We start from the raw sequence: 72,089 nt of genomic DNA on the forward strand, positions 1-72,089 counted from the left end.
ACACCATGGATCTGAGTCAGTCTCTCAAAGCCAAAGAGGGTTAAATATTTAAACAAGCTATGTATTGAAATGCATTTTTAATGCCATGAAGTCATTCTGATGAAAGATTACTCAAGAGCCTTCATTACTGAGTTTAGAGTAGTGTGGTATTATTGGAACAGATGGCACAGCTGTGTGCAGCCTCAGCCTCCACCCTCCCACCCCAGGGTAAATCCACTCCTGTGCAAAGCCATCCACTGTCAGCCAATGGACTGAGTGGATGGATGGCTGCATCTAGCTTGCTCATACATGATAACCAGCACTGCTAAAGTCTTTAGGAATGGGCTTCTTAAAGAGAGCAGCACCTTCTGTAATCCCTTATTTCCTACATGCAGCTGAAGGTGGGGAGGGGAACAGGGAAACAATGCCAAGAGCATTGAGAATGAACTCGTTGTGCTGCTCTGTGACTTAATTGCTAGGATTATGTGGTATCATTATATCAACTGCAATTGTCTATACTAATTTCAAGCTGGCATCTCCCCCACCCCATCCCGCCTTTCTTTCTTCCCTCTGCTTTGCTGAGTGTGTGAGTGCGGGTGTTGAAATAGTGGCAAAGAGAGGAGAGAACCATGAGGACACATTTTCATGATTATTAATTAAAAAAGACAAAGAAAGAAATGGGCGCGTGTGAAATCAGGTTCTGTGCTGTGGCAGTGCAAGAAAGGATTAGCTACATGGCTGTTAACACTGTCACAGCTGCAACGAAGAGGAGCCTCACTCTTCAGGAGAGTACTTCTGGAGCTTTCTCTTGCATTGAGTTTTCAGTTGAATACAGGTACAATGAAAGTCTGTGATTAAAGCTCTGGCTTCTAGATTTATATAAGAAGATCAAATTAATCAAATTTCCTTTAGCCTATATTTGAAATACTGAATACAAAGAGAATGCACAAAGCCAGAAAGTGCTTCTCTCTGGTCTTGCACTGATGCAATTTAGTTTCTGTGGAAAGATTTCTAGTTCATGTGTACACCTTTTTATCCACCTAGCAAATAGGCTGAGTCTTCTGAAAGATTAATACTAGAACTACTCAACAGCATTTAGCTCTGCTACATGGTATTTTGGAACAGAAGCCATAATCCAGGTTGAAGGAGAGGTATGTGTGAGCAGCATCTGCTGGAGAACCATCAGCCTGGTAGACTCCATAAATTTAAGCATCTTCTGTGAGCTGAAGTACCTACCTGGACACTGAATATCCAGGATGTAATTAACATGGTAAATTTTCTTTCCAGAAACTAGAAGTAGAGATACAGAGCATTTAGTGATGCCTATTATGTTCTGCAGTTCCTTCAGTGGTTTCCTTTTTGATCTTCAAAATAACTCTTTCCTTATTTAAACAGTCTTTATATTACTCTGGTGATCTTCTTTTGGTATCCAAGTCTTTTTCTGAGTAAAAATGGCAAGGATGGAATTCAATATTCTAGGGGAGATCATATAAATGACTTGTATAACAACATTAGCTCTTCCTTACCACTACTACAGAAAATTCATTTCACATCTGTTAGGACTGCATATACTTTTCCCATAGACACATAGATACTTCAAAGTCAAGCTGTAATGAAGTAGGACAAGCAAGTCTTTCTCTTCCTTTGGACTTTGCCAAATAAGCAAACTCCTGTTTTTTTTGTAGTTTTATTTTTCTTTATCTATAAGCATGCAATCTGTTACCCACTGTTATTTCAATTACTTCAGTTTCTAAGACCATTTCTTTCTCTTTGGATTGCAAATAGTGAATTTTTTGCTTTGGAATTCCCTTTTAATTTTGCTTGACTAGGATATATCTTTGTTTACTATTTGAAGCACAATTTTCAAAAAAAGCAGCAAACACAAAACCAACCTTTGCTCTGCTGAAATTCTTAAATTAAGATTTCAATAATATCAGACAAGTAAGTAAAGCATTAAATGAGGCCCAGAGAGAGGAAACTACATTATTATAAGAAAAAACTATTTGCCTAATTTAAATTCTATACTTGTCTAAGCAGTTGTAAATAGCACCAGATTTAAGAATCCAATGTAGGTAGATTTATATCAGCAGCTTAGGTTGCCAATTGTAAAGTAACTTGGTTATTTCTGGTAAATACTTAAAATTTGTATTATTTGTGCACTCAAATTACTAGGTAATGTTGCTTAACTCTCAGTTCACCAAAGAAAGTTTTGTTAACTCACTTTTCATTTGGAGCAGGCTAAGAATATATGAACAAACGGCTACTTTGCTCAACTGACAAGCAATAACTCTTCAAACTGCCACAGCTCTATTGATCTCTAAACAATACTAGATAGCAGTGATTTTTAGCAGTCACAGAAAAGGTAGAGTTTTAAGTGAGGATTTATAAAGGACATAGAGGTGGCAATGTAGATTTTGATTTTCGGTATTCTACAGCAATGAATATTTGATCTCAGAAAGATAGTATTTATAGTTAAAAAAAAAGAAACCAAAATAACAACAAAAATAGAAACTATTTATTGTATATTTAAGGATTATTTCAAGCTTTTTGAAACATGGGAATTTGCAAAACACGTTAGAAGCAAGGCCTGTGTAGTCCTGCCTTGGAGAAAATCTAACATCTTCCATTCGGATAAGTTTGCAGCATCGATCCTGGAGTTGCCCAAAAAGATATGTTTTTATTCTCCAACGTAAACTTTCAGCATGTTAAATGAGAACCTAATCCAAACATTACATAGGTCTATGTTAACTTCTCTGATTGGTTTATTTGGTTTTAAATCAATGGCATTTCTTAGAAATCCAAAGGCAATAATAATAATAAGGGAAATTAATGATAATGGAAGGATTAGAACTAAGAGCACTCAGAGATGTGTTCATCATCAGGCATTTTCATGGCCTTAACAATTGCTGTAATTTGTGTTGAACTGAACTGCCAGGCAGATATAGAAACAACTTTAAAATGTTTGCTAAAAGAACTCTTTACTAATAAAAGGCTCTACTAATAAGGTAAGATACCACTAAAAATTTTCGTGTGAATTGAAATGTCTTTACAAAGACAAGAAATTCTGTACCATGATTTGCGTGCTTTACTTTCACAGGTATTGTTAGTTTTCCTTGTTTTTCTACATTCTCATGAAAAGAAACAATCATGGCTCCATAACATGCTAAAAAAAAATCTAATGCAGTAGCTGGTAATGCTGGCAGCAGGCCGGCTCTAAGTCAAATCTAACCTAAAAGCTCCTCTCTGCAATAGCTTGATTCCTAGAAAATTAGGTATTACCTTGGTACTGCAGTGTGTTAATGAAACTACACAGCTTCTGTAACTGTGATGGTTTATGTCTTCTAAGTTTTGAGTAGGGGCTCTGCCCATGGAGACATGTCCCCACATTTATGGAACGGCTTCAAACCACCCTTCATTACCAGAAGTGCTGTCTTCACATTTCCACTTTATTTATGTAGCTTCCATTCCATTTACAAGACTGAAAGCATTAGTATAAAGAAGCTGGCAAGCAGAAACCCCTTTTTGGCTGGAAAGGTAATGGAATTTTGTTCTGTTATTTTACCAGGAGTAGAGGATGATTAGTACTAATTACAGCTTGAGACACTGAGAGAAATTTGGCGTAAAAATACAAGATGTCCCTCAAAAATAATTATTGCAGTTAAAATGTTGTCTTCAGGCAAGCAAACAGAAAAGGCTTTCTATTTACCGAACTTTATTTTTCTTTAATTGTCATTTCATAATATACTTGAATTTTATAGAAAATTATTTACATTTGACACGTTCTGTCAGCTGGGGTTCAAGCTTCCCAATAATTTCAGAAAGAATTTTAAAATATTGGGCAGACAGCAGAAACACGGAAATGCTCAACAATGTGACCATACATATTCATTTATTTAGGAAGGAACTACAAAAAAAAAAAAAAAAAAAAGCTGATTTTTATAATGATTATTGAGGGATATAGTCAGACATGTATTTGCTTCCCTGGAACTCTCAATGATTGACCCATAAGATACTTACCTTATGTTATTACTCCTGTATGTAATATTGGCAGTATTCTGCTAAACTGAAAAAATATTTACCCTGCAGTGTCAATAACAGAGAAGCAGACACTAGCCTTTAAAACAACAGTGGCATGTCTGCTCACAATATGGAGGACTGAGTTGCTACAGGTATACAATAGAGAGACATGACTGAAGTCTAACATTGCTACGGATATGCTATAGTAGCATATAGGAGTTTGAGTCTTGTGAGGACGTTCTGTCCACACACACGAGAAGTATATGAACAGCAGCCACAAAGGACAGGTATTTGAATTTTATTAATGAAGACAGAGCTATTAAACTGGAAGTGCCCTAATGGACACAGTTGCAGCTGTGCTTCTCTGTGGAAAGAGCAAAACTGTCTCACAAAGGGAGACGGCTGGTTATTGCTCATTTAGAAGGACATTTCAGTTAAAATTCATAAACTTTGAAATCAGTACTTCAAAAGTATATGTGCAATTTTTCTAATATATTATTAGACTTTTTAAAACAATATGATCAAAGCAGGCATCTTCATTTTATTGGCAGCTGAAAACAGAAATCATTCTTTCCCATTCAATACCTTTAACTTGAGTTGTATAAAAAAAGAGATCCTAAAATTACAATCCTTTCACCATGTATGTGTTCTTCTCCACTGCATCTTCCCCCCACTCCTATTTTCTTCCCATCATTGCTTCTGTAATAGAAAATAAACTAAGCAGGTCTGAGTTTTTTGCCTAATCAATGACTCTCAGGTGCTAGGAACCTGGAGCAATACTTTTGGCATATGGGGCAAACAGATGTTTTTGAGAATGAAACCTTGAGTAATTCCAAGAAAACACTCCTGCAGGTGAAAGTGAAAAGTGTCTCTTGTGTTAGAAAGGATTTTACAGCAGTGGCTCTCGACCTTGGAGATTGGAGCCACTTCACTGCTGAATAGAGCCACATGCTAATTATCCTGCTGCATTATGCTGTTGCATCATTTTTTAGTCGCTATCAGAAACCATTGTATGGTGATTTAACATGTCGTTAGGTCCAGGATGAAAAATCTGTAGAAGAAAAATTAAGAAAATTGTGTTTTTTTCCAGGGTACTTATCCAGCACTTGCAGTAAAGTCAACATCATTACATTTTATATTTTGAGTTTCCAAGCCCTTCACTGCCATTTGTTAGGAACTTTCTTCAAACTGCTTTAAAGTTAGTTGAAAATTCCTACTGACATATACTAATTTTGGAATGGGCATTAAAACAGTTAAAATAGCATTGTGAAACTTAGTCTGAATATCTAATTACTCTTTCAGTTTTATCCCAATGATTTTCCTAATGCTGTGTTAGATAAATATCTTTCCTGCTTTTTTCCTACGGCACTGTGGCTTACATGGTCACACTGTCTGTGTGATACTGAGTTGGTCCATGCTTCTACAATATCACTGAACATTCTGGCTGGTTTTAATTAAATTTGACAGAAAATGTAGAAGTCTGTGAGACAATTCAGATCCTATAAAAGTCATGAGGAAAGACACTGTATTGAAAGAAAGGTGTAATGTTTATTTGCTCCATATATGAAAAATAAAAAAACCCACCAAAACAAACAGAATCTGAGAGAGACAGACAAGGAGAGAAAACCAGGTATCATGAAACCTAAAATGAAAAACTAAGCTTTATTTCAACATCACCCCTCATCTAACGCTCATGAATCCATTTGTGAGATACAAAATTGTATATGACCCACCTTTAATGTTTAGTTCACAGAACGTGACCTTTTTGTGGAAGAGATACTTTTGGCCACACATCGCATGTAAGAATTATAATATAAAAACAGTAGAGAGGATATAGCTCTTATGGTGGAAGTTATTTAATCCCATTGCTTGGACTGAATCTGAAGAGTTTACAAAGTCAATTTCATGGTCCAAAGAAAGGAAAAAGTAAGTCAATGTCAAAGTTCTTCAAGTCTTTTCTACTGGTGAGGGGCAAGTTCAGGAAGCTGAGGAGTGCCTCTAACAGCTTCTGGCTTGCACTGAGATCAAACTCATCCCATACACTTTGTGGTGTTAAACCGAGATACACCAAGTAGGATTAAAGGCTTTCTCCAAAAATAATAGAAGAGTTCCTCCAAAAGGCAAGTAGTTTTCTCTTTTAGCTTCTGGGAGAGGTCTTTTATTTACTGCAGCTCTTCATATCCTTTGGTATGGAAGGGTGGCATAAGAGGTTGGACTAAAACAAATGCTGAGACTTCCAGATTGACCTGAAATCCAAGTGCTACACAAATATATATTTTAACATGGTTATTATGTTACAAATTATGACAGAATGAGACAAGGAAGGATTATCCTAAAGTAAGATCCCATATAACAAGCCCTGTAAAGATGAAAAAGTAACTGTCAGAGATAGCTATTCTGTACCTCAGCTAAAGCTGGTAGATCACTGGCACTGAGCTATGTCAACATAACAAATCCAATTACCACAGTATCAGACATTTTTGTGTCATATTCCACTGCTTGGTATTTGTATCCTCAGATAAAGAGTTTCAAAATGAGCTCTGAATTCAGGTGGAACCATTGTAGTAAGACTTATTAAAAAACACAAACTATAGAATTTCATTAAATAAACACTCATTTAGAATCATAGAATAGTTAGGGTTGGAAAGGACCTCAGCATCATCTAGTTCCAACCCCCCTGCCATGGACAGGGACACATCACACTAAACCATGCCACCCAGGGCTCTGTCCAGCTTGGCCTTGAACACTGCCAGGGATGGAGCACTCACAACCTCCCTGGGCAACCCATTCCAGTGCCTCACCACCCTAACAGGAAAGAATTTCCTCCTTATATCCAATTTAAACTTCCCCTGTTTAAGTTTTAACCCGTTACCCCTTGTCCTGTCACTACAGTCCCTGACAAAGAGTCCCTCCCCAGCATCCCTATAGGACCCCCTTCAGATACTGGAAGGCTGCTCTGAGGTCTCCACGCAGCCTTCTCTTCTCCAGGCTGAAAAGCCCCAACTTCCTCAGCCTGTCTTCATAGGGGAGGTGCTCCAGTCCCCTGATCATCCTCGTGGCCCTCCTCTGGACTTGTTCCAAAAGTTCCATGTCTTTTTTATGTTGAGGACACCAGAACTGCACACAATACTCCAGGTGAGGTCTCAGGAGAGCAGAGTAGAGGGGCAGGATCACCTCCTTCGACCTGCTGGTCACACTCCTTTTGATGCAGGCCAGGATACGGTTGGCTTTCTGGGCTGCGAGCGCACACTGCCGGCTCATGTTCATTTTCTCATCAACCAGCACCCCCAAGTCCTTCTCCACAGGGCTGCTCTGCATCCGTTCTCTGCCGAACCTGTAGCTGTGCCTGGGATTGCTCCGACCCAGGTGTAGGACCTTGCACTTGGCACGGTTGAACTTCATAAGGTTGGCATCAGCCCACCTTACAAGCGTGTCAAGGTCCCTCTGGATGGCAATTTAAATTAGGTGATTCATTTTAGGTAAGAGAAATAAATGGAACTCTTACTGTTTTCTCTTAGAAGCACTGTAAATGTCTTGAACAACAGAAGACTGCCTTTAAAAAAGGAAAAATCCCGCACAACTTTTAGTCTAAACAGTTTAAAGTGATTTGATCTAACTTCAAGTATGAAAATTAAGTACTTCCTGGTGTAATCACACAAGTTTCCCCCTGAAGAAGGGAAAAGGGGATGAGAGAGGTGAGGTGAAAAAAGGTGTGGAGAAATACAGAAACTTACCAAGAATGGTTAAAGTACCAGTTGGATGGAAAATATATTTGTTCAGCATTCAGCGTTTGAATTTCGTGCATCTGCTAACTAAGCTGAAGCGTTTTCTATTAGCAAAGTCCTGCTCCATGTAAGGACATTTAAAGCAGGATTCACCTCAGTTAACTTTAAGTCTCACTTAGCCAAAGCTAACTGTCTCAGCTTCCTTTGTAGTCAGTGCGGTCAGAAATAGGCTCCTCCAGAGGATAATTCATTTCAGCTGTCTTAGAGCTTAGTGAGTTACCACTGGTGACACCTCTATGATAAAGCAAACAAGTCTCAGACTTTGATAACTCTTGGAAGTATAGATCAAAGGTGGATGACAGTTTTAGGCCCAGTGACACCTTTAACCTTTTTCTGTTTACCTAACCACGTGCAGCTGCCTGAGTCTAGCAATAAAAGCAGGCTTTCAGTGACTTTTGTGGTTCTGCTTTGCTTTCTTTCCAATTTGCAGATCTCCTTATTGATCTATAGAAATAAGAAGTGAGCACAGTATTCCAATCACAGCTATACCAGTGTTAAATAAAGAAATACTGCAACTGCCTGGGTCTAATTTGCCCAGTTTGTATGTTCAGTGTTCATGCTAACCCTTCTTACCACTATGATGAATACCTTTCCAGAATCACGTGGTCTCAAAGTTGAGTTTCTCTCTTCTCTAATAGTAGCTTATGGTCCTTATTTCTAGGAGTACAAGTTTGCATTTCATAGCATCTATTTAAATATATATGTACATTCAAACACATATAGATGCATTCACCAGGTGTGAGGGGAGGCTGGTCATTTGTCTAGTGACCAGCTCCAAAGGCTTTTGCTCTTTCTCTTTTTAATGCTGTCCGTTAAGAAAACATACCAAGGGATGATGTTCTGCTCAAAAGCATGCTTGCTTTATGGGGATTCCTTTATTTCATTTCAGTCTGAAAATGTAATGTATTTTGAAGAGAACTTGTTGACTTTATAGTGTTCTCATTTTTTTGACAAAACCATTTCTGATATAAGGTTGAAATTTTGGAAGTTTAAAGATTAGATGATCAAAATTGACATCATCACTCTTCACTTGTTCTTTCCAAAAAGGCATCAAAATACTGTAGGTCTATTTTTATAAACCCATTTTACTTTATATTAGTTATGTTACTTTCCTTTAATTCTATATTAATTAAATCTTGTATTAGCTATTTTATTGTTTGCCTTAGGTTAACTTTAAGCTGACAAAAGGACATTTATCAAGGTCATCTTATTTTCATTTCTAAATGCTACTGTATGTTAATTTTTTCTAGAGCTTTGGGGATTTTTCTGTGTCACAAGAGTCCCTGTTATCCATTACATTACAGAGGAAACTTCACACAGCTCTTTTGAAACTCTTGAATGAAATACTGGGATTTTGGGGATTTCCTCCTCTAATTTCCCTGTAATTACTCTTTGAATAAAGAGTATTTCAGTTCCACCACCCAGTGACTTTAAAACTTCTATCTTTTCCCCATATGCATGGCAGAAATAAATTGATTCACTCCAGTCACTGTTTGTTTCTTTGATTTGGGTTTTCGATGTGCTTTCTTTAGAATAGGTTGCCATTCTCTTTCCTCTCTTGTCCACTGTATCCTTCTTAAAAAGGTTATACCCACCTATTTTAAAATTCTAGTAATGAAACTCTTCCCATCAGGTTTCAGTAATACCAACTAGGTCAAATTTATGATCATAAATGAGCAATTCCAATTCCCTGTGTTTATTATCCAGACTCCAAGCAGTGGTGTACAGGCAATTAAATAATTTCGTATCCTTATGTCCTTTGGTGTCTTGATTAATTTCATTCCCAAGATTCTGATTTTGTTCGAAGTACATGTTTGTTCCTGCTTTTCACCTTCTCTTTTTTGTTTTATTTTTTATTTTTTATCAGTTTAACACCTGCCTGACTACAGTTATTTAGACTTATTTCTATGTACTAATTTGGTTTTAAACAGGATAAGCTAATTGATCAAAACTAAAACTTTACATGCTATAATTAAACTCTCATCTCAAAAGATCTTGATTCCCAGGATAAGTTCTGGTCAGAAGCACAAGTCAAGTAAGCAGTAGTTGGGACACATACTTGGGGTCTAATACAATTTCTTACAAAAGTGTTTTAATCTGTAGGTTTCATTTTGGTTTGCTTGTTTTGTTTTGTTTTTGTTTTTGTTTTTGTTTTTGTTTTTGTTTTGGGGGGGGGGTGTTTTGTTTTGTTTTTTTTAATCATAGAATCGTAGAAAGTTAGGGTTAGAAAGGACCTCAAGATCATCTAGTTCCAACCCCCCTGCCATGGACAGGGACACCTCACACTAAACCATCCCACACAAGGCTTCATCCAACCTGGCCTTGAACACCGCAAGGGATGGAACACTCACAACCTCCATGGGCAACCCATTCCAGTGTCTCACCACCCTAACAGGAAAGAATTTCTTCCTTATATCCAATCTAAACTTCCCCTGTTTAAGTTTTAACCCATTACCCCTTGTCCTGTCACTACAGTCCCTGATGAAGAATCCCTCCCCAGCATCCCTATAGGCCCCCTTCAGATACTGGAAGGCTGCTCTGAGGTCTCCACGCAGCCTTCTCTTCTCCAGGCTGAACAGCCCCAACTTCCTCAGCCTGTCTTCATAGGGGAGGTGCTCCAGTCCCCTGATCATCCTCGTGGTCCTCCTCTGGACTTGTTCCAACAGTTACATGTCCTTTGGATATTGAGGACACCAGAACTGTACACAATGCTCCAAGTGAGGTCTCACAAGAGCAGAGTAGAGGGGCAGGATCACCTCCTTCGACCTGCTGGTCATGCTCCTTTTGATGCAGCCCAGGATACGGTTGGCTTTCTGGGCTGCAAGCGCACACTGAAGCTGGTTCATGTTCATTTTCTCATCGACCAACACCCCAAGTCCTTCTCGGCCGGGCTGCTCTGAATCTCTTCTTTGCCCAGTCTGTAGCTGTGCCTGGGATTGCTCCTACCCAGGTGTAGGACCTTGCATTTGGAATGGTTGAACTTCATAAGGTTGGCATCAGCCCACCTCACAAGCTTGTAATTTGCATTACAAATATGCATGTGGATGTACAAATTAAGGAATAATTTAAGTTAGGTTTTGATATTCTATATGGTATAAGAAAGATACTTGAGCCAATACAATTTTGGCTTCTCTCATTCACACTCTTGCATTCTTTTAAGTATGCATATACACATATACATACAAATATGAAACTTTCAGCCAAATATGGCATAGGAAAGTGGTTTTAAGTGGGTATTTTGTCATACAGAGAAATAACTCTGGTCTTTTAAAGCCAGCTTGCTGGTCCACAAGCCTTTTTCTAATTTTTGAACATGTACAGATTTGGTCAACCAAAGTATTGTAAATTAGGGAGAGCAATATTTACACTGTTTTTCACTTCCAGAAACACTCTTTTGTGTGTTTTGCCTTTACAAGTCAGAAAGGATTTCAGAGAAAATAAGAAGATAGTCTTCCATTTTAACCTTCTTTTAAAATCCCTAAAATCTCTTTCATATATTGTGTGACATTCCAGAATAATTGCCATTGAATAGAGTATGCACCAGCTAACAGCTAAAAGACCTTTGTATTCTAACTTTGCATTTTCACACAAGTTTCTATCCATGTATCCAGCGCCTTGGTCGGGGAAGACTTCAGGCTGTCCTACTTTTTGCATTTCAGAATATTGTTTCTATTCCCCACAGAAAAAATATCTCACAAACTGACTCAATCTAATAATTTAGATAGACACCTTATTTTACTATGATGTAAGTGGAACTATTATGCCTAACTGCACATTATATTAATATATTTCTAGTTGCTTAACTGTGTCTTTAGACCTTTCTTCTCATTTTCCATATTAAAGACCTGTTGAGACCAGAAATGACCAGGTATGCAAAATTCTTGCTAGTCTTTTTATTTCTGACTGTGTATCTGCTTACCCCTCTGCCTCCAGTTGTGGAGTACGGTGACTGAATGCTGGCTGTTAACTGCCAACCTCCTACTCCAATGTGGGCCTTGTCTTCTGGGTTTGTTTTATTTCCAATAGATTTTCATTCCTAGAATCAAAAAGAGCATAGTCCTGTTTGCCCAAGAATTTTTACACTCCATGGTTCATGTTTCTTCATCAAAGAGGTCTGACGTTTATGCTCGCTGTATAAAATTGAATGAAGTTAAAATACAAAAATTCTTTAAGCTTTTGAGAAGGAAATTAATAAATTCATTCACTTTTTGAAGTCAGAACTAATATTTCATCACAAAGTAACACAGTATTGTGTGTAAAAATGCAACGAAAAAAGATCATCACAATCTTTTACAAAATCTGCCACTCAGTTCCTCATAAATTCCCTTCACAACTGGTTTATTCAGTAACACTCAATCGTTGGCTCTATGCCTTTATAACAGTGAAGAATTAATAATTGATTGATAGCATTGGAAGTGAAATTAAGCCCCAGCATTTTGAATAAACAACATCTCCACCCGTTTCAAATCATGGCAATACCCCTTAAACAAATCCTGAGCTTGAAAGAAATCGTAATCAATATAGTTTCAATAATGCAGAATATTTCCTGCATTAATGCTGGTTTGTAAACTGCATTTTCTGTAGGAAAAAATTACAGTTGGAATGAAGCTGGTTAAATAAATTTGCACTGCTGAGAAAAAGATGCTGCTGCAGCTAAGAATACGTGGCTGGTAAGGGAGGTGGGGGAAAAAGCTTTTTCTCACATACTGAAAACAATCAAAGGCTTGTGTAAATTTTGTATCATCCAAATGTAATTTGAGAAGCTCACTTCTAATCTAGTTTGGGCTCTGATGATAGCAGCTTCAATTTATACAATCAGAACCATTTCTGAGTGACTTTGCCTTCCCCTACATCAAAGGTAATTATTAATTTTATAGTTCAATTAGCAAACATTACATTTCTGTTTTCCTTGCAAAGATGGCGCCACCTAATTTAACACTAACATACTTATCCCTGATGCCCTCTCAGGAACATGATGTTATTATAATAGACTCTTCCGGACCTATTGATTCCTGGGAGCAAGTTTCCTTTAAATTTGCACCTTTCAACCCCTTTCTTTAAACTTGCACTAATAGGGCAATTTGCCAGTTGTGGATCATAGCTTACTTTTTTTTAAAAAAAGAAATCTATACAGCATTTTGCACCAGAACAGTGCTCTTATTACCTTTTTATCTTACTGACCAAAAAGAGCAAAGATGTGTTTGCTTCTTTGTGCATAGACACAAGCAAGAAGTTGTTTTCCTGTACTGTAATAATTATTTTCCTCAGATTTCAAAAAATGTTCATGTCCTGTCCTCAGATGAGACAAATAGTTCCCCCTAAAAGAAATTCAGAAGCAGGAAAAGAAGGATTGTTGCATTGGGCCAGATCTAAGGAGATTTATCCAGTGCCTGTAAGACAGAGATCAGAATGGCTGATTTATTTACAGAGGTTTGACATTGGGTCACCCACTTCTCAAGTGAACTTTCTAATCGCCCATGTATGTGAACATCTATCAGTCACTCAATCCACTATGTGATGATACAGTTTCCTATAATAGAATAGTGTAAGTGTATCTTTTGTATTCTTAGGCCTTAATACAAGAGGCTTACTTGCTCTATCATCCCTGGAAAGCTGAGTGAAAGAGAGAAGCGGTTGCAAAGGTCAGTCTAATTTTCAATGGACCAAAGCTATCTCTCCTCTGATGGCAGACTAGGCTAACTGGTTTGAATATATGAAAATAATCCTTACAGAAAAGAGTAAAAGATCTGGTATAATTACCTTTGTTATTAGAATAGGTATCTGGAATATGAATGGCCTTCTTTCTTGATCTGATTAAATCAGTATCAATTTTTTTAGCTTCATCTTTCATAACTATACATTCTATAACTCAATACTGTATTTTATTATGATGTGGGAACTTTTCTAGAGTTTGAGCTTTGCCCATAAATTCCACTGGGGGCCTGAGATGTTTGTTGTCATGAAAGTTTAGTTGGAATGAGTATGTCTCTGTGGGAAATTTATTACTCTAACAAACCATTTTCTCATGAAAAAATCTGGTGTTAACTGGGTGAAATGAAGGGAGGCAAGATCAGAACTCACAGTCCTAAATATTTTCTTAGGAGGCTGTTGTCTGTTCTGAAGGAGTTGACCATAATTTAGTTGCCTTCGACACTCTGAATTGTACTTTGTATGAGATGATGGGTAATCCTGAAGAAGATTGGAAGGCTGCTTCTTGGGGGTCATGATGATGGGTAATCCTGAAGAAGATTGGAAGGCTGCTTCTTGGGGGTCACAAAGACTGTTCTTTCATATTTTTCCTAACATCAGTTCAGCCATAGCTTGTGCCATGCTTCCCTTCATCATGACAGTAAGAAGATATCCCGGTGTTATCTGAGAGACCCCCATCACCTTGCTTCTATCTTAACCTTTAGGCTCTAGCAAAATGTGTTTAAGTCTTTGTCATGTTTTACTAGAGCATGTTTTCATTGATTATGCACAATTATATCATTGTGTCATGTCTATTCACTTGTGTACATTAGCCCCAGCCAGGGTGATTTATTATCAGCCAAATTGTTCCTAGCAGAAACCTGTTTATCACTGTCACATGTGCAAGTAGCAGATATGAGTATCTGTATGATCAGCCTTTGTGCATCTGTGTGTGCGTGTGCATTCGTGCGTGTGAAGGTGTGTGATGGGAGGGTAGATGAAGCATCAAGGCTCATGGAGGTTTCTGATTAACAATGTTAAGTCCATACCCCATCCTCTACCACCCATCACCATTTTCCAGTTTCATGACACTTCTAGCACTAAAATTAGTGATTGTAGAAATCTCTGTTGATCCTGATGTAACTTTATTGATCCTTTTCAACCTCCATCCATATAATGTAATTGAAGAGGTTCTTAAGGAAACAAGACAATTAATCAGAACCCCAGTTAATTAAAGAGCTACAATGACACTGTAAAACTTCAGAAATGATGGAAGGACCCTAGAAAATAGGAACATTTTGACTTTCAGGAAACATGGTTGCCATAGGTTCTTCTAGCACCTCTCTTTCAGATTTCAACAGGATTGGGCAGCTCAAGGGATTGTTTTAATTCCCTACAGAAAATGATCCTTAACTATTATGTGCCTCTTCCTTCTCTTTCATTAGCAAACAGGGGTGCAAATGACATAGCAATGATTTACTTCATATCAAATGTTAAATAAGGATATATCATAAAGAATTAAAGGAATTGCTGCCTTAATATTTTACAAGCCAGAACTTCCACTGCAATATGTTAAAGAAGCCCCCTGAAGGACAGAAGATAGGAGCCTAGTGTGTTGTTCTCTACCTTCACTTAATTTTGCTTCACAGCACACTACCTCTCCATTTAAAATCTTGTGCTTAGTTGTACCTAACTGTTTCACTTCCTGATTAGATGGCTGTCAGTGACCCTCCACTGGACTGGTAGTCTCAGACCAGTGAGCGCAACATCAAACTGCACATCACACAGCTAGTTCTACCTGGTATCCTGGTTGGCAACCCCAACTAAGTGGTAAAGGATCTGCCCTCTTGCTCTGAGAAATCATAGAATCACAGAATCATAGAACAGTTAGGCTTGAAAATGATCTTAAGATCATCTACTTCCAACCCTTCTGCCATGAAGAATCATTTTGTTACATGATGATGGAGTGTACACATACGTGATGCGGAAAGGCTTGAGAGCAGGGAGTGAAGCTCCTGCTTTACCCTCTACCTTTTCAATGGTTAAAACCTTACAGACTTGCCTTTGTTATGAAATGGTGGCAACGAACAGGGCTTAGATTCAGACTTTTCTGCAGTCTGTGAACATGCTGGATCTATTTGATCTGGATCTATTTGATAAATGTGTTCCCGTAGTACACTTGGCTATGGCTTAAAGAAAATAAATGCAATAAATTGACTGATGTATGAAACTTATAGACAGTTCAGCCCTGTGGCCTAGAAGCACTGTGTGCTCTGCAGCCAGCGTAAAATACAGGGGATTACTTATTCCAAATCTGAAATGAATGATCACATCAATTTTTTTTCTGCAAAAAGTAATTGACTTTTAACTGATTTTAATGCACAAATTGCAGAGTTATGCTGCCAAATTCTTATAGTTCCAGAGCTGATGAAGTTTTTTGAAATATTCACAGAGTTTTATGAGATTTGGTAAAACCATTACCATACAAGTGTTGCAACTTCTGAGAAAAGTCTATTTCATGGCTAGCATGATACTATCTCAGATACTTTTAAAGCCAGCTTATACTTTTTTTGTACAAAATGGCTTGTTCTAAGGTCTGGACAATCATCAGATGTCAGGAAATTGAGAATGTTGGTTTTGTTCTGAACACTGCTACAAATTTCCAAGATGGACTGGTTTTGATGGTTCATATCTGTGTTTTCCAGAAACTTTGTTTCCAAAAACCCTTTAAAAAGAAATTTCTCTGCCCACTGGGAAGAAATATATTACCCAAGCTTGCTGTCTAGTGGTAATAGAAGAAAGGTATTTGAAAATATCCAGAAGGAGATTCTGCATGGCTACAGTTAAGATATCTGTCAGACAGATAATATCTTTTTCTGCAGGCCTTCAAAAATACATAAAACACCTGAAAGTTGGGAAAGTTATGCAGAATACATTCTATTATAGACCATTACAGGCAGATAACTTGCTTTTATTGAAATCTCAGAGAAAGGATTTTTCACAATTTTAATCTTTTTATCTAAATTACTTATTTTGAATTTGGTTTGTTCTTGGCATGAAGGACCTCAGACTGACCTCAGCCTGGCTGGTCTTTGGGCTGAATTTGCAATAGCCATCTCTTCACTTAAGAACCCATATTGACTGGCTGAAGATGGGTGATTTATTGTGTAATTCTGTAATAATTTATTTTTCTGCATTGGTTAATTTTTTTAGAAGTGGAGAGATGCTGCATTAGCAGCTATATATCGGTTGTTTTCTTTAATATTCAGAAGCAATGAAAGGTGAAAATAGGCATCTTCTATGCTGCAGAAAGGGATATAACAAAATAAGAAACTAAAATATTCCCTTTGTAAAGGGTTTCTTTTCTTTTTCCACAAAAAAAAAAATCTGCTTTATTGAATTAACCAACCTAACTGAACTTTGATAGAAAATAAGGTACTTCTTGGGTAAAATTCCAATCCAGATTCAAAGACTTAAATTTAAGTTTCTGCATTATAGATGTCTATGCATGTCGTATTTACTTAACCCCATGGAATCTTAGAATGGTTTGGGTTGGAAGGGACCTTAAGATCATCCAGTTTCAAATTCCCTGCCATGGGCAGGGATGCCTCATCTTAGACCATGTTGCCCAAGGTTCTGTCCAGCCTGGCCTTAAACACTGCCAGGGATGAAGCATTCACAACTTCCTTCAGCAACCTATTCCAGTGCCTCACCACCCTCACAGAAAAGAACTTCTTCACCTGTTTTAGCTTAAACCCATCACCCTTTGTCCTGTCACTAGAGCCTTTGATGAAAAGTCCCTCTCTGGTATCCTTGTAGGCTCCCCTACCTCAGCTGCTCTGAGATCACCAAGCAGCTTCTCTTCTCCAGGCTGAACAGACCCAACTTTCTCAGCCTGTTTTCATATGGGAGGTGCTCCAGTTCCCTCATCATCCTCCTCCTCTTCATCATCATCCTTGTGGCCTCTTCTGGATTCGCTGCAACAGCTCCATGTCCTCATATTGAGGACACCAGAACAGCACACAGTACTCTAAGTGGGGTCTCTCAAGAACAAAGTAGAGGGGCAGGATCACCTCCTTCTATCATTACAGACTCTGCCACTGAGTCCAGTCCCCAAAAACACAATATAGTCTACACAGTTATACAGGAATACCAGAGAAACTACCTCCTGTAATCTTGCTGGACCGCAAGTTCATTAAGCAATGAGTTAACCATACAAACTCATACACAAGCATCTGGTGTCATAATTCCAGACCACCTGCAACTTAAGTTCAGGTTAGAAGTTATAATACGTTCAGGTTAGAAGTTATAATACAGGTCCTCTTGAAGACCATTTTTTTTCTAGAGGGCATCTAAGTAATTTACAGTGGTTGAACTTCAAAACTAAATGCCCAATGACAAAACTGGGAGCTTGATTACTAGGCTAAGTGTCGCACAAGCATTTGAACATGGTGCCAAATCCCACATTGTGACTTACTTGAGTTTTCTCATTGTCTCTCAAGTCATGATGTGATGGTCTGAAAACTGCAGTTTTCTCAACCATATCTTTTAAGAAGCATTGAACTTCTCTAGCCAGGGCTGTAGTCCAAATCGTCATCTGCATGGTTACTCTGGATATGTAGACAGTAATTGCATGGCAGAATAAACTGTCTTTTTTTAGGATTATTTTTTACAGTACATAGCTTATTTTCTGGTTCTATTACAGTCCTGGGGCATAAGGACTGTAGCATAAGAGCCATGTTAGAGGACAAATACTAAATATTAGTCAATAATAATATTATTACCTTATAACTTGCAGTAATTTCTTGGTACAGAAGATATTGAACATACTTATTTAGAAAAAATAAATGCTCTTGAAGTGGATGGATCATTTTTCTTTCTAATATTTGGTATATTCTTTAATTTTGTCTTTGTTTTGACTTGCAAAGGTATGTATGTAAGATCCCTCCTATATCAGAGGAATGGCAAGCAGTCAGCCGCATAAAGGTTTCAATAGTTAAATTATTAAAGTTCTCTAATTTAAAATGTTATTATCTAGACTCAGGACAGAGAGAGAATAGACTCTGTTGGTGCAGTGTGGGTGTGGAATTTTATAGCACCAGCATATAGAAAGAGTGATATAAGGAGGCCATTACTTACTCTGAGAAGGACAATCTTTTGCCAGTAATAGCTGTTACTCATGAAACAGACACCACCTGCCTTGAATCTATGATAAAAAATTTGTTGGACTCCAGCGCTTAGAGGTAGTGGGCTGTAAAATGTCAGTTAATAAAAATATTAACATTCTGTTACTAACTAACTAGAAATATTTAGGAAATTTGAAGGTGTCTGAAGATGGGAAAGTATCTGAAAAATATAACAAAGAGTTAAGGACTAAATAATAGAAGATTATTTTAATATTGAATAAACTCAAGATAACATTTGCTAGCAGGAATTTGAAGTAGAGGGTTCCCTATCTGATTGACTTATTCACAATTTATGAGGCATCCTACTAAAAATGTGAAAAAAAAACAGTGAGAGAGAAGAAAAAAAAAGTGACTTAACAGCCAATGTGAATGTAATTTGGAGATTTTTCTACAGTTGTGGAGGATTGTTCTACTTTCTAATTATCTACAGAGAGACATTTTCATTATTTGAACAAAACTGATTATTGACCTGCTCCAAAGTCAATCAAAATTCAACAGAATGATAGAACAATATTTTAGTCTGTCCAGCAAGACTAGACAAACTTATCTCTTTTCATATGTTGATTATGAGCATTCTTTATGTGCTGATTTATCTTGTAAAAAGCTTAGTTCACTCTGGGTACAAATAGAAAAGACATATTAAACTACAAAAATATATAAGCCAAACATTCAATCAAAGCATGTAAAAACTTATTCTTGATACTTATTTTCTAAATATATTCTGTTCTTCCAACCAAAGTTTAGATTTTACATTTGCTTTAGATAGTCTAAAGGAAATTGTTTGTGTTGTGTGTACTTCATACTTAATCATTCCACCTCAGCTCACAAAAAGTAATTCATTAATCCATTAATCCATAAATATACTCTTAAATATATACTCGAGAGTATTCTCTGTAAGTATATCATCAGCTCACTAAGTATGTCATCAACATGATAGTTCATTAATTAGAAACATTTCTGAGTACTTCCTGTACTGCAAGAAGTTGACATTGTATTTGCTTTGTATAGATTGCACAGTCAAATCAGTAGTACAAGCCTAAGAGTATCTGCTAGGAAAACTAAGGAAATAATATAGAAATTTAATCCCTTTAAGGCATTTGGATACCATCTGAGCAGTTGAGGTGATAAACACTCTGTAGATATGCTAGCAAGCCAGCCAGAAATGTTACAGCAGTTGATGTGTTCCTTTTTCACAATAATGATTTCCTGGCCCACCTCACTTCTCTGAAATATAATAGTGCACTTTACCTAAAGAGCTGGAATGTATCCTTTGTAATGATATATTATGACTCTGAATAAATCTTTGAAATGGCATAGGTTCTCGGCTGCAAAAACAGACCTTTAGCAAGATGTTTTCAAAACTGTAAGTATTTAGAGTGTAGGCTGAAAATTTGGCTCAGCCTCTGCCTCTTCCATATTTATGTGGTAAGGGCAGGAAAGGAAGTTCAGTCTAGTGCAAAAGCCTTATGCCTATCAAATCAGGAAGAAAAGATTTTTTATTAATAACTCCAACTCAGTAACCACTCAACTGTGTAGTTTCCAACTAAGAACAGCATACTTTGATGGGTTTTTTTTTTGTTTTCTTTTGTTTGTTTTTTCTTTAACTTACATAGTAGTTGTTGAGTTGAATATGAGACTTATTTACTGAATCTTACTGAAGTTGATACTGACTTGGCTTCACATGCTTTAATATACTTTTAATATATAATTTCAAAGGAAGTTCAAACAGAAAAATTAGAATATCACTAACAATGGCAAGAACAAAAACAATAATATAGAGTAAAAAAAGCTGAGTAATGTAGTAACTTGGTAAGATTCTGTTTGAATAAGGGCTTGAATATTGTGTGAAAGTATGGCAATTCTTGTCAGCTCCCTTCTTCTCCATTGCTGAAGTTTAATGGGAGCTAACCTAACAAAGCTTTGACATGGAAAGAAGAGTTGTGGCCTCTGTTTGTCCTTAAAAATGTTTAGCATTACAAGACCTGTCCTTTCTTCCCTTTCCCCTTTGTTTGCTTAAGAGGATTTCATTGGATTTCTTGCATATCATGTCGCTTGGGTTTACAAAATATTGGCAAAGCTTTATAATAAGTAGCAAATCATTATTACGTGCTTTGGTGTTCATTGTAATACAATTAATCATCATAAATTTGCTTTGGTATATTCAAGTGGATGAAACAGCTAATTTCAAAGACAGCTTAATTCACAAAAAAACATCCAATTTATTATTATACTCTCACCTTTAAGGGCACAGAAAATATATTGTTCACAAGCTACATTAAGTAGGCACTATTAGCTACATGATGGACAGGATGAAATAACTAATCAGTCTAGCATTCAGCTTCATATTGTTGGCAATTTATTTACAGTTAAATAGTAAGTAATGAAACCATTTAAGTTGTTTGTGCTAGAGCTATGATAACCTGTTTTGAAAAATGGAAGGGAGAAGTATGCTTGGCATCCTAATCAGATATGGGTTCATGGTCTACAACAAGGCCTTATTTATTTTTTTATGTTTGTTATTTTTTGCTGAAGTCTCATCAGAAGTTTTGCTGGGAATAAAAAGCAAGGTCTCACAGTGCTGTACCACCTTCGGAAATGAAAGGCATGGCAGCTGCGAGTCTACATGCAAGGACATTGTCCAGAGGTATAGGGTTGTGAAATATATCACTTTATGGGATCTGGCAAGATTCAGTCAGGCAGTAATTCTAGCTGGGACTCTGTAACTTCAGTAATTCTGATATAATGGTTAGGCTTTTAGATGTAGATTTCAGATGAAACAGTCTAATTTCTCCATGGTATTATTAAGAAAATAGTGGACAGAGTTATTTCATTCAGCTAAAAATATTCTTTTTTTTTTTTTTTTTCCCCAGAATATCTCATGGTTTTTGTACATCAGCAAAGCCCAAAGCAGGATCTGTAAGGAATCCTGGCTGGGTTTCTGGAGACAATATGGGGACTCCAGTTTGCTTTTCTGGTTCCTTTGCAAAATTAATATTCATGTGAATCTCACTCTTATTTAATAATTTTAAATAATTATAGACTCTTGACACTTCTAAGATGTCTTTTTTTGTTGGTTTAGGCTTTTTTTCCTCTATTTTTCTTTAAAGAAAAGTATTACGGTTCAACTCAAGGAAACCCAAAATTTTAGTCAAACCTGAGCTCCAGGATTTTTTGGCTTTTTGTGTCATTTTGGGGGGTTATTTTTTTCTTTTGGCTTGCTTGTTTGCTAGCTGTTGATGAGGTTTTTCAGGGTGTTTATTAATGGACTGGCCTCTTTAGTAATTTGTTTTTTATTTAGTCTCCACCACTGAGTGGACATTGACTAGGCACTTATGTCACTTCTGTTCCCCATGTGCAATATAGCATTATTAACAATTCTCTACTTACACAAATGTTATAATATAAATACAGATTTTCAGATATGTCAAGAATGCTGTAAAGATCCTGGTCTGTTCACTTGGCTTGTAAATATGTAGTTACTTGACAGAAAAAAAGAAAAAAAAAAAAGTTAGGCTTTTATTCAAATGTTTAAAACCGAGTACATAATTTATGGAGATGCCTAATACATGGAAGTGGAAAAGACACCATCAGTAATTACATCTTTATTGGGAAAAAAAAGGCAAACCAAAAGAAATCAATCAATTAACCTGCCAAGGTATGAGTCTGTGGAGAAATGTAAAACTTAGGATTATTCCCCAGTTAGCCTCTTTCATATCAATGATTCTTCCTTTTATATAAAACAGAAGTGAAACTGAGTCCTCAACTTTTGTGGATCATTTGACAGCAAATAAGTTATTTGCATTAATCTAAATTCTCATATAAGAATGTGGGAATCACATTCAGGATCAGGATTTGGGCAGTAGTTTTAACACATGCTTTGCAGACTGACTACTATCTGTTTGTATTTAGGAAGATTCTGCACAGCTAAAGGATCCCATCTGTACCAAAGGGAAGCAGAGGAGGTCTATAATAATCTAGAAATATTGGAAGGATGTAAAAAAAAAAAAAAAAAAAGAAAAGAAAAAAAATCTTGCCCTTGGACTTTGATTAAATTCAGAATGATGATGATAGCATTTATGATAGTAACATGTATTAGCTTGGCTAGCGACATTTATTATCCACACAAATGCTACCTAGAGAAGGTTAGGGTTTTTTTTCAGATTTGGTGTATTTTCATGATAATTTTGCAGTTCAGATCAACAATACTAATTACAAAAATGCAAAACAAAGAAATCAACAAAAAAAAAATTAAAAACAAGGCCAACAACAAAAAACCCCCACAGACTCCATAGAGTGAACCAAATGGGAAACAGAACCTGAATACAAAGATACCCTTTACATCCAATGATAATGTGAGTTTGTGTAATCAGAGAAATAAGAGAAAGGGAAAGATCATATATGGAGTAAAAATCTCAAATTTTCAGTGTTTTACCCCAAACTATCACTATACTATGTAAACACAGATGAATCAGACAGTTAAGACAATTTGAGTGAAAAAATCAATTTAATTTTGATATGTTAGCATTACTGAACTGAAATAGTTTAGTTTGGCTTGCTGGATTTAATCCTGATTCTATACTGTTTTGATATCAATATAGATGGCTTTAAATCATTGTGGTATCTCACTGGATATATAATTTGGGTGTCTTACAAGAGCATTCTTTTAGAATAGTAGAATAGTTTGGATTGAAAGGGACCTTCAAAGCTCATCTAGTCCAAACTCTCTGCAATGAACAGAGACATCTTCAAATATAGCAGGTTGCCCAGAACCAAACCCAGCCTGGCCTCGAATGTCTCCAGGGATGGTGCATCCACTACCTCTCTGGGTAACCTGTGCCAGGTTTTTACCACCCTCATTGTAAAAAATTTCTTCTCCATGTCTAGCCTGCATCTCCCCTCTTTTAGTCTAAAACCCTCAGCCCTCGTCCTATTGCAACAGGCCCTGATAAAAAAGTCTCTCCCTATTTTTCTTATAGGCCCCTTTCAAGTATTGAAAGGCCACATTAAGGTCTCCCTCACTGGGGGAAGGATTCTTCTCTGGGCTCAGCAAGCACAACTGTCCCAGCCTTTCATCATAGGAGAGGTGTTCCCTCACTCTAATCATTTCTGTGGCCCTTCTCTGTACCCTCTCCAACAGGCCCATGTCTTTTCTGTACTGAGGACTCCAGAGCTGGATGCGGTATTCTAGATGGGGTCCCACCAGAACAGAGCAGAGGGACAGAATCACCTCCCTTGACCCACTGGCCGCACTCCTTTGGATGCAGCCCAAGATACGATTGTCCTGGGCTACAAGCACACATTGCTGGCTTGTGTCCAATCTTTCATCCACCAGTACCTCCAAGCTCTTCTCCTCAGGGGTACTCTCAGTCCCTTCATCCCCCAGCTTGTACTGATACCATGGGTTGCCCCAGCTCACGTGCAGGACCCTTCATTTGGCCTTGTTGAACCTCATGAGATTCACATGGGCCCACTTCTCAAGCCTGTCCAAGTCCCAGGGGTTAGTTTCCTGTACCTTGGATGTGTCATAAATTTAACCATCTAAAAGGTGTTGATCATAAACTATTAATTGTTACACCTTTCATCAGTAGGACTCTCAAGAAAATTATCCATTACTTCCTAAAATATTTGTCCAAGAAATATGGACAAATGGACCCTGAAAGGCACTCCTCCCCTTCCCTTTCATTGAGTTGAACTGTTCAGCTCTATACAGCTGAAGTTAACCAGAATGTACCTCACTCTGTACATTCAACAAGGAAGGAAATCCCAAAGTTAGGAAAATGTCAAATCCTCAGTCATACTGACAATTTACAGCAAAATTATGAACTAAGGCCAGATAGTACCACACTCATTCTAGGGTCTAAATATCAGGTACCTAACCTTACATTTTTCTAGATGTGACTGATGTCTGAGTATGCCCCCAGAGGTCCAGGAGACAGAAAGCAAAAACTGCTTAGATAAACAAAAGACTGACTTCTCAACTATGCAATTAGAAACTTCCTTTTCAGGCTCCTCTGCAACTAGCACGAAGCTCTCATCCATGGAAGCATGTCCATCTTTCCATGATTAATCTTATAGGCTCAAGTATTCTCATAAGTGCAGACTAACCATTTTTAGTTTTGCAAGAAGGGGGCTACATCTGGGAGATTCATTAAGATTCAAGCAGCTTCTACCAGGTTATTGATTATCATAAAAAATGTCATTAGCATTATTGAATCCCCTTTGTTATGACAGTAATCAGCAGCTCCTTCCTGGATTACTGGGAGCATTTTTGAAAGGTTTATGGCTTACTCCTGATATAGATAAATGTTTTTAGAATCCATGGGTTTGCCTTTCATGAATAAAAAGGTGATTGAACAAAGACTGCATTCATCATTCTGTTTATCGCCCTGAAACAACAAGTGTAATTTATAAACCAATAATACTTTTTTGTAGTGTTATACACATGTTCTAAAAGAATGGATCGAATTAATGCAGGCCCAGAAAACAACGCCACCACCAGACTAATACATCCAAACCCTTAAGGGATTTGAAAGAATCAACCAGCACAGTGACTTTGATAAGTGCTTTGGGTTTGTTGGTTGTTTTGGCTTTCTTTTTTTCATTCTCTTTTCTTTCTTTTTTCCCCATATTTTACAAATAAAATGATGAATATCTTCTAATATTACAGCAGTTCTGTTAACATTAACATAGGCAATGAATGCTTGTCCCTAACTAATATTTTCAATAGTAACCATAGGGAGTATATATGTATTAGAGTCACTCTAAAGAGGTATACAATTATGTAACTTGTCTGGATGTGGAAAAATATGTATATTCAAACATAACCCCTTGTCTACAGTCCTCTGAGAAACTTCAGAATGCACATCCTATTGCTCCATAAAGGGGGACTCTTTTTTTCACTTAACATCCTGAAAAAATCACAAACCAGAAATAGCACCTATGTCCTGTATTTTACCAGACGTGGCCATTAGCTAACTAACTCAAGGTTCCCAGTGTATCTCACACGCCTTGCACATTAGACTTCAATCCTCAAGTAACAAACTCTTAACTAATAACATTCACAGAGGGCAGTCAAACCTCTTTAGAGATGTGGAAATAAGAACATCAACCAGAACTGCTCAAAGTCAGATCCATTCCGTTATCCCAGATAATCTTGTTCAGGGCAATTCTCATGTCAAAAAAAAAAAAAAAAAAAAAATCAAATTGCTTATGTTAGAATTACATTCCTTGGCTTTTAAAGACTAACTATATCATTGCATACAATTCTCAGTTTACTTATTCCCCCTTCTGAGAAATTAATTTCTTTTCCAGTGCTGAACTTTGTTAATTTCTGTGTCTAGTTGACTTTTGTTATGCTTTGGCTGGTAAGAATGAAATGCCCCTGAGTAACTTACACTTTTCGTTTTTCAAGTGGCTTAAGATAAAGGTGAAGTCCTTTTCTTTCTTCCTTTTGGCAAGATAGCTAAATTGATCTGTTTATGCCGCCATATGTAAAGCTATTTCTCAGCTCTTGGATGCTGCCTCACTTCTCCCTGTCTTACAGATGGTAAACTTTGTATTTTATCCACAGTATCATATGGGATGGATACATCCACCTACTTTATTCCAAATACAGAACAGAAATATATATTGTGTATTTCTGTTTTTTTTTTTAAGTTCTTATTTATAATTATACCATCTGCAGCTAGCAGACGGGTTTTTTTGTTCACATTATGTTTTAAAGTACTTTTTTCTTTCATAATCTCCATTATGAAAGTCAACAGGATTTTTTTTTTAAAAATCCCTCACCTGATGTCTGCATTATTTCCCTATTTCCATAATTTTTACCTTGAAACTTAAAAGGAAAAATAAAAAAGCCAGACTTTCTCATCTGGATTTAAATTGGGTGTTATCTTCAAAAATCTCTTTTTATTCAGTTTCTGTGATTTGGAATCTGACTACCAATGGAATACGTGGAATATGCTTAAATAGTTTCAATGTTTACTTCAGATTTGAAACTTGTCAATAGTTATTTAAGAAAAACCCTAAACAATTCTTTTTCTTGATTTCAGGGGAGTTTTAAAACCAATTAGAATGCTATTACAAAAAAAATCATTTAACAAAGATTGTAAACTTCAGTATCTAGAAGACTGCTAAAATTCAGGTCAACAAATTATGTTTTATAATCTATTATGTTAAGACCCCCTATTAAATTAATTTAAATATTTTTTCTTTTATTATAATTTTGGCTTTGTATCTTCATTGCACATTATTTCAGGCATTTAAGCAAGAGACCTACAATAACCAAAACTATTTTAAGATTTTAAATCTAAGTGTAAATTAAACACCTGAATAGGTATCCTAAATGCCATCCCCAGATGCTTCCCCTTGATGCACTGCTGAAGGATGTGTTCATTGTGTGACTATTTGTGGAAAGATTTGTCATAATAAGAAGCCCATAGGCTGGGTTTAATATTTAAGTATGTGCAATTTGATTGTCATAGTGTCATTTTCCCTCATTTATGTTGCTTTAAAATCCTCTTGATAATTCTAGAAAATTTATTAATTACAAATGCTGTCTTGTATAAGGACAGTAACCTAAGAAGTGCTTTGAAAGAATAAGAGGCAGCAAAAAGATTTTCAAAAGCACGTTGCAGAAGATTGTGCCAAACCTGTGACAGTAAATTTAAGATTTCCTCAATGCAAGATAATCAAAAAAGTTTAGACTAGTAGGACTATCTTTAATTAAATTAATTTTATCACATCAGTATCTCCCTTTTTCAAGATGAAATAAAAATATATGTCCATCTACAGAAATTTAACTACGAGGTTTCTCCACTAGCAATAATGTTGTTGCTATATGTGCATCTGAAAAAAGAGATGTGATATTTTCCTTACCATTCTGAAATACCTAAAAATACAGTCATGCTTTAGATGGTATATGTAGACTGCATACCACAAATAATAGTTCATTTAATGTTTGGAGTTACAGATACTTTTTGAGTCCAAATGAAGACTAATCCTGTCCAAAGTCATATGGGGAATGATTCACTCCATTTACATTCACTTGAGTAAAATTTCTAGCATCTCACCAAAATTAGTTGTCCTTGCTCCATTTTTAGTTAATGAAGAGAAATGGACATATGTACAGGGTGAGTCATTCGATGCTAAGAGAAAGGTGTATGGGAAGAGTTGTTCTGTGAGCTCTCTTGCTCTCATCATTGTTCATAATCAGAATTTAAACAGGTAGTTTGGACCAGCTGCTTACTTTTGGATGGCTAAAATTGCATAAGATCAATGTAATCTCCAATAATTATGACTTTCCTAATAATGTATAATGCAATTCCTTTTCTCTACTGAAGCATGCATGCCTAAGAATCTTAAAGTGCACTAAATAATTGCATTTTGGAACTCCTTGCTTCAGGATGCAGCGGTTATTGCAATATGGTATGTATTACAAAAATGATTGGATATGGTCATGGAAGAGAAATTCACTGAAATCTGTTAGATGCAAAGACACAAGCTCTAGGGAAGAAAGTTTTTTTCTGAAAATAATTATAGCTAAAAGAATATTCTGCACAGTACATCAATATATTTATTTTATATTTGGAGTCTTTCTTAGGGTTTGACTATTCTACATGTGTGAGATAGGCTACTAAGCTAAGTGTTTGGTCTGTTCCAATATACTTACTGTATATTCTAAGTTCAGACAAAGTTAAAGTATTGCTACTAATTTTAAATTAGAATTCATAGGTCAGTGGTTTTTAGATAAGTTTGAGAAAATAAAAATTCTTTCTGTGCCATTCCTTACTGGGAACCAGAAAATGAAACTAACCAATCTACTTTGATTGAATGAGGTAAGTGAGCTGCAAAAACTACAGTACACAAGATTTTTTTTTTTTAAATTAGACAGTCTTTAGTTCAGAAAGCAAAAGTAGAAATGTAAATATCAGTGAAAGCATGCTTAAAAAGCGGATTTGTTTTCTACATGAGGGATTTTAAAAGGCACCACCACCTTCCATTTTTCAGGACAGCCCCAGGCAAAACTAAGAGAATTGGCATAATTAACATGAGATGAAGACTTCCTCAAGTATAGCTCTCAGTCAAATAAGAGAATAATCAGGTCCTGAGACAACCATTTGGAAACAAAAATTCTGTCCTAAAAAAGGAAAGCAAGAAAATGAAAAGAAGTTCCGCAACTTGTTATCATACCACTATAAATGTGAAATACAACTCCTTGGTTTGCTACCATCCCCCTCCCCCCAAAAAAAACATCAAAAAGACCTCCACACCAACAAACAAACAACAAAAACAAATAACAAGCAAACCACAAAAAAAGCAGTTAAACAAAAATAAATGTAAAAGTATATGATCTTGTATTATTTAATAACCCGGGACTAGTAACAGTTACATATATGAGACGCTGACACTTTTAGACCATCTTGCCATCCCTAGTCACTAGCATAAAGTACTGTCTTTGCTGTTGAAGACATTCAATTGCCTATAAGTATTTTAGTCTTTGGCAATGTTGATATGGTGGCTGGAATTGCATCTACTGTGTTGGAAGTGTGGTGCCACAGCTATTCAAAACTAGGGAAATCAGGGCTTGGGGCTACTCTGAAGACCTTTCTTCTCAAGAACTTTCTGTAAAATTCCTATTAAGAAGTGTAGGTGTATATGCAAATTCCAAATATGTTACAAAAGTTAGGACAATCAATTCTAAATCTGAAATGTGAAAGCTGAAACCGTCAGTCACCTTTACAGCACATTTAACTATAGCTTACATTTCTCCAAGTTTTTTGTAACACTAGAAGACAGTAATGGGTACTCAAAACTTATACAACGTCATGAGCGAACTGAAGTCTGTTAAGTTACAACTCATTCACATTGTCTGATCAACAATGCACTTAAGTACAGATCTTGGTGTTAAAACCATGATGTAGATACAAACTTTAACCACATTTACAGTCAGTTGACATTCAGGCGTTTTAGGCCCACTGTGAATATAAGTATGTATATAAATAGATTTTTTTATATTTAAATAAGAAAAAAAAAAGTTCTTGTGTACTTTTGGTCATTTGGCTATTTCTTAATTTCAAGGATTAATTAGTTTGGTTTGGTTTGGGTTTTTTGTGTTTGCTTATAAATGTCATTTTCAGCTTCTAATCCTGCATTTAAGATCCTGTCTACCTCAGTTACACAATAAAGTTTAGTGCTTCAATACGGTATTTGTTTTGATATAGAATTAATGCTTTTTCTAATTTTCAGTTCATTGTAAACTGATCCAATGATATTTAAAACAGTCAGTATTGTAAAATACTTTTTCTTTCCTGGTATAACTGAAAGCTATTCCTCTTGCTTCCAAACATTTCAATTATAAGTATTATCAGTGATCGAATTACAGCATCTTATCTCTTTTAACGTAATTTGTGAAGAAAGGATATTTCAGCAAATTTACTAAAATGCCAGTCTTCCAACATATGCACAGACAAACTGTAAGTTTCTCAGTTCAATCAGATTGAAATTAGGAAAGTGTCTGTTCGTTTTAAACTTTACGCAACCATTTCATCTGTTAGGTAAATTGCAGCAAGTGCAGGAAATTCTCTGAATTCTCACGTGATTAAAACAGTCAGCAGAAACCTTCCACTTGTATAAACTTTATGCTTAGAAATGCATATATATTTTTAAATGAATAAAAGAAAAAAAATATAAGCAGCTTTTTTCCAATGAGAGCTATTAATATTTTATGTCTCACTGAAGAGCTGTTTCCTTATCTCTTTCTTCTTGACATCAGAGAGGCTATTAGCTCTTTATTTTTATGTCTCCTTTTTTTCTCACCCCTACCGTGCCCCACAACCCAAATAATAACAACAACAACTTCAATCTGCCTCTCCCTGGTCGGGACACCGTACTCGCTATCTTTCCACTTTATTAACTTAAGCATTAGCTTTTTGAAGCGAGTAAAATTATAAATGACATGTAATCCTATGCTGGGTGGCAGAGGGCTGCTTTCTGAAGCCATGATTGACTGAGGTGAACAGGGAAAGGGAAAAATTTGTTCTGAGGGTTGCAGAGTGCCAAGTGATATGTCATGGCCTCTGGCAACAAGAGCAGCATTGTATTTATAATCAGCACAACATGCTGAGAGGGCAAATTAAGCTGCAGGAAGCCCAGCTGTGGCAGTGACATAAGGGGCCATGCTTTACTCCATATCCTTTCACAGATGTTAGCTTGTTCTGGAGCCGCAGCTCTAGCAATGTATTTTGGGTCTCACAGAAAGCAGGCTCTACTCATAGATAAGGAATCACTCTTTCTTAGCTTGTGTGGCTTGAATTCCTGTATTTCACCAAGCCTTTTAGTTCTATAAACCCCAATGACTATCTATGCTTATGAAAACTGTTCCAAAAGAGGTTGACAGACCCCACTGTAAATTAGGCTTTCTGTCCAAGGTGGGCCAGAGTAATAAAATGAAGGCTAGTGCAAGGTCAGACCCAATAAAGCAAATGTCAAAATTATGTCAGCAGGAAAATATGGAACTAAAGCATCTTTAGGACTTCAGAGATAAATATCTGCCTGTGATGCACTGCAGGGTCAGTGCCTGGACCACACAGCCTTCGAAAGAAGGGACACAGATTTTCTATGCAGGTCCCATTTTTGCAGTTGTAATTTGTACTGGAATGAGGCTGAAGTTTGAATACTCAGACTGTCCACTTGTGATGCTTCTGCTGTGCAATGTTATGTGAATTTTAAACCCTTTGTTGTCAGTTACTTTTTAATCTTCACTTCAAGACCTGAGAGACAAATAAGTGTCAGTGGTACCCAGTGCTGTGCTAGTACCTGGAGAAAGGGAGGCCAGAACTCCAATATAGCTTAAAGGTAAAAAGAGTTAAAAGTCCATGTTTGTCCAGACCTAGAAACTTGTATATCAGTGGTAGCTGCATGTTATGTGACCTTAAAAATTCTTTGAAGATCCTGTACCTCAAAGAAAATCTTCAGTTCAACCAAAATACAGTCAGGTTGGTTAATTTTGCATCAGTGAGTAGAGATCAAAGTCCTTTTAGCTAGATTAGAAATCTTGAAGCTGGGGATATAAACCCCAAACTGCATCAGATCCTGCCTCTCTCAGGAGCTTTGGAGTCGGACAAACTGTTAAAAATATCAATGATTTTACCAATTGCTTGTAAAAAGAGAAACAAAGAGAGGAGAAGAAGAGCATAGTGAAATCTTATTTGAAAAGACAATGGCAAGAAGTGCTTTTAATGTTACAGAATTGCCCCAAACAATAAAAATTAGTTGTTCATACTAAGCTTTTCTTCAGTTGTAGTTGAAAGAAATACTTGTTCCTTTGTCAGAAGTGAAATGTAGCTTCAAGTTCTAGCTCAGATTAAATTACAATGCAGTTGAGGCATTTCTTAGGCATCTTGAATGAGGCATGATGGTAACTAGTTGAAAATATGTTTTTTCTCTTGATACTAAGGCTCTGCAAATAGCTATAGTAAATCAGCAGAGAATCTAAGTGTTTTATTATACTATTAACCAAAATACACAAAAATGTATTTTGAAACTTTTTAAATTAACTGCCAAATTTATTTTATTCCAAATCAGCAGTGACACCCCCCCCTTGAAATTATGAGAATGACAATTTTCAGAGGAGAAATATATGAAACTGTCAGCTTTTTTTGCAAGAAAAATTTACATTCTGACATTCTTTGTGCAAATATCTGAGTTTATTTCAATCCTTCAACTTTGAATAACCTTGAGCAATATTATGATTCTGATGAAAAGTTTGAACATGAAGATGTTATACCAAGCTAAGCACTTATCAGTTTTCTTTGGAAGAATCCAAAATATTGTAAAATAGCCTTTCCATTATTATGTCCTTGAAGACTTTAAAATCTTTCATTTTTATCCTTTTAAATGTCTCAATTTTTATATAAAATCTGCTGAATTTGTAGACATTAACTTGCTGTGAAACAAACATACATGTTCTTCAGAATATGTACAGTTTTGAGGCTACAGAACTTGGTATGATATTTGAACCCTATCTACACTTTCTTTTGTGGTGTCATTTGCCTCCAGAGACCTGCCTGGACAGACATTCTCATATGTGAAACACTTAATGCTAAACTAACTTAAGCATGGCTCATTGTTGAAGCTGTCAGGGAGTATGTTCTTACAGTATCCATCATGCAACATCTCAGCTATACCAAATTCTAATTGTGCAGATTCTAATCTATCTGTTTTCATGCACTGTCTGGGATCAAAAAGCACATGGAAATTTAATCATATCTGAATTCTCAATAACTTTGGCAAGGCAATGTTGTCTCGCATGTCAAACACTTCTAAGAAAATAAAGATCTTATTTTGTCACAGACATCAATTAACTTATTCAGATGACATTTAGCTATCATCTAATTATATGCCTTCCATTAGTGTACAGTTTTAGATATTCATCTCTGCAGCAGTTCCAAAAAGCTTCAAGAAACTGTGCCCTAGATTTATTCTACCTATTTTTATACATTTAGTAAGGAGACTAAAATAAATGTCTAGTCACCTTGAGCTCTGTCTTCAGGACAAATCATGGATAGGTGTCTCCAGACAGTTATTTAGCTCAAAGATGGGGTGAGTCACTCTCTGGAAGCATCTTTTCCTACATCAGTTACTGGGGGGAATTAATTACAGTGAGAATTAAGCCCCTCTGTAACAGGTTGGATGTTTCTGGACCTGGATGACATGTTTGAGAAACGTGCAGCACAGCTGTCGTGGTTTAAACCCAACCACAAAAGCTCATTCACTCACTCCCCCCCTTTTCTCTTTCTCCCTCTTTCTTTCCTTTGCCCCCCCCCAACCCTGACCCTCCCCACTCCTGGAGGGATGGGGAGGAGAATCAAGAGAATGTAACTCCCACGGGTTGAGATAAGAACAGCCCAATAACTAAGGTATAACACAAATCACTACTGCTACCACCAATGATAATATTGATAAGAGAAAATAACAAGAGAAGAGAATATGATACCACCGCCGAACAAGTTCAACTCCCCCGAAGAGAGAGTGTGCCCTTCCGGGGAACTCCCAGTTACCTCCCTAGGCATGACGTGCTGTGGTATGGAATACCTCTTTGGCTAGCTTGGGTCAGGTGTCCTGTCTCTGCTTCCTCCTGGCCTCCCCTCATCCCCAGCAGAGCATGAGACTTACAAAGTTCTTAGCCAGAATAAACATTACTTAACAACAATTAAAAACAATTGGTGTTATGAGCTCTCTTCCCAGGCTGGAAGTCAAAACACAGAGCTTGCACCAGTTACTAAGAAGGAGCAAAACGGCTACTGGTAAACCCAAGACAACTGCTCAGGATGGAAACAATCCCCAGAACTCCGACACCATTGTTAACTTCGGCTTTGGTATCCTTTCCTCATTGTTCCATTTTCTCTGTGTTCACTTTTTAAGTTACATCAGATTACTCAGTAACTGAATTGTATTTAAGACTGCAGAGAGTTTTTCCATATGATACAGCCTGCTTTGAGAGATTCCATAGTAGTCTACAGCTTTTTCCATAAATAAGCCAAAAACAAATTAACACCATTCAATAAACTGTTACTGTCATTTTCTAGGAAAAAAAATGAAAATAAATATCTGTATTAAAAACTTAGTAAGAAAGTTTGCCGATGACACCAAGCTGTGTGGTCCGGTTGATACGCTGGAGGGAAGGGATGCCATCCAGAGGGACCTTGACACGCTTGTGAGGTGGGCTGATGCCAACCTTATGAAGTTCAACCACGACAAGTGCAGGGTCCTACACCTGGGTTGGAGCAATCCCAGGCACGGCTACAGATTGGGCAAAGAAGAGATTCAGAGCGGCCCTGCAGAGAAGGACTTGGGGATGCTGGTCGATGAGAAAATGAACATGAGCCGGCAGTGTGCGCTCACAGCCCAGAAAGCCAACCGTATCCTGGGCTGCATCAAAAGGAGCATGACCTGCAGTTCGAAGGAGGTGATCCTGCCCCTCTACTCTGCTCTTGTGAGACCTCACCTGGAGTATTGTTTGCAGCTCTGGTGTCCTCAACATCAAAAGGACATGGAACTGCTGGAACAAGTCCAGAGGAGGCCACGAGGATGATCAGGGGACTGGAGCACCTCCCGTATGAAGACAGGCTGAGGAAGTTGGGGCTTTTCAGCCTGGAGAAGAGAAGGCTGTGTGGAGACCTAATAGTAGCCTTCCAGTATCTGAAGGGGGCCTATAGGGGTGCTGGGGAGGGACTCTTTGTCAGGGACTGTAGTGACAGGACAAGGGGTAACGGGTTCAAACTTAAACAGGGGAAGTTTAGATTGGATATAAGAAGGAAATTCTTTCCTGTTAGGGTGGTGAGACACTGGAATGGGTTGCCCAGGGAGGTTGTGAGTGCTCCATCCCTGGCGGTGTTCAAGGCCAGGTTGGATGAAGCCTTGTGTTGGATGGTTTAGTGAGAGGTGTCCCTGTCCATGGCAGGGGGGTTGGAAGTAGATGATCTTGAGGTCCTTTCCAACCCTAACCATTCTATGATTCTATGATTCTATGAATGTGTGATGCTGTACAGATATTTATAGGAGTATATATACAAAAGAGGGATTATAATTGATGTACTAAAAATTCTGAAGCAAAATGTTTCTTGATGGAAATCCATTTTGATCAATATCATTTATTTTAAATAATGCCATGATTTGAAAAACTGAAATGAAATAGTTAGTTTACCTGGATATTTCCATTTAAAAATTACTTTTAAGAAAAAACATATATTTTTCAAACACAATAAAAAGGGTTGTATAAAAGCTGATGTATATTCCTATTGGATTGTTTAATTTGAAGATATTTTTTGACATTTTTACTTTTAAAATTTCATTCTGAATCATTAAATGTTTATTTATTCAGTGACAATATTTGACTTGTGCCATCACTCTGAATAGAGATTCATTTTTCCATGTTGGCAGTTTTGCATGAAATAAAATAAAAAAAAACCCCAAACCAACAAACAAACGAACATATTTTTTAAAAATTGTGTTCAAAGAAAAAATGGCTGAAGCGAGAGACTAAATTATGTAAAGCAAATCAGGGTTTCACTTATGTCCAGCCATAATCTACTGAGACTTGGAAGTATACCACAGTAAAGATTGCTTTTGATATTGACCGTGCAAGGCAATCATCCAAGATGTATGTGTTTTCCTCTGTTAATGTATGAGCTTAAGTGATGATACGTTCAGAATTGTTGTGATTGGTAAATGGTATAAATTTAAATATTATTAATATAAATAGACTTGTTCTCAGGACACTTTCAGGGTTTGTTTTTTGTTAGGTATTTTTGGTTGATTTTTTGGTTGTTTTGGGGTTGTTTTTTTTAATGACGTAATTTCTAAGAAATCAGAGCAGCACTTGATAGATATCAGAATAACACTAGATATCATGGCAGTTTGTAAATATATAAGGACATTTTTTCATTGTTGGAGTATATCTGATGGATTCATTTGGAGCATTTATTTGGTGGTTCACAAACTTCAGTATTTTTAAGGATCTGTCAATGTCCAATTGGAGAAAACCCCAGTGTTGGACCCTGTTTCAGCTCATGATCCCAAGAGTAAAATTAAGAGACAAAAGAGGTCAAGTACCGTAATCCATCAGTTTATTACAAAAAAGACAGTTACTATAAAAAACTGAAATTATTGTAGTAAAGGAGATAGCTATAGGAAAGATTGGAAAAAAAGTAGAAAATGAAGCAAGGACTCAAGGTGGAGAGAGAGAGAGAGAGTTACCACCGAGGATCCAGCAGCGTCCTGGAGATCTGTTGTTGTTGTCGGTGGTGGGAGTTCTTCAGAGTTCATAGTCAGTATCAAAGCAGTGTCCCACAGGCGTCTGTAGTAGTTGTTGGAGGTGGGTGTCCTCTTGGAGCTGCCCTTCTGGACTGGTCCCCTTGAAGGCACCCTTGGAGGTGTCTTAATGAAGTTGCCTTAGTGACGATGTCTCATGGAGGGTGTTCCTCATGGTCTGTAGCAGTCATCGTTGGACAGCGTCCTCATGGGAGTGTCCTCCTGGAGTGGTCTTCATGAGAATGGCTCCCTGGCAATGTGTCTCTTGGTGATTACCTTTTCCCCCTTTTGTAATGAGCTGGGGGGAGTACCTTGGTTATTCAAGTCACATATTACATATTCCTTGTAGACGAGTTTCCCTGGTCTTGCAACCAGCTCTTCAACTGCAGGCGTCTGCACACACACCTCTGTAGCAATTCTTGGGATAAGGGGTAGGAATTCCTCACACCAGTCTTCGAGGTAATGGACAGAAGAGTCTTATCTCAGCTCTTTCTCATTCATCCCTCAGGCAAAGGCTGGTGGAGTCCCTCAGCTCCTCACACCCTTCTCCCAGGCAATGGATATTGTAGTCATTTCTCAGCTTCTCTCACCTATCTGAGACAAGAGATAGGTGAAATTCCTCTCAGTTTCTCAGACCAATCTTTGAGACAATGGACAATGGAGTCCGATTTCAGATCAGTCTCTCACAGGGTCTTCACAGGTTACTGATATGCCTGTTTTATTCTGTTGTTGTTGTTTTATTAGTATTTAAAATTGTACTTTTAGTCTTTTAAATGCAGAAGTAGATACTTGACTTTGAGGTTATCCACAAAAAAATTCAGATTATAAACTGTAGCAAGTTCCATATATCTGGCTATGGATAGTATCATAATTTATAATTAAGATAACAGCTAACGTGGAATTATTGCTGTGGGATGTAGTGGATGGAAAAAAGCATGCATAAATGCAAAACTGAAAAGAAGTTGAACAAAGAAAATTCTAATGAGCTTTGTACCACAAGGAGGCCATTTATGATTAAGGCTGTTCTTGTGCACACAAACCACTGATGCCTGGGAGTATGGGAAATGTTTGTCCTAATTTTATTTACTGTTCCAGGCTGTTGTAATTGACCAGTGCTGGAAATAGGACATTAGGCTAGATATACCTTGGTGTGACCTGCTATGGCTTCTTTTCTGTTCATTCTTCTCACTACTTGAAGGGATTAAAGATCAGACCTTTGCTCATTCACACTTTGGCCTCTCTCCTGTGACTACCCACAGAGGTCTCAATTAATAGCAATTCCAGGGATAACTTGAGTGATGGCTTCCCTGATGGCTGGTTTCTCCACTGAAAAAAAGTCATCACTGCTCTATTAACTACAATGCCAATTTATACTGGGTCTTAGTAAATATGAGAGTTATTGAAACAGGTTTGTAATCACTATATTCATTTTTAATAGGGTAACAGAAGGCCATTTGGATCAGAGAACAACAGCATTTGTAATGACTTGTCGTGCAAGAAAAAGTTGAGGGTTGCACACTTGAGCAGAAATGGCATTCTCTTCAACTAATTCAAATGACACATCAATGGGAGCAAGAAAAGAGTTTAATGAAGGTTTGAAAAATATGTGTTCAAGTTTACAATACACAAGAAAACTATTCTCAGATTAAACTAAAGAAATAAACTATTTTTTGCTTGTATTCTATCATGATAAAACTGACTGCATTTCGATAAAGGCAAATGAGTAACCAATTAGCTGAAATCCTTTACAGTCAGCTTTGAGAAATATTTTCTGATATGCCTCTCCTAATCCCTTCTTTGAAAAGTGTTTTTACTTTTCAATAAGAAATGAATAGCACAAATAGCAAGTTGTTGGCTGTTTTGTTTTTTTTTTTCCTTGTTAGAAAAATAATGCTGAAGGAATTGTTTTACAATTGAAAATTAATGTAACCAATTATGTCCAGGAAATTTCTTCGATATATTACATGCCATTATGTCCAGGAAATTTCTTCGATATATTACTTGCCAAGTCTTTGGTCCTTGTGAAGAAAATAATTTTAATTTATCTCATTTTTCACAACTGAGCCAATGATTGTTTAACCTACAGTGCCATTGTGACTAAGTAGAGAAATATTAGGGTTCTTGGTCATTTTATTGGAACTCAGCTATTAAGTCTGCTATGTTAGCACTGAGAAACACAGAAATTGCTGCTTTAGAAGAAAAAAGTCCTAAAGAAAGTAACAGGATGAAAACATTTAATTCAGGTTTTTTTTTTTTTTCAGTTTTAAAGCATTAAATAAAAAAATGCATCTTTGCTATAAAACTCAGAAAGGTGGATAAAAGCAAGATATAGAAAGGTTATAATTTTCAGTATAATGTTATGTTTAGAGTTATTTTTTTACATGTTTACATATTTGTTAGCCCTTGTATAAAACTATTATTATTGCTTTATTGTTATATCCTTGTCCTGAAGGTCTTACAATCCCAAAGTGAAAATGTGGTCCTGATGTTAGCTCTGGAGACTGTAAAGTATACTTGATTTAATGTACATGGTTAGTATTTTCAAATTTCCCTTGAGGATTTGGATAAATGCTTTCTACTAAGTTATGTAGCTGAGGTACTACTGTAGGCACACATGCTTGTGTTCAACTTTATGTGCTTTTAGCTGTTCCACTCAAATCAATAGCTCAGAGCTATAACTCAAGCCAATTGACAATTCTGACCTGCAATTTTTGTCAATACTCTGAAATTCACCTATGGAAATTCAGCTTTTCTGCCAAGGTAGTTATGAAAAATATTCAACCTTCCATCTGTTGTATTATGATAAAAATTCAAAAGTACACATTATAAAAATAGTGCTGTAGATTCCCACATCAGAAGCAGATTGCCTTTGGAGTTGTCTTTTGCCAAGTTAGCTGAAAGTTACCTCACTTAAAGTAAAAGAACTATATTATTTCTTTAAAAAACTTTGGGACTGAAAAAAATGTTACATTTCCATGATTTCTAAGTGACAAGAGACACATTTTTGTTCTAGGTGCATACTTAAAATTGAAACTGATAACAAGGAAAGCCTCAAGGAAAAGATTGCTATGGAAATTAAACATGCCTAAATGATCCAGTTAAATGTATTTATTGATTCTAAGTGTTGAATGACATAGTTTTCTGAGTTGCACTTTTTATGTAAAGATGTGGGAATGGAAGATTGGAAATATTTGCAAGACTATTTCTTACCAACTCAATTAGGTGTAGAGTGTTCAAGATTGCAGTTCTTTTCTGTCTTTACAACCCACTCATACAACAGAAGAAGAGGCTGCTGTTTAGAGAGCCTTTCCCACATGTTGTTCAGCTATCGTGCACAGCATGGGAAAACCTAAAATTAAAAAAAAAAAAAAAGCCTGAATGTCATTGGCACTAGATTTTATTTAATGAGTGCCATAACAAAGTTAGACTCTGATATGAGCAGAAAATTATTTCAATGAAGGATTTCAAAGTAATCTTCAGACTTGCAAAAGCGTTTGGGTGCCTGGAATAAGAAGATACAACCACCCAAATGTTACGAACAGTATCCTTTTGTGATCTGCAGGGCAGCACCAATATAAAGGGAACAATACAGGCTGCCTTGTTTAAAGGCCTTGTATATTGTTCAGAGAAAGGGAAGATGGTTTAGGTGACAATCTTTTTATTCCTTTCTATCATTAAGTTAATTAACCTTTGTTGCAAATCATAAGAAAACAATAAATGATAATATATAATATAAATAAAAATTATCAAAATGAAGGTATTTTTAAAATAGAGGGAGATAAAGAACACACGTTAATGTTTTCTCCATACCCTGCTGGAAAGAAATAAGCAGAAATGTGACAAATAGATACATGAAATAAGAGCAAGAGAAATCAAGACAATAAGAGAAAGAGGAAAGGAGGGAGAGAGAGAGCAAGCAAATATGACTAAACATTTGATGTTGACTTTCAAGGCCAAAACCAAATTCAGTGGTCTTTCAGAACAGAAACTATGATGAAATTTGATCATTAACCACATTAAGTCTTAAGGGTGCCTTTCTACAATAAGAGCAAGACAATGCAAATGAATTTAAGTCAGATGAAAATCTTTGATTATACAATACATTAGTCAGATCCACACTTAGATTACAGTGATCAGTTCTGGTCATCACATTACAGCATAAAATATTGAAGCACTTGACAAGGTAAAGAGACAGGAGATGGGTTTGATCTTAGTCTGTGATTATATTGTATTAATGACTTCCTATCATATTACTGGCTTCTCTATCTTATTATTAGAGAAACACCACATCTTAATTGAGTAAGAAGGCAGACAAAAGAAGCAGAATTTTTGAAACTGTTTTTATTATTGCCTTTATAGCTTTTCTTTTCATAAGCTGTATAGTTCATCCTTATTTAAGGAAAAGGACATAGTATTAAGTTGCATATTTCAATAGGGATAGTGTGACTCACTGATAAATAAACCTAAACAAGAACGGAGCGTTACGCATTCAATACATTCAGTCAAAATATCTCATACTGCATCCCAGGAAGAAGAAGCCATGCACAAATGAAATAAAAGACAGCCTTTAAAAAGGAAGGCAGTGTGCCAAGAATATAATTTCATTCCCTTGTAGAGTTATACTGGGTGACTTGGTTACTAAAGTCTAGGTAAGTTACACTGCAAAATACAGGGTGGCTAAACTGTCCTTATCTGTGATCCTGCCACATTGTCATTCCTCTAAAATTCACCTACCAAAAAACCTGAAATGGATCACAGGAACAACGTAAGGCATACTGTAAGTCAAAGGCAGCATAAAAAATCTTTAGTGCCGTAAGGATATGTTATTTCTGACAGAATCACTATTACTCCATGAGAGAACAAGTAGACAGAATAAGACCGCCTTGTGTTAGCAGAGGTTGTTACTCAGCCCACATTTGAGAACCTGTGCTACATTAAAGCTGCATGTACTGTGGTTCTCCTCACTGTGGAAACTCTGAATAAGGAAAATCTTTTCAGAACTAAACCAGACAACTAACATTCAGGGCTTTCAGCTCCTCTACTCTTTCTGTGGACAATCTGGTCCTTTTCAGCATTTAATATTGCAAGAAAATCCTTGTACCAGTAGTACTCAGATGCAAATATGCTGCTTGGAGAAATAAATATGAACAAACAGATGAGCTTGTTTATTTATACTCTTCCTGTCATCAGGAAATTGGATTAATATTTTCTGGGAAACTAATACTTGAGAAGTTTTAAGAAACTGATTATCAAAGCTGTAACTTGGTGAAAGATCTCATCTGTACTTCCTTTCTTTTGGTTTTTTTTTTTTCCAAGGGAGAGGTTAGAAACTGCTATTATAGTTAGAGAAAAGCAATCAAACCTGAAAATTACAGTGCTGCACTGGGCATTTTAATCACATATTAACCGCTTTTCATGACTATTACTCCATTTATTTCCCCTTGTTTGAGGAAAACAGTTATTTTCCTTTGACATCAATGTGAAATTGAAGGTATATCCTTTAAAGAGAAACAAAAATATTCTTCCACAAGAAAACTTGTACCATTTAACATACTACCGCTTCATCTTTATCAAAGTAAATTTTAGTACCATAAGATACAAAGCCTTCATGCTGGGAAACATAAAATACACAAAGGTTAATGTTAGTCTTATGGGCATCTGTCTTTGTTCAATAGGCAGTGGAAAAGCTTATTGAAAAAAATCCTCCAGAGGGTAATTTGGAATGATATCTGGACTCTGAATTGTCCCGTAGAGAGATGTATCTTTCACTATCACTGTAGAAGAAGGCTGGCCATTAACCACTTTAGTCTATGTGAATGCCCTGTCTTGTCCACAGACACACACACACACAAAAACCCCCAAACAAACAAACAAACTAACCCACAAAAACAAACACCCCCCCTCAACAAAACAAAACAAAACAAAAAAAAAACCCAAACCAAAACAAATAAACAAAAAAGCTAAAAAAAAAAACCCAAACCACCAAACCCACAGGGGAAACAATACAATAAAAAAAGCTGAAACAAGAAAAAAAAAAAAAACACCACACCATAATAGTACACAGTCAAATGGATAGCCTTACCCTTGTTCCAGTCATTATTTCCAAAGATACCTAAATTTCAAAGTCAAGTACTTACAGGTCAGGAAATTCCCAACCAGAGATCTCTAGTTGATTTAGCTATCTAAATCTCAGCTCCTTGCAGAGGTGGATTTTCTAGAACCACCAGATGAAGTAAAGTACGTACCAGCTAAAGTAAGCTTTTCTTTAGTTCTGAAGTTTAGAGTGCAGTGACACCACAGACAATGGTCAGTGAGATAGTGAACCATAAATGGAAATCAGTCCTACCCACAAGAGTGAAGGATTTATCCCTTGGAAATGACAGTGCTCAGGCGCAAATTTTCCAAGGTGCTAGGAGTAACAAAGCCTTCTACTTGGAACTCTTCATTTCAGGTAACTCAAAAAGCTCATCCGTGTTACAGCTCTATCAAAACTTAGTCCATTCAGCATCAATGAATTCAGTGCATTAGGCCCTTTGCTTATTCTTGCTAAACTTAGTAAGATACCTCTATATTTCTTTTATTACTTATATTTTTGTACATTATAGTCCTGGCTGTTATTGCTTGGTTGGTTGGTTTTGTTTCTTCTTCACTCACTGAACCAGAGCAGAGTTTTGCAATACAGCCAAAAAGAATTCTGTTTCAGAAATGTCATATTTCTGAGGGTATTACATTTTGAGATTTCTTTTCTGGGGAAAATAAGAATTAATTATCTTTATAGAGGAAAAAAAAAAAATCCCACAGAGGTAGAGAAACAATAGGGATCAAGTATGGTAAAATGTTTTTCAAGTGTAATAATTATTTTAGGTTTAATTTATAGTCACCTTTGTGTTTTGAGCTACATAGGACTAGGCTGGAATGGTTGTATTTAAATTCACAGGAAAGTGTGTTTAGGCGGAGGAAGGAATAAACCCTCCCCATTGTCCTACTTAACATTGCTGCAGTTGTATGTGGGATAACAACAGCTACTCACCCCATACTACAACCAGTGTGGCGCAGTCAGCTCTGGCCTTGATTTATTCATCACCCAGAGAAGGTGTCCAGGCACAAAGCACTAACCAAGGTCTATGAAGTTACTTTCTGTATCAGAGGGTAGGCAATAGGAAATGATCCTGCTCACCCAGGGTTCAGTGATTTCTGCAGCTTATTCCTAGGTAGTGTGGTGGCATGGTGTCCCTCAGAGTACTCAGTTACAGGTCCCTAAAATTTTGGGTCAGTTTGTAGCACATATGTTCTGTGTCTATGAGCTGTCTTCTCCATCCTTGCTTTATTTCTTCCAGGAGTCCTACTGCAGACATTTGACTCATGTGCATAGATGCTGCAAGGCACAACAATGAATAGAATACAATCCAATAAAACAACAAAAGAAACCAAAGAATACAACAGTGAGAGAATAAATATTCCATGGAATTTGTGCCGAGGTTACATGTTTAACAGTTTTCCATTTTATTGCCAATCATTTGAAACTCTCAGAGTGAGGGCAGACATTTTTATAGCACTTTCTGTTTAGCATTGGACATTTGAAGTGGCACAGCAGAAAGGAAGGCGAGTTTTTAGCTATAAATTGTGTTTTGCAATGAGAAAGCTGCATAATAATAAATTATATACATTTTTTTATTCCCATTTTTCTTCTTTACCAAAGAAAGGACCAAATCATTCTGAAAACACATTAGAAGTCAATGACAAAGTAATAGAAAATGTTGACATTCGGAAATATCTTTCTGAGGAAGTTCTCTAAGTGCTAGTTTTCAGAATCTATTCCACCCATGTAGATAAACCTGGAAGAAAGGAGCACAGGTGATGTTTTCCATTCTGACTGAAAAAACGAATCTCATTAATATGAAAGGACCAGTGGCTAAACATTTTTTTCATCACCAGAATACTTGTCTTTTTCTCAAATTGTTATTTAGCATTATTATTATTGATAAGAACTATCAGTGGTATCTTCACTTTTATGCAGGGCCTTTTCTCTCAGAAGGTCCCAGTGCCTGGGCACCAAAATCACTTTCCTAATCATGGGGATGCAGCCTTGATTTTTATCTGTGACCTGTGATGTGGCACAGCAAACAAGGAGACAAATCCAATGAATACTAAAGCATTTTGTGCAATTCCATTTGCTCTTGTGAGGAAAATTTTCAGTTTGAAGCTCTGGTACAAAGAAGAGTAATAAGACAGTCTAACTTGGAGTACTTCAGAAACTTCATGTTAGCAATGGTCTATATTCCTTGTTAAAAAGTTCAGCTTGTATTTAAATATACTTCTACCTGACCTAAGCTTTGTTATCAAGAAATAAGCCATCTAGTCAAGTCATTCTTCTGTGTCCTTTCCTTTTCTTGAAATGAGGGAATACATTCCAGAACATCCATAGTCTCAGCTTGAGGTCAATGACTAAGAGACCTAGCTTGAAGAACCCTTTAACAGCCATTACTCAATAAATATACAGGAAGCCAAGGCTAATGAATTATTACAACACTCAGCTTCTAGATGTATAAAATTAATTGAACTGGGTCTTACCATAGTCAACAATATAATGTTCAGAATCACTGTTTATTTACTGCAGATCATGTATATATAGAAGATAATTTATATGGATACAGATACATGTGTGTTTGTATCTATGCTGAAATTCATAATAATTATAAATTTATGTTCCCTAAATATTTAGAAATACTTAAGAAGAGCACTTCACACAAAGAACTAAATTTGGGAAACCTGAAACCTGTCCCAGCTTTCCTATCTGCTGGAAAAGTGCATGCAAATTCATGACCACTGGAGAAAAGAAATAAAAGGAAGAAGCCGGCCAACCAACCAACCAACAAAAAACCCCCACAAACCAAATAAAAAACCTCTAAAAGACATAATGGGACAAGAAAAATATGTATTTGTTACTATAGACAGCCATGTGTTAGCTGTTGTTATAGTTGTATACAGCTGTGTTACAGTTGGCTGAAATAGTAGCATAAACATAACATAAACAGCTGAAGTGAATATGTAACTTTCTCAGAACTTGTATTTTATATTAAAGGCTTTTGTAGATTGATGTTTTCATAAAACATGTTGTTATCAGTCAAAAAAATTCTTCATGAAGGAAAAATTCCAATACAATAAGGATCTTGAAGCTCAGCGTTGTTTCCATTGAACTGTGGAATTCATGTTGAATGTAAGCTTTACACTGATTTGACTGTAGTTGTCACAAGAACTCCCTACTTTGTAGAACTATTATAACATGGAGAAAAACACTGGGAACTCCTCTGTAGCTGAAAGAAGAGGACAGGCTGCATATAGTATGTTTCCTTTCTTTGGAGAAGTTAAAAAAAAAAAAAAGAAAGAAAAGGAAATAGATAAAAGTACTTAATTAGTTAAAATAGCATGCAACTTGAATATATGTTATTTCAAAAACAGAGAGGTGAATCTTGTGTGTTGACTGCTGGAGGGGAGATACGTCATCCAGAGGGAACTTGACAGGCCTGGGTGGTGGATGAACTTCACGAAGTTCAACAAGGGCAAGTGCGACATGCTACACCTGGGTTGGAGCAATCCCAAGCATCAATACAGGCTGGACAGAGACTGTAGTGAGAGCAGCCTTGAGGAGGACTTGAGGGTGTTGTATGGCAGGAAGAAAGCTAACAATGTGCTGGGGCTGCATCAAAAAAGACTGTGGCCAGAAGGTCAAGGAAAGTGATTCTGCCCCTCTGCTCTCGTGAGAACCCCCACTGTGTCCAGCTCTGTGGCCCCCAGAGGGATGAGGACCTGCTTGAGTGAGTCCAGAGGAGACCACAAAGATGATCTGCTATGGAGACTGACTTAGTGTTGTTCAGAAGAGAAGGCTCCAGAGAGACCTTGTATAGTCTTCCAATACATAAAGGGGTCTACAAGGAAAGGGACTTTTTACAAGGTCATGTAATGATAGGATGAGAGTTCTTCCTTGTGAGGGTGATGAGGTGCTGGCACAGGTTGCCCAGAGAAGCTGTGACTGGCCCACCCCTGGCAGTGTTCAAGGCTAGGTTAGGTGGGGCTTGAAGCAACCTGGTCTAATGTAAGGTATCCCTGCCTTCCACTAGACAGAATCACAGAATCCCAAGGGTTGGAAGGGACCTCAAAAGATCATCTAGTCCAACCCCCCTGCAAGAGCAGGGTAACCTACAGTACATCACACAGGAACTTGTCCAGGCGGGCCTTGAATATCTCCAGTGTAGGAGACTCCACAACCGCCCTGGGCAACCTGTTCTAGTGCTCTGTCACTCTTACAGTAAAGAAGTTCTTCCTGATGTTAACGTGGAACTTCCTATGCTCCAGTTTACACCCATTGCCCCTTGTCCTATCACTGGATATCACTGAGAAAAGCCTAGCTGCATCATCCTGACTCCCACCCTTTACATATTTGTAAACATTGATGAGGTCACCCCTCAGTCTCCTCTTCTCCAAGCTAAAGAGACCCAGCTCCCTCAGCCTCTCCTCATAAGGGAGATGTTCCACTCCCTTAATCATCTTTGTGGCTCTGCGCTGGACTCCTTCAAGCAATTCCCTGTCCTTCTTGAACAGAGGGGCCCAGAACTGGACGCAGTATTCCAGATGCGGCCTCACCAAGGCTGAGTAGAGGGGGAGGAGAACCTCTCTCGACCTACTAACCACTCCCTTTCTAATGCACCCTAAGATGCCATTTGCCTTCTTGGCCGCAAGAGCACATTGCTGGCTCATGGTCATCCTCCTATTCACCAGGACCCCCAGGTCCCTTTCCCCTTCGCTACTGTCCAGCAGGTCAACCCCCAACCTGTACTGGTACATGGGGTTGTTCTTCCCCAGATGCAAGACTCTACACTTGCCCTTGTTAAATTTCATCAAGTTTCTCCCCGCCCAACTCTCCAGCCTGTCCAGGTCTCGCTGAATGGCAGCACAGCCTTCTGGTGTGTCAGCCACTCCTCCCAGTTTTGTGTCATCAGCGAACTTGCTGATGGTGCACTCAGTTCCCTCATCCAGGACATTGATGAAAATATTAGACAGCACCGGTCCCAGCACCGACCCCTGAGGGACTCCACTAGTCACAGACCTCCAGCTAGATTCTGCGCCATTGACCACAACTCTCTGCCTTCTTCCTTTCAACCAGTTCTCGATCCACCTCACTACTTGATCGTCAAGCCCACACTTCCTTAGCTTATCTATGAGGATGCTGTGGGAGACAGTATCAAATGCCTTACTGAAATCAAGAAAAACTACATCTACCGCTCTACCATCATCCCTCCACCTAGTCACTTCCTCATAGAAGGCTATAAAGTTGGTCATACATGACTTCCCCCCCATAAAACCATGTTGGCTGCTCTTAATGACCCCCTCATCCTTGATATGCCTAGTGATGGAGTCAAGAATAAGTTGTTCCATCACCTTTCCAGGGATGGAGGTAAGGCTGACCGGTCTATAATTACCCGGGTCCTCCTTCTTGCCCTTCTTATAGACTGGTGTGACCTTTGCCATCCGCCAATCCTCAGGCACCTCGCCCGTTTCCCACGACTTACCAAAGATGATGGAAAGTGGCCTAGCAATGACCTCCGCCAGCTCCCTCAGCACCCGTGGGTGCATTCCATCCGGACCCATCGATTTACAGATGTCCAGATTGCATAGCTGATCCCTAACCCAATCCTCATCTACCAAAGCAAACTCCTTTGTCCTGACTCCTTCTGGGGCTATAGAAATCCGGGGCCCTCGGGGAGAGTCTGCAGGAGTAAAGACAGAGGCAAAGAAGGCATTCAGCACCTCTGCCTTCTTTATACCCTCTGTCTCCAGGGCACCCACTTCGTTCAGCAGTGGGCCTATATTGCCTCTTGTGTTAGTTTTATTTGCTATGTATTTGAAGAAGCCCTTTCTATTGTCTTTAACCCGACTAGCAAGATTGAGTTCCAAGGAGGCCTTAGCTGTCCTAATTGCCTCCCTACATCCTCTAACAACTGTCCTATATTCCTCCCAAGTGGCCAGCCCCTCCTTACATAATCCATAGATTCTCCTTTTCCACTTGAGTTTGCCCAGCAGCTCCTTGTTTAACCATGCCGGTCTCCTAGATCCCTTACTTGATTTCCTACTCATTGGGACGCTCCGATCCTGAGCTTGGAAGAAGCGGTCCTTGAATGCTAACCAACTATCTTGAGCCCCTTTACCGCCTAGTACACTTTCCCATGAGACTTCCCTTAGCAGTTGACTGAAGAGGCCAAAGTTGGCCCTTTGGAAATCCAGAACTGTGGCTTTGCTAGGTATTCTATTCCTCCCACACAGGATCCTAAACTCTACCATCTCATGGTCTCTGCAGCCAAGGCTGCCATTGACCGTCACCACTTCGACCAAACCCTCCTTGTTGGCAAGTACTAAATCTAGCAGCGCTGCTCTCCTAGTTGGTACGTCCACCATTTGCATTAAGAAATTATCATCAATGCACTCGAGGAACCTCCTAGACTGTGAATGACTGGCTGTGTGAGTCTTCCAGCAAATATCGGGGTAGTTAAAGTCCCCCACGACGACTAAGGCATGTAGTCGCGAGGCTACTTCCAGTTGCCTGTAGAAAGCCTCATCAACTCCTTCGTCCTGATCAGGAGGTCTGTAATAGACCCCCACAACTGTATCACCCGTGCCAGTCAGCCCCTTGATTCGTACCCACAGGCATTCCACTTGCTCCTCATCCGACCCCGGACAGAACTCAATACATTCTAGTTGCTCTCTCACGTAAAGAGCAACTCCACCACCTCGCTTCGCTGACCTATCTTTCCTAAAAAGGACATAGCCATCCATGACCACATTCCAGTCATGTGAACTGTCCCACCATGTCTCTGTAATTGCCACTAGATCATAACCTTTAGCCCGCACACAGACTTCTAACTCCTCCTGTTTATTCCCCATGCTGCGTGCATTGGTGTACAGGCATTTCAGGGAGCCAGTCCTAGTACCCTTTTTCCCCTGCGGGACAGGGTCTAAAAAGCTATCCTTTCCCACAAGTGAAACAAGAGATTGATAGTCCTCCTTAGCCCGCCATCCTTCAATCCCTAGCATGTTCCTCTTGGGCTTGTCCCCAACAGGCCCAGTTAAATCCCCTCCCCCCTTCATGACTAGTTTAAAGCCCTGTCAATAAGTTCTGCTAACTCCTGCCCCAAAACCCTTTTTCCTCTCTGGGATTTAAGGTCCCTCAAATCCCACTCAAACCATTCTGTGACTATGATTTTACTGCAACAAAACACTTCCAACTGAAACTTTTATTTTCCAGATCTATTTTATGTACATAGATACATATCAACATAAACACATCTTTAACAGTCAAGTAATAAGAAAAGAAGTAGCTAACTCAGGTAAAAATCAGTATTTAGCATTTTCTAAATACTGTATAGTTAATACAAGGGACCAGTGGAAAATTTTTATACAAGCAGGTGTTTAGTGGCTTAGAAAGCCTTTTATCTTAGAAAAGCAAGGGTGAGTGAAGAAACAGAAAATGGTGAGGCTGAAACCAGGAACAGAATGGTAATTATATGCGTATTTATGTTATAAACTGTCACAGCAACTTGAGACAACCTTTCTGAGGCTGCTATAGATGGGCTGCCTGAATTTCTATTGTGAGCTCCCAGTAACTGCAGAAGAGTAACAGTTCAAAATATTTTCATAGTACACCTGCACTATTGATGTAAGCGTATCCAGAATTGCTCTTTGGCACTGGCATAAACAGGAATGGAGCAATCATCATGTGAAAGCTCTGTAATGCTTCAGAGAAGGGTATCATGCAGAGATTGCTTACTGAGTGGGAATTCTTTGGAGGAAACCATCCCATGAACATTAATTAAATTCGTTTGTGCATCTGTGCATCTATAATAGACTTAGACTTCAGGACTATTCTACTAATGCAGCAGAAAAAGGGATCAGTAGAGATCATGATTAAATTATGACCTGGACCAAGCCACTCTGGAAAAAATCTTGATGTGACATTCTGGTACAAGAAATGGTGATGGGACCTGTTCAGATTGCAGGGAGAGTGATGGAAGAGGGAACCACATGTTCCAGACTGTCATCCCATTTTGAGCAGACTTCATCACAGTAAGTTCAGGTAAGCATAATATAGAAGAGGAAGAAAACTGGACGTTTGAAGCCTTGGGCCTATATTTGGTTTCCAGGGAAAGCTAAGGAAGAAAAAGGGAAAATGAGCAGGAAATTCAGGAAGAACAGATTACAGTGTCCTCAACATAAAAAGGACATGGAACTGCTGGAACAAGTCCAGAGGAGGGCCACGAGGATGATCAGGGGACTGGAGCACCTCCCGTATGAAGACAGGCTGAGGAAGTTGGGACTGTTCAGCCTGGAGAAGAGAACGCTGCGTGGAGACCTCATAGCAGCCTTCCAGTATCTGAAGGGGACCTATAGGGATGCTGGGGAGGGACTCTTTGTCAGGGACTGTAGTGACAGGACAAGGGGTAACGGGTTCAAACTTAAACAGGGGAAGTTTAGATTGGATATAAGGAGGGAATTCTTTCCTGTTAGGGTGGTGAGACACTGGAATGGGTTGCCCAGGGAGGTTGTGAGTGCTCCATCCCTGGTGGTGTTCAAGGCCAGGTTGGATGAAGCCTTGTGTGGGATGGTTTAGTGTGATGTGTCCCTGCTGATGGCAGGGAGGTTGGAACTAGATGATGTTGAGGTCCTTTCCAACCCTAACTATTCTATGATTCTATGATTCTAAAGCTAGAATGGGACATTTCTTAATCAGCTCCATGTCATGTTCGGAGAGGTAGAAAAGGCCCAAAACTCACATATCAATCTTTTTAAAATGTGCTTGCTCCAATCAGAACCAAATTTTGTGGCTTGTTGTTGGCAATTTACCAGCAGCTGGTTTGCAACCCCCAAACTACTCAGTCAAAGAAATTGCAACAAACTAGGAGGGTTAAGAAATAGGAAGAAGAAAGCACAGTTTACAGGCAGCACTGAGAACAGACATATTGTTCTGCTGATTGTTCCTTTAAGCATGGATAATCATGTACAATGATGTATTCATTAAAGAAGATTCTCCATGTGGAAAATGCTCTTGAAAGGTTTAAACACCGTGAATGATCCAAAACTCATCATAGTGTCATGGGAGCAGGGGCAACTCAGAAAGCAGCTGTAAAAAAGGGAAAGCAAGAGGGAGATAGCACTGGAGAAGAGAGCTTTGCAGTTTGATACAGACACGATTAAGCATATTCCGGGAAGAGCCAAACAGCCTCAACTAATGCCATGAAGGTTGAGACATCTTTAGGACAGAGGAAAGCATCTTTCAAATGTTCTCTTTGATTAAAAGTCTTGCTAAGCTGGGGTGGCTGCAAATATGAGAAGTGATAACTCCCGGGGGGAAAGCTAGCAAAATAATTTGTGTTATTTAGGAGATGTCCTGAGGAGGAGATGCAAATGATTTCCAATATGTATAGATCACAAAGCTCTTTGAAAGTGACAAGTACAGTTCAATTAAATACTTTCTCTGTCCCTTTCTCTGACACTTATCTCCCTCTCAATTCTTTGCATTTTTTTTAATTGTCCTATTTTTATTTTTTCCCCCTTTTCCTCTCCTCCCTTCTCCTCTTCTCCCCTCTCCTTTCTTCTCCTCTCCTCCCCTCCCTTCCCCTCAACTGGTGATTTCAAACAGTGCCCCCCATTCTGGTTTGAAAACAGAAAGTACTAGGAAAAATAAGTTTAGATTGGACTGGAACAGTGATTTAGGAGTGAAGAATTCATTCTTTGAGAGGGGAGTAAGACAGCTCAACTGGTTTAACCTGGGAAAATAAGAGCTGAATAAAGGTATAATATTTCTCTATGAATACTTTGGGATGAGAATATTTTGGCTATTAAGGAGAAGTTATGCAAGCTATAGCCAGTGTTTCTACAAGAAAATTATCACATTTAGTTATTTATAAATAGCAAAACTGAAGATTAGCTTTCCAGAAGGTGAAATAAGAACCCCTAGCATGAATGGCTGCAAAGATATGGGATTATGAAACTGAAGTTTCCTACTTCAAACACAGGAACAGCACTCATAACTTGCAGTGATCAATGATCTGCTCCTTACCTGTAGCTTGTTTTCTTATACATTATGCCTTCAGTGTTTTGAGCTAGTGGACCTTCACAGGAAAGATACTGGACACTATCATACTACTATGTTAGTATACAGTCAGTGTTTCTTCTGGAAGCTGTATATACGGGCTTACATATGAAAATTCACCCTGAAGTGCCTCGTTGTAACCACCTGTCTTCACTCTCCTGGCACTGTTACCACACCTGCAGACAGGTTCTAGAAATTAAATTTATAATTGTTATATACAGCATATAAACAGCTGGAGTCCTTTGCTCTACTCTGAAGCAATGAAATCGCAAGAAAATTACATTGGATTTGAATCATTGTCACCAGTTAGCAAAAGAAAAACATAAAATAGAGAAACTGAGACACTAAACTGAGATACATTCAGATGCTGTAGAAGTTATATGGGATGGAAAAAAAGAAAGAAGTTAAAACATTTCCCATCAAAGTGAGAAAAGAAAAAAAGGACAAATGGAGGCTTCCATAATCTTTACCTTAGGGAACAATCTCAATGTTAGTGATGTCAGTCTATAAACTTTTTGGGAATAAGAAACTAGTCAAGCACATGGGTACAAGCCTCTATTTCTTTTCAACCTTCCTGTGTGACTCCAGGCAAGTTGCTGAAGGTAAGTGAGCCCATTAGAGCCTCCAGCTTCAGTACTAGATTATTTTTGGTAAATCTCATGCCTCTTTCAGGTAAAGTGATTCATAAACAAGGTGTCAGGTCTGCAGACTAGCAGTTCAGGAACTTCAAACATAGTGACTTACTAAGCTCACATGTTGAGCAGATAGCACATCAGAGCTAGTCAACAGGGAAAATTAATTTCAGGAATGTATCTGAACCTTTTTCCCTCTCTAAGATGAAAAAATGTCTGAGTTAATGCTTCACATCAGCCATCTGTCCAAGATTAAAAGACTGGGGTATCTCTTGATTGGAGATGGCTGCTGGAGAACCAGGTGCATTGGTATGGTTCGTCTCTTACCACAAGATAAAAGTCCACAGCTAGTCAACACAAAGTACCTCACAAGCCAGTCATCTTCTGTTAAATGCCGTGGGCGTCAATGTATTAACTTGGTGCTCTTAGGCATTGTTTTAGATGAGCTGTTGACTACAATTCTATTTTTGGTCCAGGTCTGTGATCTTCTACAGGTGGGATAGAATCAGTCTTAAAATACAAATCTATAATTTATCCACTCCAAGTTGAAACAAATAAATTATGTGTCCTCATCTGATCTACATTGAACTTGTACTGCTGCATAAAGAGGGAAATACAGGCATTAAAAACAGTGGGACTACTAGCATTAAAGCAGGTAATTTTTTGGAGGCGGCAATGACACAAGTTTCTGCATGCTCACCTTTTGGCTAATGAGCACACAGAGTATGGGATCTTCAGCCAAAATGAAGACAAATGTACATTATCCACTCTATGGAGAATTAAACACCATATTATATGGTCAAATCAGTTATGGGGTAGAGGAGTTCATCCACTTTCATTGCATTTTGAGAAACAAATGCGGATAAAGCAGATAAAAACTTTAGGGTGAGCTTAGCTCTATTTTATTCTAAACTGTTTATAAACCCCACAAATGATAAAATCCCTGATTCTAGAAATAAGTCAGTGACGGGGAATTCTGAATCCTTTTCTTCATCTTGAAGACATAAATCCTTTTCTGATACTGAAAAAAAATCAGCCCTAGTGTCCCTTTACTTCAGGCTCTTAACTCAGAAGAACAGAGGAAGAAAATATGCCCAGCTTCATAAAGATGTTGTGTAGAGAAGTATATAAATTATTGAGATCTGTTCTAATACAGAGATGTCATATATGTATGTGTGTCTGCGTCAGAGGTAGCTATCTAGAATTGATTGCTACATGAATAAACATTTACAGCTTCAGGCTCTGCAACAATAATGTCCCCTCCCTCATCTCATCTCTGAGTTTCTAAACGGTCATATCCTGCATGACTCTTTGCAGACTGTATATTGGAAAGGGCAAACTCTTGCTATTCTTCTATGCTGTGTGCTAAGCCTTTCCTGCCCCCATTACTGTTTGATCTTTTACAAGGTTATCCTGCTATGAATTATAGGATGTAATTAAGGAAGATGGTTTTAATCCTTCTCTTTGTAGATGTACAATCTATTTATACAAGAATCAGCTACACGATATTGTGAATTTTGTGCAGTCTATTGCAGAGGGTGACCAAACCAATTTCTCCGGATAGAAGAAATCCTCCCTACCCTCGCCCTTCAAACTTCAAACTGAACTTGATCCAAACCTCCTTTTCTACAATTTAAAATAAGGTCCATTCATTTTTAGGTTTCATTTCATGTGAAAATGCTGTGAAATAGATTGTTCTCATGGTATTTTTAACCATGACATGAAGTATAAAGTGCCGAAATGCCATGAGAAAACTTATGAGTAAAACACAGGTGAGAATCCTGGGAAAGCCCACAAACGAAAAAGTTGATTCTAGGAGGTAACTGCAAAGACCTGGGTAAGTTATATCTTAACAATAAGAGGTTACACCAGAAGCTATAAATAATTGGCCTTCTAAGCAAAGCCTGACTAAGCTAATATAATTTGAAAGACTTCAGATAGCAGCAGTAGTTGTGCACAGATTGCTGAGTTGTTCATTCTGCTGTGATCCACCCCATACTAACCCTGAGTGTCTACACTGAGGAGCATATTGCAGAGTTTGTATAAACAATCTATTCTTGCCCTGTGCTGGGGCTTTATTCTATGGAAACTAAGGTACTTGGGGGAGATGACCATAGCCTAGCCTGATCCTGACAAGCAGTGTATGGCCAAAGTGCGCACTTCAGCACAGTTGTTCCTTCATTCTCCAGTTTATATAGGCATTGTAATATCATTTTTACATAACTTTTAGATGCTAGCAGCAACATTTACAAGTATCATCCCCACATTAGGCATTATAAAACCATGGCAAGAAAGAATTGTGTCCCAGAACTTCAATTTGACATAAGAAAAAGGTAATGCTAAGATGGCATCAGAGCAGTGGGAAGTGGTTTTACATCTTAGCCTTGGCATCTTGCCCAGACCATTCAACAGCTCTATTTGCACCTGTGTTATTCTTTGCCTGCACTACTGTGTAATGATGCTGGCTGGGAGTGAGTAGGCATTCAGCAGCATGGCTCTTCAGCCAGGGCTGCAGTGATCCCATCTCTGATATGGGATGTAGTGCAGTATGATTTGTGAAACACACACATATATTAGTATGCTAAACATTCCCTCAGATCAAAGAAAATTTGTACAGGGTCCCCATAATCCTTTGACACCTTCACATGACAGTCTGAATCTGAAGTTTTGTGCAGGTATAAACTCTTGTGCTCCTGCTCAAGCTATGTCAGAGAGCATCTATGGACAGCGATGGGTTGGCTGGGACTGATATGCTACTGGTGAATGCTGAACATCTGCTGGATCAGGGTGATGCAGTGACCTCTACATATCCATATCCTATAGAAACTAATTATGGAATAAGTCTAGAGAGACACTATTGATTCTGGCAGAATTATTCTGAATGCATAGCCATGTCACTGAAAAAACAAATTGGCCTGACATGTAATCTGCTTGGGTTGAAAGACACTATTTAAATAGAAGATGTATTATTATTATTATTATTATTATTATTATTATTATTATTATCATTATGCTTCTAGGGCTAGTGAAGCCCACAGCTTTCATCTTCAAGCAGAACGGGAGGATGGAAAGAGAGTGATCTTTTGTTTCTTTAATGATAAAAAAAAATAAACAAGATGTAAGGATGCCATTCAAAATAAATGTCAGTGGGAAAGTAGAAGGAAAAAAAAAAAAAGAAAAGAAAAAAAAAAGAAAGGAAACAAGAAACCAAGAAAAACTGAAGTAGATTTGACCTCAAAGGAGTTGAAATTGAGTTAAAGTTTACTACTGAAGTCAGGTTTCCCTTGGGGGGTAGGCTGCCATTTAAGCTGTTTCTTCTCTTTTACTTGTACAGTATAATTCCCCTAATACAGTTCTATAGGTCAAAAAAAAAAAAAAAGGAGCTTTACTACAGCTGGGCTTCAATTTCCACCTACTAGTAAGAAAAACTTCCCCTTGTATAAAACAACTTAGTATTATTTTGTGGAAGAATTGGCTTCTAAATACTGCCTTACAGAAGAAGAAGGTAACTTGCATCCTGGTAGTCTGAAGCAAAAGCTACTTCTTCAATACATTAGCTCTTGACAGATTATTCTCCTGAGTCTGCTACTGACTCACAGTGTGCCCCTTCATCTACATTTTGTGCTAAAAAAGGTGTTCTCAGTGTATCCAGTTAATATTTAGAAAGTGACTGTTATTTCTATTTTCACTTCACCTTTTCTTGAATTATGTTCTCTTTCCTTCTCACCCCTCCCTTTTACCCACAGTCATACAAAAAACCCCAGCTCTTCTTTTGAGATTAAAACATACAGACTGACAACTGATTGGATTGTGCTAGAGGCATAATTAAACAGCTTTTAGACCCGACACTGATAATGAAAGAAAAGAGCAAACTGACACTAATCAAACAAACAAATAAACAAAAATACACCGGAAAACTACGCATATGCTTTCTCTCACTATGGCACTTGAGAGTGCTACTTGTAACAGCAGGCGATAAGGAAGCTTCAGACAGAAGAGTGATTTTTAAGTTGATGGTGCCCCTTTAAAGACGCACAGGGAGACTACATACCCCGCCGTGCTGGCATAAACCTTCATTTTTCCTTCCCTTCTCCGCTCTGAAAACCAGCTTGTTGCTGCCACAGCATAACCCCTGGTAAAGCCTCTTTTTTTAAGAGAATTAAATTCAAACTCTGATCTTGCTTGGTAAGGCTGAGAGGATGCAATTTGTTAGCAGGGAAAAGAAAGGGTTAAGCCAGAAATGGGGTTTGTGCTGTCTGGGGTTGCTGGAGGGGTTTTGATATGGAAACAAAAACCCTGAATTCCTTGCATCCCGGAAGGAGCTTGAGACCAAATTGAAATGGTGTGTTTATAATCACCCTTTGCTGTTGGAAAAGCAATCACCCTTTGCTCTCAGAAAAGGAATGTTTCTGAAATGTCCACACTATATACATGAAACTAGTCATGCCTCTAACTATCTACCTGAAAGCTAGCATGCATCTTAGTTGTCTTCTTTTGGGTTGACCCTTCTTTTCTTTTGTTAAGGTTTCCAGTAAAGGTTAGTGTGGGTATGTTAAAGCCAAGACAATCTCTTTTTTATTTATCTAAGAGCTAAAAAGCCAGGGTTTTGATTTCTCAGACTCAGTTTTTTCATTGCAGCATTTTAAGTGCTCTGTCACTCTTACTATCTGTTGCTTTTTTGATTAGGCCAACTTATTGTTCCAACTGGAGGATTAGAAATCCTGCAATTCTGAACAGAGGACTCTTCAAAAAGTCTTGTGCTAAGGAGGCAAGAAAGTGAGAGAAGACAAAAAAGCATTTCTTACCTTTCTTTCTGCCTCTCTTTGCAAAAAATCACATGTTCTCATATAATTTCAATATAGGCCCTGGGAAATCATCAGAAATGAGCCGCTTTCAAGATCCTGTTTACTTGGAACCATCCAGATCTCTAAATCCTCTCTGTCCTTATTATTGGTTTATTGGGCTTTTTAATAGGGATGATATTACTGATGAGCCCGTGATCATCCCCGGCAGTCAGGAGGTGATGGGTCTGCTAGGTGCCCAGAGCTGCTGCTGTAACAAGCATCACTTTCCTTCAGCCTAAGGTAGGTGGGTCTGACTGCAACTGGAATGCTCCAATAGCTGACAGCTAATGACAGTTCTCCCTGTATACATCACATTCTTCCTTGTAACTTTTCTGTTTACCTTGGGAAAAAAAAATGAGAGCTAGAAGAAGGTTTAATTTGATGTTCTTTTTTATCATTTACAAAAGCATCACAGTACCAATACAAGTATGATTTTTCGTGTCACTGAGGGTCAGATTTACAGCTACTAAGGCAACTAGTACTGAGAGGAAAAGCACACACTAAACACTGGGTTAAGTCACCTTCCTGAGACACAGAAAATATTTCTTATTCATCTGAGGTTTACACTAATTGAAATCACAAATATGCTTCTTTTGTTATGCTCTCTTGATTATAAGTGAGGGCTTGAAACAGGCAAATAGAAAACTCAAGCCTCTCTATCCTGTACTAAATGACTGGAATAAGTATCTTCAAGGTGTACTACCAATAGGAAATCTAAAGTGAAATGCAAATTAAAAAGCTGACCATGTTGAGATTGTTCCTGAGGATAGAATGTGCATAAAGACACCGTAAGCATTTGGGTAGAATTCCAACCTGTGGACAATGTTGAGTGCTTACATTTGTGCCATTTCTTATCTTACATCTGAAGTGCAGGTGAAAAACAGGTGTAGATAGTTGGTGATACAATATTTGCTTGACCTGGACAGAATTTGAGAACCTTTAAAAGTAAGTTTTCTGAAAGGATCACCTAACAATCTATAATTGTTTTTTTCTAAGGAATCGTACAATAAGGCCAGCATGTCTTCTGAAATTTCTGATATTTCATTTTTGAATACTTGGGTTTCTAAAATGTTTTTAATTTTTTCAGTATTTGTTGTTTTGATCCAAACTGGTAGTTATCAAACAGTCATGACATTTTCTGTGAACCTCTTCGATTTTCTCATTTTGAGACTTAGGGCAAAAATTCTTTTTGTTTGTTGGTTCTTTTCTAAGCCGACAGCAATTGAGAATCCTAGCTGGAGCACGGGGATTCAAAACAGAAACAAGATGGGTTTCTCCCACTGTTCAGTGTTATACTCTGGGACACAATACGACAGAGTATTGTGGGCAGTTAAAGTTTTTGTGACTTCAAAAGACAAAAATACTGGAAGGAAAAAATACTGGAAGAAAAATCCACTGGAGACTATAAATAATATGTGGAGATGTAAATAAATAAATATAAACAAAATGTGGAGATTCCATATTTGACTGTAAGCTCCCAGAGTTGCAACTTATTAAGGTTTGAGTGTGTATGTGGAAGAAGTATCAATCACTCCCTGCCTTATACTATTTCTTAGGTGTCCTTTATTAATCTCTGTCATGGACAGAACTTCAATCTGGCCCAGAAAGTCAGTTCTTCACTGGGGCAGGGAGGAGAGAAAAAAGGGACAAATAGATACAAAAATTACTCCAGTAGTGCTTAAAGCCATGGGTAGAAAACTAAATTTGATTTTTTGAGCTGCAAACGTGTTCCAAAGCCAAGAACCAGCCCCTGTTGCTCATGACTAATGCTAAGAGATGGATGGAATTAATACAGCTGCACTGCTAGTCAATTTGTGCTCGTCACACAAGAAAGGTCAACAGGATCAGGACCTTTAATGTCTACTAAGGTTCCCAAGCCTTTCAGGTGACCTACTTCCATGTGGCACTTTATGGTTTCCTGTAAAAACCGTGTGGAAATTAAGGGTTTTAATTAATATTCCTTTGAAATTTTTGCCTGTCTTTAGCCACAAAAGTCAGCACAAAACCCGTTAGCAGGGAGAGGTAGAAGGTGAGGAAGAAAGGAAGGGAGGAGCCCCAGGCAACAACAGAAGTTAGTCTCATTCCTTTGGCTCCTCTGACCCTAATCCACCCAGCTTTAACAGTATAGATTTGTGTTTTAAAGAAAAGCAGCAAAAGAGCTAGTTCTTGGCTCCTGTTTGCATGAGCACAAAATTTTTTATGTTGCTCTTTTAAGATGACCTTGTTTTACACAGGGTTTTAATATAAGCGTCCAACAAGGTCAAAAATAGTGACCCTTTGAAATGAAAAGATTAACATTTTTATAGATAGGAGAGGAAAATAGACAACTTGCAGTGGAGCATGAGAATTCTATCTTGTTTTTTCTTCCCCCCCTTTTTTTTTTTTTTTGTTGCAACAAATAATGTTTATGGATTGCAAAGAGGAGATTGCCCATTAAAGAAAAAAAAAAAGTCTTTTACAGTATTTTCCAATTTAAAGCTGCATGCAAGTAGCACACAGGATTGTCCAAGAAGTCTGACTCACTAGTTTTTCAATTTAGTTTGTTAATAGCCTGCCTTTCATAAAAGCATCAAGCACAATAACAAAAATACCTAAATCAATAGGATGATTCAGGAATGCCTCACAGAGATGATATTTTTGAAATAAATACATACCATTCAGCTTGGTCTGCTTGACATCAAATTTATGTACTCAATAAGAAAGCATAATTAATGGTCCCAAACTGTATTTTCTTTCACCTATTTCACATCTCAAGGAGCTGATTTTGTCAAAAAAGGGAGGGGGGAAGGAAAAATTGAGAAAATGTTCCATTCATAAATGGAATGAACCCATTAAAAATGACTTTCTCTCCAGCTCCCTACCAGTGTCTCCTGGGGACTAGTGTGTATTTTATTAAGAAACAGAAGTGTGGAACGTGCTTGCATTTCACAAGGCCTGTAACCAGGTGATTTATCTTTTCTCTTTTCCCCTGCTAACTCCCTGGGCATTCACTAATTTTTAGGGAACAAAGGAGATGAAGCAGGACCCCCTAATTCGCTACTGGTACTACAGTCCACTCTATATACCAACCCTTATGTCCACCATGTGGACCTATAATCAAGTTTTATCAGCTACTTTGACTTACAATGTTATCTAAAGATTTCTAAAAAAAAAAAAAAATTAAGCAAGGTGTGATTTTAAGAAGAAAGGAAAAGGTTATAGGACTGCTTTTTGAACCAAAAGAATTTAGGCGCTTAACTGACTTTACGTGTTCTGTAAGTCTCCCCGCACAGTGGGGAAGAAACTGAGGGGAAAAGTGCATTGAAATTGTGAGTCTTCAGGCAGCTCAACTATGAACCTCAGTTAGTGTCAAGTATTATTTTTTGAACAAAGGAAAGAGATCAAAATTAAAGCAATAGACTAAATAGTAGAAGTGGTTACAGAATTACTGCCCTCCTACTTTTTACTTCCTTCCCCCCAGATGATTATCCCTCCTGGAGCAAAGCCAGATAATATGGTCAATTCCTGGCCATAAGAATCACTGTGGGTTTCACAGAGGTGGCTCAATACCTGTAATATTTCCTTAAGCCAAGCACAGAGCTATGAGTTGGAGGGCAGAGCAGTACTCTCATCTTCCCTTATCCCTGCTCTTCTATGGTGGCAGAAAAGTAGGGTTGGTAGAGGTAAAGGGACAATGATGAGATTCCTAAATAACCCTAGTGCAATTTTCCCTTGCAGTCTGAATTTTTTTTTGTTTTTTTTTTTTTTTTTTTTTTTTTTTTTTTTGCCAGTGTCCAGCACCATTTTTTTTTTCTTTTCTCTTTGCTATACCTGCTTATTAATTCCTACTTTAAATTCATACAAAGCTCTTTTAGGCCATGGGTTGATTCATATCCCACCCAGGTACAGACAAACTATATAGTGGAAAGTTAGCCCTGGGTTAGGAACTGCATAACTAATGTTCCCAAACAGGTGAAGCAACAGAGGAATGTTTTAGGAATAGTTAGGCTGTAATGAGGCTATGAAGGATAATTCCATCAGCACCCTTTAAAAGCTGCTCCTGGAAGGATCAGAGGAAATGACACTGAATCTTAAAATACTGATCTGGAACTGCTCAAACGCTTTTTTTCCTGAGAGCACCAAAAACATGTGTTCTGAAACCAGTACTAAGAAATAGCCACCAGAGTTACTGATAGCAAGATAGGAATTTATTATATTTTGCCTTTCCAGTCACAATTCTGATTTCTAGTTCACATCTCACTGAAAGCTTTTCTGTGAAGTACATTTGACAAGTTGATCCTATTACATTTAAGAAGGGACCCTGAGATTTTAATGCACATGTTAAACACTGGTTTGTGTCCCACATGCTCAGATTTTTGCTGTGTGTGATCATTCTATGCCATGCATCTGTGGAAATCCAAGGATCCTTGAAAAGCACTACACTCATGAAGCATCCAAAATGCAGAACAAATATCAATAGAAAACAGGAAATAAGAGGGACCTGAAGAAATTAATGCAGAGTGTATCCACTACTAGAGTAACACAAAGTTACAGTTTGACAACTAGAAGCTACCTAAAAATTTATTATCATATTTTAATCTAAGTTGATTATTGCACTTTAAAATTTTAACTAATCAAACACAATATTTGGTCTTAGGTTGCACCTACAAAAAGAATCTGCTTTAGTCAAGGAAAACTGAAGCACTGAAGCATTCATCAGAAATTTATGGAGAAATGGATAAAATCTAAGAGGCTTAACTCTTAGTCCTGTCCATGAAGCATGGCACTGGTCTGCATTTTGTGGTCAAGAATCACAGCATAATAAGATGGATCTGAATTCTGGTCTAATTTCTATTCACCCTGAAAAACAAACAAGCTCTAAAAGCCTAGTTTTCTTAGAGGTGTGTATCTGACAAAAAAAAAACCCAACAACAAATAAAATCAGAAAAGAAAGTTTTTCTGCATTATCACTGAACAGGTATAGATTTATTTTATTATTTTTATTACTATTCTTATTATTCTTTTTCTGTAACACTGTCTCAATATTTGGTTGATATTAAACATTGCAACCCATTCATTATCCTGAATCTCTTCTGAGCCAAACTCCACCCATAAATAGGGCTGCACTGACTCATAAATCTCTGTGGCTGGATGCCTGGAAATGCACGTAGAATCCAGCACTGGGTTTGGACATAATAAATAATGAAAAATGAGGCTTGGTAGTTGCCACATTTTTTAATGAATTGTAGTGAGGGAAAAGAGACAATGGGAACTATTCTGAAACTTTCAAGATTAGATAGACCTATTTACAAGAGTATTTATTTATGGTGGAGTGAAACAGTCTTTGCAGAATTTTCCTTGTGACATAATGACTTAAAAAAAAATAAAAAAAGTCTGTGTCTCCTACAGAAAGTATAATTAAATTAGAGTTTCCATAATAGGTTAAAATTTTCTTTTTTAGGAACAAAAATTTCCTATGGAACAATATCAAGTCTGATAAAATTTTGGCTTTGTAGATGAAATATTGTTTTTCTCCATACAAACTAGCTTCAATCCCAGAATGAGAAATTTAGATTACATTTTTCTTCAGATTTTATTTCTCTTACAGCACATATTGAAAATAGTTTATGGACATAGCATCACAAGCAAAATGAAACATCTTGATATCTCATCATAGAGAGTTCAGTTAAACTCAATATTTTATTGTGTTTGTCCCAGAAATCATCATCCTCAAGGCCATTCTGAAATCTTAAGGGTTGACTTCAGATCCAACACTGAACAATGATTATATAGCTCAATGAATAAGTCAGAACGATACATCTGTGGAACTGTAACTTCTGGCTTCAGCTAGCTCTACCAGATATTTCCAGTGAAGGTTTAAAACCACAATATAAGAGTCATTAAAATGCCATCAGTTACAGTCACTAAACCATAGTATCTGATGTACTATTTTATTTTTCTAAGCCATATCTTTCATATTGTGCTGTCGCAAATGTTGACTTTTTAATTGCAGTTGCAGTATGTCATCTAATTGGGCAATATTGCAGTAAAGAAGACGTTCTTTCTGAATCCAGCTGGCAGTTAATTTATACCCAACACAAAAACAGCTAAGTCCATGTTCTTTAAAATATAGAAGGAATGGCAGAAATGGCCTCTTACTACAGGCAATCTTGGATTTTCTGTGCTTTTATTTGAAAGTTAAGACTCAAACTCCTTAATTTTTAAATAAAGTTTTGGGAGTTTGGTCCTATGTTGTGGTTTATACCCAGCACATATTTTCTTGTAAAAGTCCGGAGTGATGGAGATAGGAATTCTAAGGAAAAATGTTATGTTTCAGAAGTTAGTGCTTATATCAAAATGTGGAGCTGTAGTTATTTTACAGAATTCAGTGTCTGGTCACTCACATGCTAACAGTTTCCTTCCTTACACCTAATTAAAGTTTCCTATGTTACAGCTTGTGCTTGGTTCTTCTTGTTTTGTACCTCCAAGGGAAACCACAGGATTTTCCTGAACCTTCTCTTGTACAGGTTGACCTGACCCATGTCCTACATGGTGTGCTCCACTACTCTGTCTATCCTGGAGCTGCTTTGCTAGCCTAACTCCGCAGTGTGGAGTAGCAGTACTCCAAGGAAATCTATCATGTGCCAAATGGAGGGGAATACTCACCTCCCCACGACTGTAAGTTTCACTTTTGCTGATGAAACCTAGTATACTGGAAGTTTAATCTGTGCAAGGGGACACCACCAGCTTGTGTTCAACTTCTTCCCACCAGGAATCCTCACTTTCTGAAGAGCTGCTTTTTATCGAGTCAGCACCTAACCTGTACTATTGCATGAGGATGTTTCATCACAGATATGATGGCAAGTCAGGCATGGCTGCATCTTCTCTAACAAAGTCCCACAGTACCCAGCCAAGGACAGCAGAGAGGTTCCAGGGAGGGTAATCAGGCTAAGTGGCTACAGAACGGGTTCCTAGTGATGCTGCAAATCCAAGACAAACAAACAATCTAGCACCAGGATCAAATCTGGAGACAGTGACTTTGATCAAAATGGTGTCCTGTCATTGCCATGAAAGTCTGGCAAAATGAGTAATGTCTGACATTAGGCTGGGAAGTCAAATTTGCATGTAAGCATTCAGGCAAGGGCCAGTATTAACAGTCTGGGCATGGTTTAGACACAGTGAAACATAGCTTACACAACTCAGAATAATGTCAAGAGCCCTAGATTAAAAACATCTCTCAAGAACAGGGAGCCCCTGCTGACGCTTCACCTAACTCTTTTTTCACAACACCCTGAACTAAAATTAGGCACCTGAGCCATATTAGAGGGCTGGCCTTAAGTGTAGGCAGCTAAAGTAAAAGGAGAGGGGAGTGCTTTTGGGGCCCTGAGACTGATGAGCATAATGATCTGTGAGGCAGCGTATTTGGCGTAAGTGCAAATAATTGCCCAGAGACCTCCTTGAAAATCCCAAGTCTGATGTCTAATTTCCAGGAAACAATTTAGAAACATCAGAGTTCTTCTGGCAAATTTACCTGAGAAATACATCTTTTGCAATTTCTTTAATGTTTGTTAAATATCTTACCTACTGGCTATGCTTCAGGGGTGTTTCAATTAGCATGACAGATTTTTGTGGCAGTTGTCTTTTTGCCTGTGTCTACAGGCATTTCATCACTAATAAATTACAAGGGAATAACATGATTTTTTTTACAAAAAAACAACCCAAATTTGTAGAATTCTCCTCCTCCACTTTACCCTTCAATTCCGAAGTACAGTTTGGGAAGTTGAATTAAAGCTTTTGTCACTTAATTGTCTGTCTGTCTGTCTAGTATGTCATGGTGACAAATGCAGAACATCCTAGGAGCCAAGTAATTTGCATGATGCAGTGGGATATGGGTGATGAGGGACTGTCTGCAGTAGTGTTCTGTGCAGCTGAAAGTCCAAACATTAGTGGCTAAGCAGAATATACAGTCTCAAAGAAGAATTTGTAGTACTGATGATGAGAATACAGAGTTACAGAACAAACCCAAATTTGAGCTAGTTGAAGGATTCTATTGTTCCTGGTCTGATACAGAATCCTTTCTAAACTGAAGCTCTTTTAATGTGAATCCTTAAGCCCCACTATAATCACATAACAAGACTAATTCAAAATAACAATCAACCTAATGTGGTGTTTAGTACAATCAACTTAGAGATTAAGTGTACAATTTATAAATCACTTTCATATACCACCTACTTCCAAAATCCTTGAAAATTACATGCACGCTGTTGCCAATTCACAAAGAAGCTCTTTAAATCCGTGGGTCTCCATATCAGTGTCTTCCTGTACTATTGGGAACTTTCAGCTCAGTACCTCACTCTGTTTATCCAGACTGTTGAGACAATACACAGAAATAGAATCATAGAACCATAGAATCATAGAAGAGTTAGGGTTGGAAAGGACCTTAAAATCACCTAGTTCCAACCCCCCTGCCATGGGCAGGGACACTTCACACTAAATCTTGCCACCCAAGGCTCTGTCCAACCTGGCCTTGAACACCACCAGGGATGGTGTTCACAACTTCCCTGGGCAACCCATTCCAGTGCCTCACCACCATGACAGGAAAGAATTTCCTCCTTATATCTTCTCTAAATTTTCCCTGTTTAAGTTGTAGCCCTTACCCCTTGTCCTATCACTGCAGTCCTTAATGAAAAGTCCCTCCCCAGCACCCTTATAGGTCCCCTTCAGATATTGGAAGGCTGCTATGACGTCTCCATGCAGCCTTCTCTTCTCCAGGCTGAACAGCCCCAACTTTCTCAGCCTGTCTTCGTAGGGGAGGTGCTCCAGTCCCCTGATCATCCTCGTGGCCCTCCTCTGGACTTGTTCCACCAGTTCCATGTCCTTTTTATGTTGAGGACACCAGAACTGCACACAATACTCCAGGTGAGGTCTCACAAGAGCAGAGTAGAGGGGCAGGATCACCTCCTTCGACCTGCAGGTCATGCTCCTTTTGATGCAGCCCAGGATACGGTTGGCTAAAAAAGAAGCAGAGATGATGGTGAAAGGAAAATATGTGGAAAGTAAGGGAAAGATTTCACTATCATTAGAGGGGTTATGCAAATTAATTTATTTGTTGTTTTTTTTTCTTTTTGTTCCTTTGACATGAGCCTGGATCTGATTGGTCTAATTCCCAAAAGGAAGAAAAATAGACAATAATATCAATAAACAACCCACAAAAATGAATCTCCCAGCTACCATGACATCACAAAAGTCTTCACAGTTGTTGGAATTCTTTAGTGTAGTGCAACCGTGAAACTTACCCCCCAAAAAATCAATAAAAGACATTTACAGTTCTGACCTCTTCTAAGAATTCTAAAAGATTTCTCCACAGCTTTTGTAAAACCAGTAGAGATGAGATATATAAAGTAATATTAGCAATATAAAAGCTAGTATAAGTATGCCATATCAACAACAAGATGCACAAGACTGATTTTGAATATGTTTGTTTTTTCTGTGCTCCCAGTTCCTGTGTTTGGTGCAATGGGCACCAGAAAGAAAGTATCAAGAAAAAAGAACAAAATAAATAAATAAATAAATAAAAAAAGAATCAAGAAAAAAGAAAAAAAAAAAAAGAATCTATTATTCTTATCCTAGATCCTTTAGGCTGGTTGGTGTTTCCTTTTTTGCTGTTTTGTTGGGTTTTTTTTAAGTAAAATTCAAAACTGAAATGTTCTCTAAAATTCTGGTGAAAAAATGACTCATAGCACAAACTTCAAAGCCATAGCTAATGACCCATAGCTTCATATGCTTAGAGAATGACTTCATCTTAAGCCTCTCCTTACTAGTTCACATGTTTCAGTTCCCATATTATACCTAAAATCTACACAGCCTGGAACAGGGGACAGAAGGAGAGAAGCAGCTGGGACCTTTGTTTCTGCATTTTTTTATGTGTGAGGGAGCTGAGATCTACTTTAGCTCTTTAGCAGAGCTGAAAATGTAGAGGTCTTCAAGTAACCCTGATCTATTAAAATATTGCAAAAATAGTACCATTCTAATACAACCCTAGTACCCAACCTGAATGAAGATACAGGACTCAATTGAATCACAGACCCATAGAATCACAAAACACCAGGTCGGAAGGAACCCCAAGGATATCTGCTCAAATCTTGGCAAAAGCACAGCCTAAACAAGATGTTCCAGCATACTGTTGAACCAAATCTTAAAAGTGTCAAGTGTTACAGAATCCACCACTACCATGGGGACATTATTCCAATGGCTGATTGTTCTCATTGTGCAATAATTATTGGTTTGGTCCTGCTCAACCACAGCCCCCAAATGCACTATCGCAGAACATCACAGCAAAAGAAAGATTACTGTGAAATGTCTTTCATCAGTGGTCAACCCAGTCTTCTCCCCACCCCTCCCCCCTGACCTTCAGCAGATGTCCTCATGTAAGTAGGCATTGCCAACCACAATCCAGCCCTTATTCTTTTCAGTGAGATGTGGAGTAAATTACAAACTTCTTCAATGCTTCCTAAAACATCTGAATCTTTTCAGGCTTTCCTCCATTTTGCACCTGAGTGCTTTCTGCAAGTAAATATTGGTTTTGCCCTAAACAAAAATGTCTGATCTATATATATTTTGCACAAGTGTATGTTGATAAATAAGCTAGCAAGTGTATGCATTACATATAAGGTATTTTTTGAAAGAGTATCTGGATTTTATAGAGTGTAAAATATGGATATTGCTCTATTTATCTTACTGTAGCTTCATGGAAAGGTGACAGTAGGGATTAGAATGCTATGCTTCATATACATGCTGGAACACACTTTCACCTTCCTTCACACAGAGCAACCCAATAAGCCACGCAAAAGAGGGAGAAAAGGGAACAAAAAAGTAAATGTAAAAAGTAAATCATATAAAACAGTGTAAACCAGCTAATGACTAACTACTAACCTTTAAATCATGAATTCAATAGATGTTATTTCCTCCACCCTGATTAAGTATCATATGAAACATGAAGTCATACAAGACTCTGTGTTTCTAGTCATACAGATTTCATTTCTAAAGCTTGCAAGAAACTCAAAATCTTGTATACATTTCTCTTCATAATATTGCTGTGAAAAAGCACTTACAGCCAGTTCATAGATGGGGCTAGTAGTGCATGCAGATATGAGGTGGTTTGTGAAGATCCTAGAAGAAATCCAGAGCAGGATAGGAAAAAGAACACTTCCTACAGGGCAGGACAAAGGAAAACTTGAAATATATTTTTAATATGTAAGTTTCTTTACCTAGACTTTTAAAAACTGAAGTTTCTAATGTAACCTGATTACGTTACCTCAGGTTAGGGAATACAAATTCCCATCGTGGGTGAGCACCCACTGAGATGAATTCTGGCTAACTTGAAGAATCAATGGAACAGACTGTCAGTCTGTATATCTCTAAAGCCTGAAGCCATTCTAATGCAGTAATCTTTGTATCACCTACTTTTTCTGGTTTTAAACCATCCATTATAGCAATATCCTAGCCTGAGATAAATATTTGAAACCACCATAATTATTGATGATTATAATATAAACGGATATAGATAACTTGTGGGTTTACCATCTAACAACACTACAATATTTTGAGTGATTTTCAGTTCATCTGACTTCAGCTATCTTCAGTATAGACCAAGTTGATCCCAGAGATAAGAGAACTTTTTCAGGAATAAGCATTTTTACCCATTTTACAGATCTATGATGAAATAAATTAACTGTATCCTAGCACTCTCTGATTCTTCTAGTGACAATTGGTAAAGATGGAATTTTAATAGGAAATTCTGCAATGTCCACATTTGGTGAGCTGAATCCCATCACTGAAACAAGGCAGGTAGCCAATTTCATCTTCCTCAGCTACACACTGTCTCAGTGTGAGCACCTGATCATGTTACTAATTCAGCTGTGAGATTTTTCCTAATTAACAAGACTCATTGTATCTCACTGAAAGGGGAACGTGATATTCTCCACTGGGATCTGTGCTGCTGAACCGCCAAGTACCAGGCAGATCTCATGCAAGTATATAAACATATCAACTGTTTTCTTGGCTGCTAGTGAGTGGCATGAATTTTGTGAAGAGAGGAGAACCCTATACATTTGAATTACAGAAAGTGTGATAGATGTCTTATAAGGCTTAACACTAACAAATTCCTTATATATGAAGCCAGTCACTGGTAGAACTTTTTATTCTTTTTTCTTTTCTTTTTTTGTTTTCTTTTTTTTCTCAGTGTCTTCTGAATTACTTTTATGTTCCCTCCTGCTTAGAACTTGCAGCAGATAGGAAACCTGAGTGACAGCAGCTTTTGCTGCTGCTCAGAACTGCTGCTTGATTTTGAAGGATCCTCATCAAAGGAGATAGAAATCAGCTCATCCTACATTTGACCAGACCATGCCCTTATTATTTAAATAAAGTGATTATGATCAATAGCCATGGGCAAGATTCCCATCACCCTGAGGACTGTATATTCACAAAAAATAAATATGTCTCCCTATGTGAAAGAGTTTGTAAGATATTACGGACAGCAGACAGACAAGCAAAGGGTAGGAAAATGATGAGAAAATAAAAATTTCCATAATGGGCAATATACATGCTGCCCTTGGGCAGTGTGACGGTTTTCATACTTGCTTATTTATTTATTGGCCTTGATGCCAAGGAAGAAGAATAAAGGAACATTTGAAAAAGGATAAGGAGACAGACTTGGTTTAAAAAAAAATCTTCTATAGCAGTGAACATCATCTCAGGAGGTTGTATCATCTGAGATGGAGAAAGCTTTCTGAGCCATTTGGCATAAATGCTACCTAAATGTGACAACCTCTCTTTCGAGGTGGGTTCTTGGCCAGTATGAGCACCTCAGAACTAAGAGACCTTTGGTCATGGGCTGCCTTTGACATATCAGCACTGGATGCATGTTTCGATGAAGTGAAAGTTTGAACACGAGCTGGCAGTGTGTGCTCGCAGCCCAGAAAGCCAACCGTATCCTGGGCTGCATCAAAAAGAACATGACCAGAAGGTCGAAAGAGGTGATCCTGCCCCTCTACTCTGCTCTCCTGAGACCTCACCTGGAGTATTGTTTGCAGTTCTGGTGTCCTCAACACCAAAAGGACATGGAACTGTTGGAACAAGTCCAGAGGAGGGCCAGGAAGATGATCAGGGGACTGGAGCACCTCCCGTATGAAGACAGGCTGAGAAAGTTGGGGCTGTTCAGCCTGGAGAAGAGAAGGCTGCGTGGAGACCTCATGGCAGCCTTCCAGTACCTGAAGGGGGCCTATAGGGATGCTGGGGAGGGGCTCTTCATCAGGGACTGCAGTGACAGGACAAGGGGTAATGGGTTAAAACTTAAACAGGGGAAGTTTAGATTGGATATAAGGAGGAAATTCTTTCCTGTTAGGGTGGTGAGGCACTGGAATCAGTTGCCCAGGGGGGTTGTGAGTGCTCCATCCCTGGCAGTGTTCAAGGCCAGGTTGGATGAAGCCTTGTGTGGGATGGTTTAGTGTGAAGTGTCCCTGCCCGTGGCAGGGGGGTTAGAACTAGATGATCTTGAGGTCCTTTCCAACCCTGTTCTGTGATTCTATGAAAGCATGTATTAGTGAATCAAAAAAATGTATTGGTGAAGTGATACATGTTTTGGTGGTGAAGTTAAACATGAGCCAGTTTTCCCATAAAGATAGCCAGACACAATTGTAGAGGTATATGCATTTGCCACTTGCCAAATGGCCATCTATGTATTCAAAGGGGATTGCCTATGATCCTGATGTTTTCTCCTCATCCCAACTCAGTATCCTATCTGATTCTGCCAGTTGGCCATAATAGCCATTATGGCAGGCAGCAATTTCCCTAGTTTTCCTGCCCTAACCCTTTCTTAGATAGCAACATATTTTCATTTCCTTCTGCAAACTCATGATGCATTTCCTTGAATTGCCATATCTCATGGAGTTTCACAAGCAGGTAAGTTATAGACAGACAAAGGCAGGAGGTAGGCAGGACATGGCAAAGAGGTCTAATGAAAAAGTAAT

This window comes from Lathamus discolor, chromosome Z, assembly GCF_037157495.1.
Source record: "Lathamus discolor isolate bLatDis1 chromosome Z, bLatDis1.hap1, whole genome shotgun sequence".
Lineage (NCBI taxonomy): Eukaryota > Metazoa > Chordata > Aves > Psittaciformes > Psittacidae > Lathamus > Lathamus discolor.